The following is a 72,089-nucleotide window of genomic DNA, read 5'->3' on the forward strand; positions in this document are numbered from 1 at the left end:
TGGGAAAACTAGACACACTGTTTCGAAATAAGCAACTAAACATACAACCAAAAGATCACTGGCTGCATGATCAATGGAAAATATAAAAAAAGTCCAGATATCTAAACTAAATTTTTTTAAACATTTTCTTTTTATTGAGGTTTCAGAAATGCTAGAAAATTGTAACAGTCTGGCCACGCAGGGCCTGTAAGGGTACATATACATAGTTTTGCAGTTGTAGCATATAATACATGTACATCATGCAATTGTTTTATTCCTCAAGAACTATTAACTGGCTGGGGATCGGGAAGGTGGGGGGGGGGGGGGGGCTGTGATAGGGGGTGTAGCAGGTGGGGGGGGGGGGACAACAGGATAATAAATAGCAAGCACAATGTCTTTCTGTCGGGTGGGAGAGATGCGGAGAGCCTCCTCTGATATATGCAGGTATCTATCCATTATATTAGTTATCTAAGTCGTTTCTGCTACCTCGGAACCCAATCCATGGCGTCCAAAGGGATGTAAACTCGTCCCTTGTTCCGGACTCCCAAGTGAGTATTTCTTCAAAGCGGAATATTTGGGCTACTCCCTCTAGCCATTAGGACACCTCTGGAATTTGTTTTTCTCTCCAGTAAAGAGGAATGAGTAGCTTGGCCGCTGTTAATAGAATAGTGGGCAGGCTTTTGTTAGAGGGTTTAAATTTGTCTGTAGGCAGCCAAAGCAGGACCTCTTCTGGTTTAAAGGAAAATGACGTGTGGCAGATTTTGTTAATGTAGTCTATGACCGACTGCCAGAAAGGTCTAAATTTCGAGCAGTCCCACAATGTGTGTAGTGCGTTTCCTCTCTCTGTTTCACATCTCCAGCATTTGTCCTAAGTCCCGGGGTTTGTTTTGGATGTAGTTGCCAGGGTTCTATACCACACGGTCAAAATTTTATATGAGTTTTCTTGGATTCACATGCATCTGGAGAAGCCGTGCCATTTTTTTTAATACCTTGAGGGTCTCTTCTCTGGTGAGGTTTAGTCCTAATTCCCTTTCCCATTCTCTACGAAACCAGGATTTCTCAGATGATGTCTGTAAGAGAAGGGCTTTGTATAATTGTGTCACCAGCCTCTTTGGATGCGAGGGTAGGGAAATATATGTCTCAAACGATAATGGGTCTCTAAGTTTGCCTTATCTAGACCTCTGGAGCTTCAGCAGTGAGTGGTAGAGTCCTGCTTTGCCTAGGAAGTCTAGGTCGAGGTGAGTGAATCTCACATCTAGCTGGGCCTGGTTTGTGAGTTTGGGGCCATTGAGGATGTCGTGTATCGTGAGGCCTTTAAGTTTGTCCCAGTACCCCCCGGCCTTGTGTGATCTGTTAGCGGGGATGGCTGGGATTAAGGTTGCAGGGGTCATTGGGGGAAATGAGCCTTTCTCCGCCCCTTCCAGTCATATTTACCGGAGGACTTTAATTGTGCTTTTTGTGATGGGACTTAACGAGTGGCATTTATCTAGTAAAGGGCAGTCTTTCTTATCCACTGGCTACGGAGAATGGCACAATTTGATACCTTCTGTTGCCTTAATACCTCGGCAAGGGAGTATACCTTCTACTCACCCCGGCACAGAACATTTTCCCGTATTGATCTGTGCCTAGCTGACAAACAACTAATCACCTCAGTGGCAAAAGCGGAAATTGGCACGGCTACATGGTCAGATCACGCCCCGATAGTGACAATAGCCCTAGGTAGCTCCCGACAAGAAGCCAGAATGTGGAAAAATAATACATACTTAATGAAACTCCCCGAATACAAAAAAGAAATAAAAAACAATCTGGAGGAATTTTTTGCATTAAACGACACCCAAGGCATGGACCCTAGTGTTCTGTGGAATGCCCATAAGGCTTTCATGAAGGGGGTCCTTATAAAACTAGGTGCCAGGTATAAAAGAACGAAGCTCAGCAAGACAGAATCCTTAGTGACCAATATTCAACTCCTAGAAAATGAGCTGCAGACAAAACCTTCCACGCTTACTCACGACAGGCTGCTTAGAGCAAGACTCGAGCTCCGAAAAATTTTACAATGCGACTTTGATAAAGAGGTCACAGCACATAGAGCTAACATATATTCGTCACTAAACAAACCGTCAAAATGGATGGCTAACTTGGTCAAAAAAAAGACTATCAAAGCCTCCATTCTCTTCGTGTGGAACTCAAAAAACAAAGAGTTTAAAGTCACTCACCCAAAACATATTGCTGACAAATTTCGCTCATATTATAGCGAACTGTATAATTTGAAAGACGATCCCTCTACAGACCAACCAAAAAGCGCCGCGATAGATGAATTCTTAAGCAAACTAAACCTCCCAAAAATAAATACCCTACAGGCGGAAGAGCTTGATAGAGAAATGTCCATATCTGAAGTTATTGAAACAATTTTATCCATGAAAAGTCAAAAGGCCCCAGGACCCGACGGTTTTTCAACCGAATATTATAAACTATTTCAAGGTCTGGTGTCTCCCTACCTAGTTAAAAATTTTAATATAGCTATGCATAGTGGCAGGTTCCCGGCGGAGTCTCTCCAGGCAACTATAGTTGTCCTGCCTAAACAGGGAAAACCCCCCGACGACCCTTCAAATTTTAGACCAATTTCATTATTAAATACAGATGTAAAAATATACTCCTAGACCCTTGCAAGGAGACTTCTCAAGGTCCTCCCTGAGATAATCCATTCCGACCAGGTCGGCTTCGTGAAGGGGAGGCAGGCCTCGGATGGTAAGCGCAGGACAATAAATCTCCTTCACTCCTTGAAAACGACACGATCACCCGCGGTCTTGTTAGCACTTGATGCCGAAAAGGCTTTCGACCGCGTCCACTGGGACTATGCCTTTAAAACTTTGGAGAGGTTTGGCATGGGTGAGGTGGTGCTGCGTGCCATCCGAGCCCTGTATTCTACGCCATCAGCCAGGACGTTGGTAGACGGAACATTATCTGAGCCCTTTAGGATAACTAACGGCACAAGACAGGGCTGTCCGCTGTCCCCCATTTTATACGTCCTTTCGATAGAACCACTGGCTGAAGCTATTAGGTCAGCGCTTGAAATAAAAGGGATCCCCCTAAATCTCCGCCAGCACAAAATTGGACTCTTTGCGGACGATGTAATTCTCACCTTGACACATCAGCTAAGTTCCTTAAGGGCAGCTCAACAAATCTTGCAAACTTTTAGTGGTGTCTCACAATATAAGCTCAACATAAACAAATCGATGATTCTGAGTTAAAGGGGTTGTCTCACGCCGAAACGGGTTTTTTTTTTTTTTCAATAGGCCCCCCGTTCGGTGCGAGACAAACTCAAGGGATGGGTTAAATATATATATATATATATATATATATATATATATATATATATATATATATATATATATTACTTACCCGAATCCCCGCTCTGCGGTGACTTCTTTCTTCCCTTACCAAGATGGCTGCCGGGATCTTCACCCACAATGCACCGCGGGTCTTTTCCCATGGTGCACCGTGGGCTCTGTGCGGTCTATTGCCGATTCCAGTCTCCTTATGGGCTGGAATCGGCACACGTGACGGGGCGGAGCTACGATGACGACGCTGGACCAGCTCTCCGGCACGAGCAGCCCCATTCACCACGGAGAAGACCGCACAGCGCAAGCGCGTCTAAAAACGCCAGAAGACAGCGAAATTAGACGGATCCATGGCGACGGGGATGCTGGCAACAGAGCAGGTAAGTGAATAACTTCTGTATGGCTCATAATTAATGCACGATGTATATTACAAAGTGCATTAATATGACCATATAGAAGTGCTGAACCCCACTTGATTTCACGAGACAACCCCTTTAATGTCACTATTGCTTCTTTTAAGTCATTAAAGAAAGAGTTCCCATTCGAATGGAGGGAAAGAGATCTACCATACCTAGGAATCCATATATCCCCTAGTACAAGTGACAGTGAGAGAATTAATTATTCCTTGTTGCTAGACACCACACAGAAAGAGATAGACCGATTGGTTGAGCTTAATCTTACATGGTACGGCAGAATCATGACTTATAAAATGAAACTCCTACCCAAAGTTCTGTATTTTTTTAGAGTCCTGCCAATTGACATTTCAAAAGCCACGTTGTCCAAATTGCAAAAAATACTATAGAACTATGTCTGGGGAGGTAAAAAACCACGCCTGGCACTGTCCATCTTAGCAATGCGCCAATCTAGAGGGGGTGCGGATATCCCTAACTTAGAGAAATACTATAAGGGTTCTCTCCTGAACCAAACCAGGAACTGGATCCTACAAAATGACAAGACGGGTTGGGTGGGCATGGGAGCAGTTTTGCGAAACTTTCCTCGTGTAGACCCCTCCTTCTCACGGCGTCCCTGGAAGCTGTGTCGTGTTGTTCAAACCTGAAAACAAATCTAAAAGTCGATACGAAGCTTCTCCCCCCTACTATGATTGCTTTACTCAGAGTCTGGAGAGACCTAACTGTAAAGGTGACCTTGGGCGACACTCTGGGGACCCCGCATATACCTCTTGAAACTGTGTTCTTTTGTACCAGATCTGGATTTGAGAGACTGGAAAAGAAAAGGAGTACTGAATGTGTCCGACTTGATGCTGGGTAATACTACTAAAACCTTTAACGAACTCAGCTCCTTATATAACTTACAACAACAAGATCTTTACAAATATTCTAGGATAAAACATTTTTTATCCAAATCCCAAGTCCACAAAATAAAGATACCACTTAGTATTATAGATAAGATCTACTCGAGTCCCTCCCTGGATAAATCCGAAACGAGGGCCTTCTACGATATATTGACAGGCAATAACAACCTAACTAAAAAAAGCCCATATGTTATATTGGGAAAAAGAATTGAGGTCAGATATCCCGATTGAATCCTGGAATAGCGCATTTAGATTGGCGGGAAAGGCTACCAAGGGGTTGGGAATTCTGGAGGTACAGGTAAAAATAAACATGAGATGTACTACACCCCTGCATTGCTATGTAATAGATTCCGGAGGGGGGATGGATCTTGCTGGAGGGAGTGTGGATGTAAAGGCTCTGTCACATATTTTGGTCTTGCCCAAAATTAAACAACTATTGGCACGAAATATTAAATCTTTTTGACAAAACTCTACACATCCACATACAAAGAGAAGCAAAGCCTTATCTTATTGCTGGCGGATCTAGAGGGCTCCCCCCCCAACTAGATACCTGGTAGGTCATGCTCTGATGACCGCAAAATCTTTAATTGCAAAGCATTGGAGGGGGCTTGAACTCCCACTCTTCCGAGAGTTTATAGATCGGATGGCTGAGCAGAAGGTGTTTGAGAGATGGCTGGCATTCAGGGATAATGCTATGGCAAAACATGAGGAGATGTGGAGCGCGTGGAGGGAACCTACATAACCTCGCAGCAGTTATGTGCTTTAAGAGGCCTAGTTCTTCTTTTACTGTTTCTTAGTTACCTGTTTAACCCGCGTAATCTATGTTGTCATTTCATAGTATAATCTCAAAAAAAAGGGACAATATAACAAGGAGATTGTGTACAATCCTTAACAATAAGAACAACAGACAAGTCCCCCTTTTGTTGTTGCAAAGATTTATTGAAAAAGAAATACGGAAAATACAGAGGAAGAAATTGTATTGTTTGCCATCTTCACTTCCAATTTGTTATGATCATGCGTTTTGTATTGCTCTCCACATTTGACTATGTAACAATTTCTCTTTTTCCTCAATAAAAAGACTCTATGATTTAAAAAAAAAACTCTCTTCTTGCCCGTTATAGTCAAGTTTCCTCCCTATACACTTGACAGAAACTACCCTAACAAAAGTGTCAAATGACCTCCTAATGGCTAAATCAAGGGGTGACTACTTTCTACTGATCCTCCTTGACCTCTCTACAGCATTTGACACTGTTCACCACAAACTCCTCCTCAAAATGCTTCACTCCATTGGTCTAAAGGACACTGCTCTTTCCTGGTTCTCCTCTTGCCTTTCTGACCACTCATTTAGCATATCCTTTGCAGGCTCTTTTCCCGTCCTTTTTCCCTTGCTGTTTGGGTCCCCCAGGACTTGGTCCTTGGCCCCCTCCTCTTCTCTATCTATACAACCAATATTGAACAAACCGTCAGGAGATTTGGCTATCAGTACCATCTCTATGCTGACCACACCCAGGTATACACCTCTTCCCATGACATCACAGCATCATTCCTTCAGAATGCTACTGACTGTCTGCCGACTGTCTCTAACACTATATCCTCTCTCTACTTTAAAACTGACCTACTAATGTTTCCACCCTCTGCTAACTGACCTAATCTTGACATCTTTATCTCAGTGTGTGACGCCATCAAAACTCCCAGACAGCATGCCCACTGTCTTGGGGTTATGTTCAACTCTGATCTCTCCTTTATTTCCTACAACCAATCTCTTGCCAGAACAGGTCACCTGCACCTCAAGAACATTGCAGGAATCTGCCCTTTTCTCACCGCGAGCACGATAAAAATACTCACTGATGACCTCATCCACTCTCGTCTCAATTATTGCAACTCGCTGCTGATTGGCCTCCCCCATGCCAAACTTTCCCCTCTCTAATCCATCCTGAATGCGGCAGCAGGTTAATTTTCCTGTCCAGCGGCTACACGGATGCCTCTGCCCTGTGCCAGTCACTGCACTGGCTGCCCTTCAAATACAGAATGCAATTCAATCTCACAACACTCATCTACAAAAATCTCCACAGCATTGTGCCGCCCTATACTGCAAAAAAAAAAAAGGGGGGTTGGTACAATGTTACCCAGTAGAGCAAAGCGTGATTGCCGTTAGTGAGAGAAACCAAGAAATCATGTATTTTTGTTATCCAATATAAGGTATCATATCTAGAAGAATACTTGGTTTCTCTCACTGAAAACAATCATACTTTGTCCTATATTGCTTCACTCATCTCAATCCAGCACCCAGCTTGCACCCTCTGCTATCTAACAAAATCAGATTAAGCACCCCTCTAACTTAAACCTCTCAATCCCACTCCAAGACTTCTCCAGAGCAGCACCAGTCCTCTGGAGCGCACTGCCCCAATCTATCCGGGCAATCCTTGACACACAAAACTTCAGGCATGATCTTAAAATGTACCTCTTCAGGAAGGCATACCATATCTCCTAAACCAAAACCCTCTTGATGCCACATGATAATATGCTCTCTGTCCTACTGATTGCAATCCCTGCCAGCCGCAATCAACTGCCCCCTGCAGTCATACTGATTCGGCCACTATGCGACTCAATTTGACCATTGTCTGTGTGTATAGCATCCCACACTCTCAACCTCACCATATCTTGCCCATTTCCAGCCTCTTTACCATCTGTATCACCACATTATTTGTAGTATGTAAGCTCATTGGAGCAAAACCCTCACTCCTACTGTTTCCATCAATTGATTACTAAATGTAACCGTGGTTTTGTTTCTGATCCCCCTGTTTTGTAAGCGCTGCGAAATATGTTGGTGTTATATAAATAAAGATTATCTTAGGCAGATATGCTAATGATTATAGTTCTGGCACAATTAGATAAACAGTCTTGCCAATTTAGGCTTTAAAAGTTTTACCTTTAGTCCGTAAAAAAGCTCTCAGAGGTACTTGTGTGCATTGGACCTCTTTTTCCACTCGTGGGCAGGGCACATCCACAGTTTTATACCAGATGGCATCACACAGAGTCCTCTATGCAACATCATGCTTAACCAGCAGTAATCTAGAAAGGGTGAAAAGGGATGACAGCATCCAAGGATATGGATAACACATTATGGGGATGAAATCAGTTTTGCTTTACAGTTTATCAACTTACCACACGGTTTCAAAAAACAGACTGCTGCAGAGCAGAAATATTACAATGTGGAATGATTAAAACAGATTTATTTACAAGGACGCTGTTATTCCCAGATGTAACATGCTGCACTTGGTACATAATACAACTCAAAGCCACAGTTAGGCCAAAAAAATATATGAATATTACATGATGTTTGCCTATAAATTATTGCCACTGAATCGCTCAAAGGAAAACATGTCTTATCATGCGTAGTTTCACGGGCTTCATATGCCTTTTGTATATAAAGCCCTGTATTGTTCAATAAAGACTTTAAAAAGTTTTTAATAGTGTTCTGTGTGAATTTTCATACTGCAGCTACTATAATAACAATTGAGGGTGGTGGAGAATATAGGGAAGGCTCCAGTGTGGGAAATGTATAAAGTGCCATTTAGACACAAGGATTATCACTCAAAATTCGCTCAAAAGCCATCTTTTGAGCGATAATCGTTGTATCTAGAGATGAGCGAGCGTACTCAGTAAGGACAGATGCTCGAGCGAGTATCGTTTTTACCGAGTACCTGCCTGCTCGCCCGCAAAGAATCCGGTACCGGCAGGGGTGAGCGCTGTGTTGCTGGAGTGAGCAGGAGGGAGCAGGGGGGGGGGGGGGAGGGAGGTCTCCCTCCTGTTATTCCCCACCGGCACCAGAATCTTTGTGAGCGAGCAGGCAAGTACTCGGTAAGGGCGATACTCTCTGGAGTATCTGTCCTTACCAAGTACGCTCACTCATCTCTAGTTGTGTCTAAACACGCGGCAATCATGCAGTTTTTATTAACAATTCACTAATTGTTGTCTTTCAGCTAGCTAAAAGACAACGATGAGTCTTATCAAGACCGCGTGCCGAGTTCTCAGCGGGATACCGCTGTTACTATTGTTTCAGCTGGTATTCCGCTTGAAGAACACAGCAGGAGTATGCAGAAGACAGCACTCCAGCTGTCTTCTGCATATTCCGCTGTATACCAGCTGAAAGCTCCGAGAACACAGCAGGAGTATGCAGAAGACAGCACTCCAACTGTGTTCTGCAAATCCCGCTCAGAGCGCTCAGCGGTATACCAGCTGAGCGCTCTGAGAACACAGCAGCTGTATACAGAAGACAGCACTCCAGCTGTCTTCTGTATACTGAGGGAGCCTTCATTTACACAATAATAAGCTCATAAGTAGCTAATTAGCTACTTAAGAGCCTATGCAAAGTGAATGCTCAAGACTGTCAGGCAAACTGTCCTTTGAGAGAATTTTGAGCGATAATCATTGTGTCTAAATGAGCCTTAACTCCTCTGCCAGGAGAATCTTGATAAGTCAAGAGATGGGGGTGGATTGATGAGCTGTACTTAAGGGTGGGACCACCTGCACTACTACAGGGAAGGGGGAAGGTTGACAAGATATGATAAGTGGGTGGGCACCTGTTACTTTTCCAGAAGTGAGCAGTTTGAAGAGACATGTACATGCTGTATTACTATCTATTATCAGGGAGTACAATTTTGGAGTCATTCCTGCCTTTTCCCCAGCAGATCAGTTCTTCTATTCTTTTCAGATTTGAACAAAATGATAAAACATTTTGGGAGAAACACACAACCTAAAAGTCCAGCATTGGACACCATTACTGCAAATATCTCCACCACCACCATAGATTTCCCTCTGGTGCTCAGATAAGCCGGGATCATGGAGATCCAGACACTGCAGAACAGCAGCATGCTGAAGGTGATGTACTTGGCTTCATTAAAACTGTCCGGTAATGTCCTCACCATGAAAGCCAGAACAAAGCTCACCGCTGCCAGGAGCCCCATATAACCCAACATGGAGTAAAAGCAGATATCCGAGCCTTCATTACACTGAATGATGATTTTCCCAGGATAAGACTGAGTGTCCAGGTCCTGAAATGGGGGAGAAATAGACAACCAGATAATACAGATGACAACTTGCATAGATGAACACAACAGCACTATGGTATAGGGCAACTTCACATTCAACCATTTTCTCCAGGGACTTCCAGGCTTGGTGGACTTAAAAGCAACACAAACCATAACAGTCTTGGCGAGAAGTGAAGATACGGCAACTGAAAAAAAAATCCCAAAACTCGTTTCCCGTAATCTACAAGTTACGTTCTTGGGGCAACCAAGAAACAAGAAGACAGAGAGAAAGCTGAGGATGATGGAGACCAGGAGGAGATAACTCAGGTTTCGATTATTAGCTTTAACAATAGGAGTGTCCCGGTAGAAGATAAATATTCCAAATATGAAGCCAGTCAAAAGACATCCAAAGACTGAGACACTGGAAAATACAGAAGCCATTGTGTCATTCTGGTAAGAGATGAATTCCAGGACTTTGGGCAGGCATCGGTCTCTTTTCTCATTTGGCCATTCATCACTTTGGCATTTAATACAGTTCTCAGCATCTGTAGGAATATTTCATAACATATTTAATGTTACATCTATCTATCTATCTATCTATCTATCTATCTATCTATCTATCTATCTACTGTATTGATCCATCTAACAGTGCTGGAACTACTACTGGGCAGGAGTACCACAGTTTTGGGGTGCTGACTCCTTTGGTGAGGGTCTGGACCCCATTAATACACTCAGAACTTGTTTCTGCCATTAGATGCCTGTCCTTGAGTAGAAGCAGGCAGCTGATCAGCAGTGACAAGGGGCACCGAGATATTCATGATACATACCAGGGGCATAGCTAAATACAGAGAGGGACAGATGACAAATTTCAGCTCAGGCCCCCTATCCTCCTGTACCCATACCTACCTGTTGCATATCGCTGCACAATAAATTTAAATGCATGATCTAATCCTTTGGCATAAGCTTTCCCTACATACTCATTTCCTGGGCAACGTGAAGAGTTATTTGTACCCCTTGAGGCTGTTTTCATGGTTTTTGTTGCATTTTTGAACCATAATTATAAAAACAAGTAAAAAAAACTGCATGCAGTATTCAAATACGACTTGCATTTTTATGCATCTTTTATGTGTTTTTTTTTAAATTGTATATAAAGGGTGACATCATATACAGGAGATACACGGGTTATACTAGCATGATCCATGATCCACTATATACAGGGAAATGCATAACTTATACCAACTGTGCATATATAATTATATACAGGAAATATCCAGGTTATACCATGGCCATCAATGAGTAATGACGGGGGCAGGACTGTGGAATCTGGAAGCCCCGAGCCACAGACTGGCACATGGGCAGTGGATATGGATTCAGTCATTCTATCTCAGGGACTGGGGCATCTAAGCAGTTTCCAGCTGTATCTACAACTGAGCAGCCTTATTTAGGACCCACTCTTCTCACCCCACATGGAGAGGGAGCTAGAAAAGGTGCCCTCAGCAAAATCTATCTCTTTTTTCCCTGACAGAACTACTGCATCCAGAGGGGTTACCAACTTGCAGTCAAAAAATAAAAGTGAACGATAGGGGGTCATGTCATGGATGGCCATGGGAGCAAAAGCAGAGGACTGGGCTCTGCTGAAAGAGACCTCAGCAAGCAACAAACAAGCAAAGAGAAAAGAAGAATTTGGACATACCAGAGAGAAGAGGAGAAGGTGCCAAGGAAGAGAGCGATGAAGAAGGGACCGCGGAGTCTAACTGAGTTCTTCCTGGCGCAAGATGCAGGAGGAGAGATGCAGGTTCCGGCCCCAGGTACAGAGCAGCTGGAGATCGCAGAAGCGGCGGGTTCGGGGAATTCCCAGTGGTAAGAGCAAGGTAAGCGGGCTTCCCCAATCCCTTGCCTCCTGCACAAGCATGAAGCTGGGGAAGTGAAGAAAAGAAGAGGGACAGGGAGCCTCAGGCCCAGATCCCCATAAAGAAAATGGCGCCTGCAGCACTGCAATGGGGAGGGGCAATAGCTGGCAGCCACAAAGAGGGAGAAGAGTGAGGAAATAAAAAAGCAGCAACACAAGGCCCCTCACATGAAGGTGTGCATAACATACAGAGAGAGGAGGAACAGAGAAAAGATGGGAGAATAAAAGGCAAGATAGAGAGAGAGGTGCAGCCACTCACACACAAAGCCCCTCTGAGGATATTACACCAAGAACACTACAAAGAGGGAGAGAGGAAGCTAGCAACAGTGAGAGCAATAACATGGGGAGAGGCAGAGATGATACTACAGTCTCCCAGGCCCGGATAGATGAAAAGGTGTCCACTGCATAAAAAGAAGGAGGGGACACAGCTCTCCATAGAGAACTGCACAGAAGAGAAAATTATTCAGATGGCCCCCACAATGAGGAGGATGGAAGAGCAAGGAAGATAGAAAGAGATAGAGATCCAATATTGAATATCAACTGCTTAACTAAGGCCGCATCAGAATGTTTTATAAGAGTGATGATCCTAGCATTAAAAGGATCCCTAGAAAAAGAACTGAGAGCTATGCATGCACCCATTAACACATCAATAGAAGAAATGAGAGGAAGAGTAAATTCTCTGGAAAACAAAATGAGTGAAATAACCAACTCACATAATGACCTGATAGATGACCACTCTAGGCTAGTGGAGGGACTCAAGGTAGTAAATATTAAATCGCAGATTTAGAGGATTGTAACCACCGCAATAAAATTAAAAAAAAGGAATAGCAGAGATGGTGGAACTAGCAGCAGTTGGAGATTATTACTACAAGACCTAATTAAAACTTTACTCCCTGAAACTTCGCAGGGAGAATGTGTTGTGGATAGAGAGTATAGGCTCCCATTCCCAAAGATGATTGCTGAAAACCGGCCCAGAGACATGATTGTATGCGTCCACTTTTACCACATAGAGGACAAATAAATGTATACAGCCAGGAAATTAAAAGCCCTCCTGTATCCTTATGAAAACATGAAACTCTTTGCTGAATTGCCTCAAGTCCACGAGAACAACATATTGTACAAGTGGGGGTTCACGATCAAATTGATTATCTCTAAAGCTGGGGAAAACCATGCAATCACTAAGCCAGAAGAAGGGTTGAAAATAGTCCAAAATTGGCTTACAGAACCATAGACGACTAAGTCCATCTCAAATCAGTCAGGGTTGGCAAAGCAGATCCAAGCCAGCTCCGGAAGCAGCTAACAACAAAGTCCCCCTCGCTAAAGCACCAAATAACGTTTGAAAATATGAAGTAAAAGTCCAAATTCTTGAGCTACAAAGGAAGAGGTCATCATTAGAGATGAGTGAGCACCAAAATGCTCGGGTGCACGTTGCTCGAGTCAAACTTTCCGCGATGCTCGAGGGTTCGCTTTGAGTAACGAACCCCATTGAAGTCAATGGGCGACTCGAGCATTTGGAAATGACACAGAAACGGATAGGGCAGGCGAGGGGCAACATGCTGGGCTGCATTTCAGGTTCCCAGGTCCCACTATTCAGCCACAATAGCGGCAAGAGTGCCCCCCCCCCTACCAATTTTTACTTCGGAATAACCCTCATTAGCAAGGCACACCTTAGCTAAGCACCACACTACCTCCAACAAAGCACAAGCACTGCCTGCGGGACACACCCCTGCCCCTTCTCCTGGGTTACATGCTGCCCAACCCACCGCCCCCCCCCCCCCCCCCCGCACGACCCAGTGTCCACAGCGCACACCAAAGTGTCCCTGCGCAGCCTTCAGCTGCCCTCATGCCACATGCTGGCCTCACAGCCACACCACCCTCATGTCTATTTCTAAGTGCGTCAGGCATGAGGAGGAACCGAAGGCACACACTGCAGAGGGTTGGCAGGGCCAGGCAGCGACCCTCTTTAAAAGGGGCAGGGCGATAGCCCACAATGCTGTACAGAAGCAATGAGACATCCAATCCTGTGCCACCTCCATCAGGAGCTGCAAACATGGGCATAGCAATGGGGAATCCGTGTGCCACACAGTATTCATTCTGTCAAGGTGTCACATAGCTCAATCCACACTGCAAGAGGAAAGCCGTCAGCGCTCTGCCCTCTACCCAAGACAGTCAGTGTCTTTGTGCCAAACAGGTCAAACACCGCGATGGGAACTAAGTTCTCACCAACAGCATAGGGGGGTCCTAGGAAGCCCAAGACATGAACAAAAAATTTATCTGAGCGGCCAAACATGGCAGACTTGCACCGCGCCCACGACATAGCCTCGGCCCACAGCTTCAGCAATCCTAGGCAGGAAGCGGACTTTCACTGCACCAAGGACATAGGCCTCTGCACAAACCCTCAGCAATCGTGGGTCTACAGCGGGCTCCTATGCTAGCATAGCTGTGCACGTCTCATTAGCGCTGTATTGCTCCTGTAGTTTGTCCCAATGCAGTGCCCCGGATAGTAGAGCTAACGTCAGATTAAATACAGGTGGGCTTCGGCCCACACTGCATGCCCCAGTCAGACCGGGGATTTTTATAAATAGTCACAGGCAGGTACAACTCCGCAATGGGAATTCCGTGTGCACCCACAGCATGGGTGGCTCCCTGGAACCCACCAGCGGTTCATAAATATATCCCATTGCAGTGCCCTGGACAGCAGAGCTAACGTCAGATTAAATGCAGGTGGGCTTCGGCCCACACTGCATGCCCCAGTCAGACTGTTTTTTTTTTTATAAGTAGACACAAGCAGATACAACTCCCTATTGTGAAGTCCGTGTGAACCGACAGCATGGGAGGGTCCCAGGAAGCCACCGGCGGTACATAAATAAATCCCATTGCATTGCCCAGCACAGCTGAGGTAACGTCAGATTAAATGCAGGCGGGCTTCGGCCCACACTGCATACCCAACCTGACCGGGGTTCCTAATATGTAGACACAGGCAGGTACAAATCCCCTATGAGAAGTCCCTGTGGACCGACAGCATGGGTGGCTCCCTGGAACCCACCGGCGGTACATAAAGATATACCATTGCAGTGCCCAGCACAGCTGAGGTAACGTCAGATTTAATACAGGTGGGCTTCGGCCCACACTGCATTCCCCAGTCAGACCGGGGTTTTTAATATATAGACACAGGCAGGTACAACTCACTAATGTGAAGTCTGTGTGGACCGACAGCATGGGTGGCTCCCTGGAACCCACCAGCAGTACATAAATATATCCCATTGCAGTGCCCAGCACAGCTGAGGCAACCTCAGATTTAATGCAGGTGGGCTTCGGCCCACACTGCATGCCCCAGTCAGACTGGGGTTCTTTATAAGTAGACACATGCAGTTACAACTCCGTGTGGACCGACAGCATGGGTGGGTCCCAGGAAGCCACGGGCGGTACATAAATATATCCTATTGCAGTGCCCTGGACAGCAGAGCTAACGTCAGATTAAATGTAGGGGGTAGAGATGAGCGAACGTACTCGTCCGAGCTTGATATTCGTGCGAATATTAGGGTGTTCGGGATGCTCGTTACTCGTAAAGAGTACCACGCGGTGTTCCGGTTACTTTCAGTTTCCTCTCTGAGACGTTAGCGCGCTTTTCTGGCCAATTGAAAGACAGGGAAGGCATTACAACTTCCCCCTGTGACGTTCAAGCCCTATACCACCCCCCTGCTGTGAGTGGCTGGGGCGATCAGATGTCACCCGAGTATAAAAATCGGCCCCTCCCGCGGCTCGGCTCAGATGCCTTGTGAGTTAGCTGAGGGACAGTGGTATCGTGCTGGAGCTGCTGTAGGGAGAGCGTTAGGAGTTAGTGTAGGCTTCAAGAACCCCAACGGTCCTTCTCAGGGCCACATCTAATAGTGTGCAGTACTGTGTTAGCACTGTATTTTTTATTTTTTTTTTCAAAATTGGATCTGCAGAGCATTGCGCCCTGCAATAGGGACAGAAGTGGTGGTTAGGCAGGGAGAGTGTTAGCAGTGAGTGTAGGCTTCAAGAACCCCAACGGTCCTTTCTAGGGCCACATCTATCCGTGTGCAGTACTGTCCAGGCTGCTGTTAGCAGTGTTGCATATTTTTTTTTTTCTCAAAATCGGCTGTGCAGACCATTGCACCCGGCATTAATACTACAGGGATAGAATTGTGTAGGCAGGGCCAGAAGACATACATTATTCATTGAATAGACGCAGTGTGGCTTGTCCTTTGAAAAACAAGGGAAAAAATTCTATTTCGCCTGCCTCTGACAGTCCTCAGGGCTCTGGGTACGTGTGTGCTGCGTGCAGAACGTTAAAAAAAATCAGACGCAGCCAGCTACGTTTTACTGCAGGCTTGCGCCAATTTTTTTCCTGCATGGGAAATCCCTGATCTGCTGGAGCCAATAACTTTGCATCACTGCAGTTCTCTGACACATTTGCAGGGCCACAACACAGTTATTAAACTTAGTAGTATTCATTCAATACACGCAGTGTGGCTTGTCCTTTGAAAAACAAGGGAAAAAATTCTATTTCGCCTGCCTCTGACAGTCCTCAGGGCTCTGGGTACGTGTGTGCTGCGTGCAGAACGTTAAAAAAAAAATCAGACGCAGCCAGCTACGTTTTACTGCAGGCTTGCGCCAATTTTTTTCCTGCATGGGAAATCCCTGATCTGCTGTAGCCAATAACTTTGCATCACTGCAGTTCTCTGACACATTTGCAGGGCCACAACACAGTTATTAAACTTAGTAGTATTCATTGAATACACGCAGTGTGGCTTGTCCTTTGAAAAACAAGGGAAAAAATTCTATTTCGCCTGCCTCTGACAGTCCTCAGGGCTCTGGGTACGTGTGTGCTGCGTGCAGAACGTTAAAAAAAATCAGACGCAGCCAGCTACGTTTTACTGCAGGCTTGCGCCAATTTTTTTCCTGCATGGGAAATCCCTGATCTGCTGGAGCCAATAACTTTGCATCACTGCAGTTTTCTGACACATTTGCAGGGCCACAACACAGTTATTAAACTTAGTAGTATTCATTGAATACACGCAGTGTGGCTTGTCCTTTGAAAAACTAGGGAAAAAATTCTATTTTGGCTGCAGGCTTGCGCCAATTTCTTTCCTGGCTTGGAAATCACTGGTAATACAGCATGCTGAGGGGTAGGGGTAGGCCGAGAGGACGTGGACACGGGCGAGGACGCGGAGGCCCAAGTCAGGGTGTGGGCACAGGCCGAGCTCCTGATCCAGGTGTGTCGCAGCCGACTGCTGCGCGATTAGGAGAGAGGCACGTTTCTGGCGTCTCCACATTCATCGCCCAATTAATGGGTCCACGCGGGAGACCTTTATTAGAAAATGAGCAGTGTGAGCAGGTCCTGTCGTGGATGGCAGAAAGTGCTTCGAGCAAGCTATCATCCACCCAGAGTTCTGCGCCGTCCAGTGCTGCAAATCCGAATCCTCTGTCTGCTGCTCCTCCTTCCTCCCAGCCTCCTCACTCCACTACAATGACACATGCTCAGTAGCGGGAAGACTCCCAGGAACTGTTCTCGGGCCCCTGCTCAGATTGGGCAGCAGTGGTTCCTCTCCCACCAGATGAGTTTATCGTCACTGATGCACAACCATTGGAAAGTTCCCGGGGTCCGGGGGATGAGGCTGGGAACTTCCGGCAACTGTCTCAAGACCTTTCAGTGGGTGAGGAGGACGATGACGATGAGACACAGTTGTCTTGCAGTGAGGTAGTAGTAAGGGCAGTAAGTCTGAGGGAGGAGCGCACAGAGGATTCGGAGGAAGAGCAGCAGGACGATGAGGTGACTGACCCCACCTGGTGTGCAACGCCTACACAGGACAGGTCTTCAGAGGGGGAGGCACGGGCAGCAGCAGGGCAGGTTGCAAGAGGCAGTGTGGTGTCCAGGGGTAGAGGCAGGGCCAGACCGAATAATCCACCAACTGTTTCCCAAAGCGCCCCCTCGCGCCATGCCACCCTGCAGAGGCCGAGGTGCTCTAAGGTCTGGCAGTTTTTCACAGAGACGCCTGACGACCTTTGTCGCGCCAAGATCAGCCGGGGAGCCACCACCAACAGCCTCACCACCACCAGCATGCGCAGACATATGATGGCCAAGCACCCCACAAGGTGGGACGAAGGCCGTTCACCGCCTCCGGTTTGCACCGCTGCCTCTCCCCCTGTGCCCCAACCTGCCACTGAGATCCAACCCCCCTCTCAGGACACAGGCACTACCGTCTCATGGCCTGCACCCACACCCTCACCTCGGCTGTCCTCGGCCCCATCCACCAATGTCTCGCACCGCACAGTCCAGCCGTCGCTAGCGCAAGTGTTGGAGCGCAGGCGCAAGTACGCCGCCATGCACCCGCACGCTCAATCGTTAACCGTCCACATAGCCAAATTTATCAGCCTTGAGATCCTGCCGTATAGGGTTGTGGAAACGGAGGCTTTCAAAGCTATGATGGCGGCGGCGGCCCCGCGCTACTCAGTTCCCAGTCGCCACTACTTTTCCCGACGTGCCGTCCCAGCCCTGCACAACCACGTCTCCCGCAACATTGTACGCGCCCTCACCAATGCGGTTAGTGGCAAGGTCCACTTAACTACGGACACGTGGACAAGCACAGGCGGGCAGGGCCACTACATCTCCCTGACGGCACATTGGGTGAATTTAGTGGAGGCTGGGACAGAGTCAGAGCCTGGGACCGCTCACGTCCTACCCACCCCCAGAATTGCGGGCCCCAGCTCGGTGGTGGTATGTTCGGTGGTGTATGCTTCCTCCACTAAAGCACCCTCCTCCTCCTCCTCCTCCTCCGCAACCTCTGTCTCGCAATCTAGATGTGTCAGCAGCAGCAGGACGTCGCCAGCAGTCGGTGTCGCGCGGCGTGGCAGCACAGCGGTGGGCAAGCGTCAGCAGGCCGTGCTGAAACTACTCAGCTTAGGAGATAGGAGGCACACGGCCCACGAACTGCTGCAGGGTCTGACAGAGCAGACCGACCGTTGGCTTGCGCCGCTGAGCCTCCAACCGGGCATGGTCGTGTGTGACAACGGCCGTAACCTGGTGGCGGCTCTGCAGCTCGGCAGCCTCACGCACGTGCCATGCCTGGCCCACGTCTTTAATTTGGTGGTTCAGCGCTTTCTGAATAGCTACCCACGCTTGTCAGACCTGCTCGTAAAGGTGCGCCGGCTCTGCGCACATTTCCGCAAGTCCCACACGGACGCTGCCACCCTGCGCACCCTGCAACATCGGTTTAATCTGCCAGTGCACCGACTGCTGTGCGACGTGCCCACACGGTGGAACTCTACGCTCCACATGTTGGCTAGGCTCTATGAGCAGCGTAGAGCTATAGTGGAATACCAACTCCAACATGGGCGGCGCAGTGGGAGTCAGCCTCCTCAATTCTTTCTAGAAGAGTGGGCCTGGTTGGCAGACATCTGCCAGGTCCTTCGAAACTTTGAGCAGTCTACCCAGGTGGTGAGCGGCGATGCTGCAATCATTAGCGTCACCATTCCTCTGCTATGCATCTTGAGAAGTTCCCTGCAAACCATAAAGGCAGCCGCTTTGCGCTCGGAAACAGAGCCGGGGGAAGACAGTATGTCGCTGAATAGTCAGAGCACCCTCCTGTCTATATCTCAGCGCGTTCAGGAGGAGGAGGAGGAGGAGCATGAGGAGGATGAGGAGGAGGGGGAAGAGACAGCTTGGCCCACTGCTGACGGTACCCATGCTGCTTGCCTGTCATCATTTCAGCGTGTATGGCCTGAGGAGGAGGAGGAGAAGAAGGAGGTGGAGGAGGAGGAGGAGGATCCTGAAAGTGATCTTCCTAGTGCGGACAGCCATGTGTTGCGTACAGGTACCCTGGCACACATGGCTGACTTCATGTTAGGATGCCTTTCTCGTGACCCTCGCGTTACACGCATTCTAGCCACTACGGATTACTAGGTGTACACACTGCTCGACCCACGCTATAAGGAGAACCTTCCCACTCTCATTCCCGAAGAGGAAAGGGGTTCGAGAGTGTTGCTATACCACAGGACCCTGGCGGACAAGCTGATGGTAAAATTCCCATCCGACAGCGCTAGTGGCAGAAGGCTCAGTTCCGAGGGCCAGGTAGCAGGGGAGGTGCGTAGATCGAGCAGCATGTACAGCCCAGGCAGTGCAACAGTCTTTAAGGGCCTGGACAGCTTTATGGCTCCCCAGCAAGACTGTGTCACCGCTCCCCAGTCAAGGCTGAGTCGGCGGGAGCACTGTAAAAGGATGGTGAGGGAGTACGTAGCCGATCGCACGACCGTCCTCCGTGACGCCTCTGCCACCTACAACTACTGGGTGTCGAAGCTGGACACGTGGCCTGAACTAGCGCTGTATGCCCTGGAGGTGCTTGCTTGTCCTGCGGCTAGCGTCTTGTCGGAAAGGGTGTTTAGTGCGGCTGGGGGAATCATCACGGATAAGCGTACCCGCCTGTCAACCGACAGTGCCGACAGGCTAACACTCATCAAGATGAACAAAGCCTGGATTTCCCCAGACTTCTCTTCTCCACCAGCGGACAGCAGCGATACGTAAGCAATACGTAGGCTGCACCCGCGGATGGAAGCTACGTTCTCTCTCACCATTCAAAACGGGGACATTTCTGCTTCATCAATCTGTGTCTAATATTCCTCCTCCTCCTCCTGCTCCTCCTCCTGAAACCTCACGTAATCACGCTGAACGGGCAATTTTTCTTAGGGCCACAAGGCTCACTCATATAATTTTTCTAAAAATTTTTTATACGTTTCAATGCTCTTAAAAGTGTTGGAACTTTAACTTGAACCAATTTTTCGTTAAACTGGGCTGCCTCCAGGCCTAGTTACCACTTAAGCCACATTAACCAAAGCGATTAATGGGTTTCACCTGCCATCTTGGTTGGGCATGGCCAATTTTTACTGAGGTACATTAGTACTGTTGGTACACCAATGTTTTGGGGCCCTTACCTACAGTGTAATCATAGCAATTTGTATGTTCTTCGCCTGCACTCATGGTGCAGAAGTGTGTGTGGGGTTGGCCTACACTTTAGCTACATAAATGTAACTTGGGCCTTTGCTATACTGCAGCTACTGAAATGGAACTAAGACTGCGCTCCCACTATACTACTGCTTCGGAATTGTTCCTGGGCCCTGTGTAGGCTGCTACAATGACTTAAATGGAACTAAGACTATGCTCCTCCTATACTGCTGCTTCGGAATTGTTCCTGGGGCCTGTGTAGGCTGCTACAATGACTTAAATGGAACTAAGACTATGCTCCTCCTATACTGCTGCTTCGGAATTGTTCCTGGGGCCTGTGTAGGCTGCTAATATTACTGAAATGGAACGAAGACTGCGCTCCCACTATACTGCTGCTTCGGAATTGTTACTGGGGCCTGTGTAGGCTGCTACTATTACTGAAATGGAACTAACACTGTGCTCCCCCTATAATGCTGCTAGTGATATGTTAGTGGGGCCTGTCGCTAATGCTACGGCTGAAATGTTACTAATTCTGGGCTCTGCCTATACCGCTGCTAATGGTATGTCTCTGGGGTGTGGAAACAGAGGCTTCCCAAAGACATGATGGCGGCGAGGCCATTTCCCACCAACGCTGTTACTGTTAAGGTGCATATAACCACGGACACGTGGAGAGGACACGTAGTGCCTCCAAAACATCCCCCGCCACGGCCCACTTAATCCTGGCCACATTCCAAAAACCAACAAAATAAAACCACGCTACTAGGTCCGCAGTCACCACCACATTACCACCATCGCGGTTACTGTTAAGGTACATATTACCAGTCTGACTGGGGCATGCAGTGTTGGCCTGAGCCCACCTGCATTAAGCACGACATTACTACCTCAGCTGTGTTGGGCAATGCAATGGGATATTTCTATGTACCGCCGGTGGCTTCCTGGCACCCACCCATGCTGTGGGTCCACAGGGAATTATAAATGCATCTGTTTCCACTTGTAAAGAACCCCAGTCAGACTGGGGCATGCAGTGTGGGCCGAAGCCCACCTGCATTAAGCACGACATTACTACCTCAGCTGTGTTGGGCAATGCAATGGGATATTTTTGTGTATCACCGGTGGGTTCCAGGGAGCCACCCATGCTGTAGGTGCACACGGAGTTTAACCTACATGTGTCCACTTGTAAAGAACCCCAGTCTGACTGGGGCATGCAGTGTGGGCCGAAGCCCACCTGCATTAAGCACGACATTACTACCTCAGCTGTGTTGGGCAATGCAATGGGATATTTCTATGTACCGCCGGTGGCTTCCTGGCACCCACCCATGCTGTGGGTCCACAGGGAATTATAAATGCATCTGTTTCCACTTGTAAAGAACCCCAGTCTGATTGGGGCATGCAGTGTGGGCCGAAGCCCACCTGCATTAAGCACGACATTACTACCTCAGCTGTGCTGGGCAATGAAATGGGATATTTTTGTGTATCGCCGGTGGGTTCCAGAGAGCCACCCATGCTGTCGGTCGACAGGGACTTCACAATAGGGAGTTGTACCTGCCTGTGTCTATGAATTAAAAAGCCCGGTCTGACTGGGGCATGCAGAGACACCTTGACAGAATGAATAGTGTGTGGCACATAGGTTCCCCATTGCTATGCCCACGTGTGCAGCTCCTGATGGCGGTGGCACAGGATTCTATTTTTCATTGCTTCTGTACAGCATTGTGGGCTATCGCCCCGCCCCTTTTAAAGAGGGTCGCTGCCTAGCCGTGCCAACCCTCTGCAGTGTGTGCCTGCGGTTCCTCCTCATGGCAGACGCACTTATAAATAGACATGAGTGTCTCACTGTCCCTGCGCTGAGCCAATCAGAGGCAGCCCTCACTCACCCATTCATGAATTCATGAATGGGTGTGAGTGAGGGATGCCTCTGATTGGTCAGGCTGTGACCAATCAGAGGCATCTCATTCAGCAGGCGGGGATTTTAAATCCCCGGCTGCTGAATACTACTCACAGCTGTTCAGAGCAGTTCAGGAGAACTGCAGCCTGCCGCGCTGAACTCCGTCTGCCGTGACCAGGTAAGTATATATATATTTTTTATTTTTACACATTTCTGGATGAATTGCAGGGAAGGGCTTATATATTTAACCCCTTCCCGACAATTCATCCCGCGATCGCCGGCAGCCCATTGCTTTCAATGGAGTCGGCTGTATTGCCGGCTCCATTGAATTCAATGGGCTAACATCGTTCTGCCGGGACCAGGTAAGTATATATATATTTTTTATTTTTACACATTTCTGGATGAATTGTAGGGAAGGGCTTACATATTTAAGCCCTTCCCGACAATTCATCCCGCGTATGCCGGCAACCCATTGCTTTCAATAGAGCCGGCTGTATTGCCGGCTCCATTGAATTCAATGGGCTAACATCGTTCTTCTCTGCCACAGCTGTTACAGCTGTGGCAGAGGAGAACGATCTTTACGCTGACAGTGGGGGGGGGGGTCTCACTCTTGCCGCTATTGTGGCTTAATAGTGGGACCTGGGAACTTGAGATGCAGCCCAAAATGTAGCTCCTCGCCTGCCCTATTCGTTTCTGTGTCGTTTCCATCACTTTCTTGTGTTTTGCAGATTTTCACAAATGAAAACCTTAGCGAGCATCGGCGATATACAAAAATGCTCGAGTCACCCATTGACTTCAATGGGGTTCGTTACTCGTAACGAACTCTCGAGCATCACTGAAAGTTTGACTCGAGTAACGAGCACCCGAGCATTTTGGTGCTCGCTCATCTCTAATTTCTATGTTACATGTTGTGCAAATATAACAATGAAAATTATTGAACGATAAAAAAAACTAAGGCCGCCTGCAGACGGCCGGGTCGGATCCGGCTGCGAGAATTCATGCTGCGGGACCCGACCCAAGCCCCTGCAGAGAGCAGCGCGTACTCACCCGCAGCTCCGGCTCTTTCATGTGCCGGCTGCCGGGCAGCCGGTGCATGCACAGAGCGGAGCCGGCGGCCGGTGAGTGACGTTTCAGAATTAGAACATGCCGCTGTTTGTTTGCTGCGCGAGATTTTGCGCGGACAAACCGCGGCCGTCTGCCTAGGATTGCGTTTGCTAATGCAATCCTATGGCAGCTTCCAAGGGCGGAAATTCCACGGGAAATCCAGCCGCAGAATTTCCACCCGTCTGCAGGCAGCCTAAAGCTGATAATAAATTGAGGTTTGCAACATAGGAAAAAAGAATAAAAAAAGGTTTGTTCAATAGTTTTCTATAAGCTGGAGGAGGGAATTGATGGGAAAGTGATCAAATTTGCCGATGACACAAAGCTAGGATGGATAGCTAATACTAGGAAAGAGAGGGAAAGTATTCAAAAAGATCTAGAAAAACTTGAACAATGGGTGGCGACTAACAGAATAGTATTTAACAAGGAGAAATGCCAAGTCCTACATCTGGGCAAGAAAAATGAAAAAAAAAAACACATACAGAATGGGAGGAATTGGGCTAAACAGCAGCACATGTGAAAAAGACGAGTATATTAATAAATCATTAGAGCTGAACATGAGTCAATAGATGTGAACATGAGTCAACAATGTGTTGCAGCAGCCAAAAAGGGAAACACAATTCTAGGATCTAGATCACATGAGTTAATTATTCCCCTTTACTCTTCCTTAGTCAGACCTCATCTGGAATACTTTGTCTAGTTCTGGGCACCTCACCTTAAAAAAAACAGACAAACTGGAGCAAGTTCAGAGAAGAGTTACCAAGATGATGAGCGGTCTGCAAATTTTGTCCTATGAGGAGAGACAAATCGGTTCTTCTAGGGGAACTAGTCACTGTAGAGAACCTACCAAAATAGATAGTATGAAATATATGAACAGTGAACAGTCTGCAAATCATGTCCTATGAGGAACGTTTAAAGGATCTAGGTATGTTTAGCTTGCAAAAAAAAGGGCTGAGAGGAGACTTAATAGCTGTCTACAAATATCTGAAGGGTTGTCGCACTGCAGAGGGATCAGCCCTATTCTCATCTGCACAAGGAAAGACTAGAAGCAAGGGGATCAAACTGTAAGGGAGGAGACACAGATTATATATTGGAAAAACTTTCTGACAGTGAGGGTGATCAATGAGTGGAACAGGTTACCACGGGAGGCGGTGAGTTCTCCTTCAATGTAAGTGTTCACAGAAAGGCTGGACAAATATCTGTCCGGGAGGATTTAGTGAATCCTGCACTGAGCAGGGGGTTGGACCCCATGACCCTGAAGGCCCTTTTCAAACTCTACCGTAATATGATTCTATGAACCTGTCCTCTAGTGTCTGATTGAGTCCTATGCTGCTAAAGTTGGGAGATGTAAACAGGAGGATGCTGTCCTTACTTATCATCCCCTTAGCATATGGGAAATAGCAGCAGTAGTATGTCCAAGATTGAACTTTTAACAATCTATGACATTTAGCGATGGTATTATAATATGCCAAGTTTGTAATTTCCCAAGAACTATACATGAGAAAATTATATTTTGGCCAAATTGTTATCAAATCTTTGCTTTATCACTTTGTTTGTGATGTACCAGATGTCTAAATTAATTTAGGTCAATAATACAAGGAAAGAGGATGACCCAGTTTAGACTCAACAAGATCAAAAGGTGGTTTCTGTTTTCTTTAAGAGAAGTTGAAGCCAAAGCTATTTTGATTTACCTGGTTTTAAATTTCTTTAACTGGAGAAAAATCAAAAGTTGTTGGCGCTCCACCTAGGAGTGAGCGTCCTGTTATGATGACTCTAAAAGTGCATCAGGCAATCTTGAAAGAGGTGAGAAACAACTTGTAATGTGCTGTGAAATATGCTGGTGCTATATAAATAAAGATTATAAATACCTACAGGAGGATCTTCAAGCTTCAGTAACCCCTGTCTATGTGCCATGTGTTAGAGGCACACTGAGGAAGAATGGTGTTCGTGGAAGGATACCACGAAGGAAGCCACTGCTGTCCAAAAGAACATTGCAGTAGGTCTCAAGTTTGCCTGAGACCACCTGGATGCTTCACAATGCTTCTAGGAAAATGTTCTTTTCCCAACGTTGTTTGAGGGAAACCAACACCAAAGCCTTACCCAAAGCCCGGTGGAGGCAGCATCATGGTTTGTGGCTGCTCTGCTCCTCAGGGAATGGAGACCTTGTAATCATTAAGGGAACAATGAATTCTAGGGCAGATCAGAACATCTTACAGGAGCATATAAGGATCGCCACCCATGACCTACAGCTGAAGAGATGCTGGGTGATGTAACAAGACCATGAAATAAAGGACACAAGTAAAACACCTTAAGAATGCTAATTAATAAGATTTATGTTATGGAATTGCCAAGTCTGAGTCATGATGTTAACCCCTTGTAGATAATGCGGCATCACCTGGAGAGAGCTGTGCATGCCAGACATCTCAGAAATAGTAATGAATTGAAATACATTTACAGTATGGAATGATCCAAAGTTCCAGCTCAGTGATGTGCAAATCTTATTAGTGGCTCCGGGATATGTTTAGCGGTGATTGCTGCTATAGGAGGATCTATATGTTATTAAAGGGAACCTGTCACCTCCCTACAAGACCATGTACTAAGTTATGGTGCTGTTAGGGAATGTGACAGGGAGCCGGTTGAAGTATTGTTATACACACCCACTGCCTGGTTTCTGCCACTGACGTCCATGCGGTACACAGAAATCTGACTCTCTTCGGATTGCTGTCCGTGCGCTCTCATAGACATCTATAGGAGAGCGCACACATGGCAGTCTGAAAAGAGATTTCAGGTCACTGTGTGACTTCAGTGGCGAGCAACGCAGGAACCCGGGAGCAGGTGAGTTTAAAAATACATCACCCAGCTCCCTGTCACCTTCCCAACAGGAGCAGGACTTACTTTATGGTGTTGTAGGGTGCTGACAGGTTTGATTTAAATTTGTTGGTTCACATACTTTTTCTCCATATATTCTGGATGATTATTTCATGTGTTCAATACAATATATTAGTGATGGCGAACCTTTTAGAGACTGAGTGCCCAAACTGCAACCTAAAACCCACTTATTTATCGCAAAGTGCCAACACGTCAGCGGGCGGGGCTTATCACGACGTATGATTTTACCCCCATCATTCTAAAAAGAACAGGGCCGCTTCAAAATAGACAGGGTGCAGATTTAAACTGCTTTCTGGATTGGGAAATGCTGCAAAATGTCCTCAGCGGGAATTTCTCTGAAAAATTCTGCAGCATTTCCGCATCCAAAAAGCAGTCAAAATCTGTGCACGTTCTATTTTAAAATAGCCCTGCCATCTCACAGTGGCCCCCAGAATAATAGTGACATCCCACGGCGGCCCCAGCGGTAACAGTGACATCCCACGGCGGCCCCAGCAGTAACAGTGACATCCCACGGCAGCCCCACTGTAACAGTGATATCCCACGACGGCCTAAGCGGTAAAAGTGAGATACCACGGCGGCCCTAGCGATAATAGTGACATCTGACGATGACCCCAGTGGTATAGTGACATCCCACGGCGGCCCCAGCGGTAATACTGACATCCCACCGCAGCCCCCCGTGTAACAGTGACATCCCACGGCGGCCCCCCGTGTAACAGTGACATCCTTCCGCGGCCCCCTGTGTAACAGTGACCTCCCACGGCGGCCCCCTGTGTAACAGTGACATCCCACGGCGGCTCCAGCGGTGATAGCGATGTCGCATGGCGGCCCCAGTGGTAACAGTGACATCCCACAGCGGCCCCAGCGGTAATAGTGACATCCCACGGCGGCCACAACGGTAACAGTGACATCCCACGGTGGCCCCAGTGGTGATAGGGATATCCCACGGTGGCCACAGCGGTAATAGTGACATCCTACAGCGGCCCCAGCATTAATAGTGACATCCCACAGTGGCCCCAGCGGTAATAGTGATATCCCACGGCACCCCCCAACCCCTCTGTGTAACAGTGACATCCCATGGCGGCCCCCGTGTATAGTGACATCCGATGGCGGCCCCCGTGTAATAGTGACATCCGATGGCGGCCTCAGCGGTAATAGTGACATCCCGCAGCGGCGCCAGCGGTAATAGTGATATCCCATGGCAGCCCCTTATGTAATAGTGACATCCCACGGCGAACCCAGCGGTTACAATGACATCGCATGGCGGCCCCACTGGTAATAGTGACATCCCATGGCGGCCCCTCATGTAACAGTGACATCCCACGCGGCCCCAGCGGTAATAGTGACATCCCACAGCGGACCCAGCGGTAACAGTGACATCCCACGGCAGCCCCAGTGGTAACAGTGACATCCCACAGCGGCCCCAGTGGTAATAGTGACATCCCACGGCAGCCCCAGCGGTAATAGTGACATCCCACGGGGCCTCAGCAGTAATAGTGACATCGCACGGCGGCCTCAGCAGTAATAGTGACATCCCTCGGCGGCCCCCTGAATAATAGTGACATCCCACGGCGGCCCCAGTGTAATAGTGACATCCCACGGCGGCCCCAGCGGTAATAGTGACATCCCACGGCAGCGCAAGTGGTAATAGTGACATCCCACGCTGGCCCCCCTTGTAATAGTGACATCCCATGGCGGCCCCAGCGGTAACAGTGACATCCCACGGCAGCCCCAGCAGTAATAGTGACATCCCACGGCGGCCCCCTGAATAACAGTGACATCCCATGGCGGCCCCAGTGTAATAGTGACATCCCACGGTGGACAGAGCGGTAATAGTGACATCCCACGGTGGCTCCAGCGGTAATAGTGACATCCCACGGTGGCCCCAGCAGTAACAGCAATTCCCACGGCGGCCCCAGCGGTAACAGTGACATCCTACGGCAGCCCCAGCGGTAATAGTGACATCGCATGGCAGCCTCAGCGGTAATAGTGACATCCCACTGTGGCTCCAGCTTTAATAGTAACATCCCACGGCGGCCCCTCGTGTAATAGTGACATGCCATGGCGGCCCCTCGTGTAACAGTGACATCCCACGGCGGCCCCAGTGGTAATAGTGACATCCCACGGCAGTCCCAGCGGTAATAGTGACATCCCGCGATGGCCCCCAGTGGTAATAGTGACATCCCACGGCGACCCCCAGTGGTAATAGTGACATCCCACGGCGGCCCCCAGTAGTAATGGTGACATATGACAGCGGCCCCCTGTAGTAATAGTGACATCCCACGGCGGCCCCAGTGATAATATTGACATCCCACGGCTGCCCCAGCAGTAATAGTGACATCCCACAGCGTGTAATAGTGACATCCGATGGCGGCCTCAGCGGTAATAGTGACATCCCGCAGCGGCGCCAGCGGTAATAGTGATATCCCATGGCAGCCCCTTATGTAATAGTGACATCCCACGGCGAACCCAGCGGTTACAATGACATCGCATGGCGGCCCCACTGGTAATAGTGACATCCCATGGCGGCCCCTCATGTAACAGTGACATCCCACGCGGCCCCAGCGGTAATAGTGACATCCCACAGCGGACCCAGCGGTAACAGTGACATCCCACGGCAGCCCCAGTGGTAACAGTGACATCCCACAGCGGCCCCAGTGGTAATAGTGACATCCCACGGCAGCCCCAGCGGTAATAGTGACATCCCACGGGGCCTCAGCAGTAATAGTGACATCGCACGGCGGCCTCAGCAGTAATAGTGACATCCCTCGGCGGCCCCCTGAATAATAGTGACATCCCACGGCGGCCCCAGTGTAATAGTGACATCCCACGGCGGCCCCAGCGGTAATAGTGACATCCCACGGCAGCGCAAGTGGTAATAGTGACATCCCACGCTGGCCCCCCTTGTAATAGTGACATCCCATGGCGGCCCCAGCGGTAACAGTGACATCCCACGGCAGCCCCAGCAGTAATAGTGACATCCCACGGCGGCCCCCTGAATAACAGTGACATCCCATGGCGGCCCCAGTGTAATAGTGACATCCCACGGTGGACAGAGCGGTAATAGTGACATCCCACGGTGGCTCCAGCGGTAATAGTGACATCCCACGGTGGCCCCAGCAGTAACAGCAATTCCCACGGCGGCCCCAGCGGTAACAGTGACATCCTACGGCAGCCCCAGCGGTAATAGTGACATCGCATGGCAGCCTCAGCGGTAATAGTGACATCCCACTGTGGCTCCAGCTTTAATAGTAACATCCCACGGCGGCCCCTCGTGTAATAGTGACATGCCATGGCGGCCCCTCGTGTAACAGTGACATCCCACGGCGGCCCCAGTGGTAATAGTGACATCCCACGGCAGTCCCAGCGGTAATAGTGACATCCCGCGATGGCCCCCAGTGGTAATAGTGACATCCCACGGCGACCCCCAGTGGTAATAGTGACATCCCACGGCGGCCCCCAGTAGTAATGGTGACATATGACAGCGGCCCCCTGTAGTAATAGTGACATCCCACGGCGGCCCCAGTGATAATATTGACATCCCACGGCTGCCCCAGCAGTAATAGTGACATCCCACAGCGGCCCCCCGTGTAATAGTGACATCCCATGGTGGCCCAACGGGTAACAGTCACATCCCGTGTAATAGTGACATCCCATGGCGGCCCCCCGTGTAACAGTAACATCCCACAGTGGCCCCAGTGGTGACAGTGACATCCGACGGCAGCCCAAGCGGTAATGTGACATTCCAAGGCCGTCCCAGTGGTAATAATGACATCCCACGGCCGCCCCAGCTGTAATAGCGATATCCCATGGCCGCATGAGCCAAAATAGTGATAACCCCACCTCCTCCCACACTCACAGTTGTGGTGTGCTCTCCTCCTGTGCCTCAGCCTCTGTCATCACAGCTCCCAGGGTCTGCGCACATATTAACTTTTTCCATAACACTACTGCCCTATTCAGCAATTCCAGCAACCTGATTGGTTGTTTGAGTTGGCTGATTCACCAAACAACCAATCAGGTTGCTGGAATCGCTGAATAGGGCAGAAGTGTTGTGGAAAAAGTTAATATGTCCCCCCTCCCTTCCCCGCGTGAAGACGCTGGGGGAGGAGGATCCTGGCTGCACACTGGCGTCACACTGTGCGCCAGGATAGGCACTTCTAGCAGCGAGACTGAGTGAATGCCAACCCCTGCCGGTAATCACAAGTGGTGAGTGGCCGATAGTGACGCGTGCCAGTAGGGAGGGCTCTGCGTGCCACCATTGGCCGCGTGTAATAGGTTTGCCACTACTGCAATATACGAATCGTAGAACATCTTAGTTTAGTTTGATTGTTTGTCTCTAACTGTGATGGAGCTGACACACTTTATTATTAATGATTGCAGAAATCCAGGTAATTCCAAAGGGTTCACTTATTTTTTCTTTCATATGTACATCCCTTTGGTACATCACTGTCATCATCACCTACTGCTCATACTACCATATACCGGTTATATTGGATATCTCCCCTTCTGCACACGGGACGCAGTCATAGCAGCAGGCATGGATTGTTTCTCTTGTCTTTTTCCTGCTTCCAGGTGAACATTGGTCGGAGCAGCGGGATACTGGGATCTGTAGGAAAAGACAAGAACCTTTACTATAAAGATAAAACACATGTATGATAAGAGGATGTAAACTATATGATGATGTTATAGAGCGGACAAGATTTACATAATCACCTACATAATATAACTCTTCTCACCCCCTTTGTGTGTTTCCATGTTATAGACTGCCGATTTATGTGAAGCTTTTCCCCACTGATGGCCCACGGAGTATAATTTCCTACTTCAACCTCATGTAAGCCGTCTTTTGTATGTAACAAGTTTATAATCGTATATGGACGTATGGCCTCTCCCTGCTCATTAAAGTAATATGAAGGTCTCATTGGATCCGGTGAGGACTCCATCATTTGTATGTAGCGCTGTAACTTCCGTCTGTAGTGTAAAAATCCAGTTATTGAGTTTTCTCCATATTCATCTTTTATAAATAAGAACATTTCATGTAGAGCTTTTGCCAGAACTTCTACTGCAGAATAGAGTCTTGGGATGACCCCCGATGAGAGGACTTCCCTCAGATTATCTGCAGTATTGTTCAGAGTATAGTAGGACTCTTTATTGATGTCATAGTATGATATGAACAAATCTAAATCATCTCTCTTGTCTAGATCATCTATCAATTTCCAGTAAGACGGGTTTATGTGCAGATCAGCATAATTCCAGAATATTTTTACAAAATTCTCCAGACCTGGAAAAGGTGATGAAAACTTCACTGTGAGACTTCCATTATAAATCAAATGCCCTTCATTTAACCCTTTAGGTGCAGTAGAGATCCAGGATGGTGAAAGGATGAAGCTGTGGTCTGAAAATATAAATTCGTACTCTTGTATTAAGCGAGCCATATGAACAGAGAAGGGCCCGCACATTATAATGATGGGGACTTGTGGATTCTTTAGAGCTTGTACAATCCTATTATAATTTTCCTCTCTTAGTTTTTCGGTGAAGGCGGCACAGATCCCGCACTCCCTCATGTACTTTGTTAGTATCTGCAGCTCATTCTCTCCAGTTTCATTATCCGATACTATAATCCCAACCCAGGTCCAGCCAAAGTGCTCCAACAGTTCGGCGATCGCCATATTGTGGATGTGGTAATTTTGGACCATTCTGAAAACATGAGGATAGAGGAGTCTATCAGATAATGAGGGGTCAGAGGCTCCATAGCTGATCTGCAAAACACAGAAGAAAACTAAGATCATTTTGTACAGACTGTTCTCAGTCAGTTAGTTAGTAGGACGTCCTCATAATCCAAAACTCCACATACAAAACCCATTCTGTTAGGTTGTATTTAGATGGCTACAGAAGGTTGTGCCCGAGAGTCTTGGATGCAGATCACATCACACAACACATGGACACTCCGTCTGTATGCTGTGCGAGGTGCCGGAAACCAAACATTACATGCCCAGTGTCTAGCGAGATTCACACATAAATAGGAGCAGCAGCGATTTTCCAATTGTGGCTCTTAGGGTGGACACCCACTTGCATTTTTCTTGCACATTTTTTTTCATGCGATGTCACTGCATTTTTTTTCACGCAATTGTCAATGGGACTTTCTAATGTTAAAAACGCATCGCACAAAAGTCGCAAAGCCCAAACTTGCAATGCGTTTTTACCATTAGAAAGTCCTATTGACAATTGCATAAAAAAAACATGTGAAAAAAACGCAAGAGAAAAACGCAAGTGGGTGTCCACCCTTAGGGCGCATTCAGACGACTGTATATCGGCCAGGTATTCATGCCGGCCGATATATGGCGTCTCTCTCTGCAGGGGGAGGAGGCTGGAAGAGCCAGGAGCAGTGCTCTGAGCTACCGCCCCCTCTCTGCCTCCTCTCCGCCCCTCTGCACTATTTGCAATGAGAGGAGGCGGTACGGAGGTGGGGCTAAGTTCTGTGAATTAGCTCCACCCCGCCCCACCTCTCCTCATTGAAAATAGTGCAGAGGGGTGGAGAGGGGGCGGGAGATCAGAGCACTGCTCCCGACTCTTCCATACTCCTCCCCCTGCAGAGAGAGATGCCGTATATCGGCCGGTGTGAATACCCGGCCAATATAGGGTCGTCTGAATGCGCCCTTAGGGTGGACACCCACTTGCAATTTTTTTCCCCTGCGATGCAATAGCGATGATTATGAAACAAATGATTTGGTTTCCCTGCGGGGATGAAGAAAACTCCTGCCACAGCTGTCACAGCGGTGGCAGAAGTCCGCGATATTCTCCTTATGTTTTCAATGGGGCTATCGCTGCTGGCCACAATGAAAGCACCGGCGATATCACAGAGTTTTTCTTGCACTGCGAGGTAAGTGTTTTCACTCACTCTCGCAGCGCAAGAAATAAAAACGCCAGTGGGTTTGAGCCCTTAGTCTGAGGAAAAAAATGCTCATGTGAATGAGCTCAGTCAAAGGAATGGGTTCATTTTCCGTGTGAGTTCTGTCCGTGTTGTACAGGGGCAGAATTTGTGTGAGAATATGTTGCTAGGGCGGCCGCACACGTGCATACTTGTGTAGGAAGTTTTTGCACATGCAATATACAGCAAATAGATGATATCAATGGGCTCATTCTCATGGTTCCTTTTTTGCAAATGCATTTTGTGCATGCAAAACAACATGACTTGCTCCGTATTGGTGCCCATTTGTGCTCGAAAGGTCCCCATAGGAGCCTGTGGTAGTGCGCAAATGTGCACATACTTACACTCAGATATGCGTAAAACACTGTGCATACCTGCAAACACAGGCACTTCATTAGCCTCATTAGCCTTTTATATCAGGGCGAGGGAGATTCCTCCGCCTATGTGAATGAGTGATGCCTGCACAAATCTGCGCAGTGCTTGTGCAGGCATGGACACAAAGAGACTCTTCACTACACAAGTACATTGTGCAGGAGCGAGCGGCTTTGCTCTTACGCTCGTCTGTAGAAGCCCTTACTCAGGATATCAGGGGACAAGAAGAGACGATGGAGACAGATTTTCGTTTTGATATTCTTGACCCAGGTGTAACGGAGTCGTCTTTACTGTGACATACTCCCTCTACCCCCATTTTACCTTAAATAACCACAGACACCGTACTTTGGATTCAATGTGGCCAAAGCAGCCATATTTATTACCAAACATAACATTAAACATGAATAACATTTTTTACCCCGTAGAAAAAACCTGGGGAGAGATCCTTGGAGCCCCGCCAACTACTGTCGCCTCACCACCAAAACGGGAAATAGTTGTACCTATCACCTGTCACATATTAACTGACACAGGCAACACTATTTCCCTACCCTTGCCTCCAGCTGCAAGCCGACAGACTCAGGGGTCCACCACTCACCACTTAGCCTCTAGTCGTCACCTCCCGAGGCCGGCTAGCCATAACCTGGCTAACCACTCCCACCATCTTTGCAAGGCACCGCCCTGCAAAGCCCAGATGTGACAGTCCTCGTATTAAACAATTAAAGGGGGAAGATAATTATCCAGCCCGTTTCCCCCCCTCTACCCATTTCTGCTGACTCCAAGGACACCTCCATGACGAATCTCACTAGCAATCACCCCCACCCCTTCTTTCCTTGGGCAGGTGGGTTGGACTCTTCATCAGCTCCTCTTTCTCTTCCTGCTTCTCCTCCTCGTGTTCCCTGTAACTTCTCCCCCCTCCTTTGCGCTGTTACTCTTTCCTACACTCACCCCCTTTCTCCTACCAGCATTCCCCTCACCTACTAGCCCCTTCCCTCCCCGTTAACCTGTCATGCCTGCCTCTTTTGGTCCCCAGCTCCAGCAGTTCTGATCTTCAACAAGACCTTCACTAAACTGGAATATCAATGTGAGCGACAGAACATGTGCCCCTTCTTGTTGTATCTTATAATTGGTCCGCTGTAAGGGGGTCTCACATATAGTGGATTCACTGCGGGATTCCACAGCAGAAAAGCAAATATGTCAAAAATCCGCAGTCGGCAAATCTGCAGCTGAGGCCGGATTCACACAAGAGAATTTACGTGCATATTTGCACATTCAAAAAGTACAGTTAAAACGTGCATGCGCGTGTAAATACGCAACTCCCATTTTGCAGAAACACAGTGTAATTACACGTACACTCATGGTGCAGTTTTTGTAGTGGTCTTTCTTTCGGATCCGCCGTGCGTTGTAACTCTTGTATTTCAAAGGTTGAAATCTACAACATAAACAGACATGCGGCAGGTTTACAATCCACAATGTTTTTCAAAAATGCTGCAGAAGAGATGCAGAAATTCTCCGCTCCATGTGAAGGAGATTTTAAAAATGTCTTCCACATGGGTTGTACTGTGAGGTCGGGTCACACAGGGGTGATTCGCAGCAGAATGTCCGTAGCAGGCGTTTCGCTGCAGATCAGCCACGGAAACAAATTCACCCCATTTGGTGCAGGTTGTGAAGCGGCTTTATCCCATATTGCTGTGCGGGCTTCACCACCTCATTGAGGAGAAGTGGATCCCACAGTGGAAACAGCGATAAAATTGACAAGCTGCGGAAGTGGTTTTGCGCAGTTATTTCGGCAGCTTGTGGATGAGATTTTCAGAATCTCATCCATTTTCCTGCTGCTGTAAATGCTGTGGAATGTCCGTGCGGAGGGTCAGAATGGAAATTCAGCTGCAAATCCGTCCAGTTTGAAAGCCATCTAAATGCTGCAGAAAATCCGCAGCCAAAGCCGCTCTGAAAATTCTGCAACATTTACAGCCGATGTAAAGGCAGCCTTAATCCAGCTTCACACAAGCGTAAGCATATTTGTGTGTGCATGAGCACCGTGCATGGCCACCTGCAGACAGCAGGGTCGGATCCCGCTGCGAGAACTCTCGCAGCGGGACCCGACCCGAGTCCCTGCAGGGACCAGTGCGTCGCTCACCTCTCCAACGGCTCCGGCTCACTGACCACTAAAATGCACATGAAAAATATGCCTATGGGTTTGCTCACATACTTGAGACTTGTTGTAAGACAGGATGCAGTGGGTTTTTGTGTGCGCGAAACGTGATCATCTTTTGCAACTGCTTACAGCTTATTTTTGGATTGGCTGCAATGTATTTATATTGGTTGATAATTTTAGTTATGTCTTCTTTCCAACTTAGGATTTTAGTGTTTTTAAACCCCTTCCTAATGTGCAGCGTACATGTATGATGTAGCAGGTCAGTAGTTCCTGTATTTTGCCACACATGTATAATGCTGGGTACTGAGGGGCCCAGAAGCTCAGCCCCCAGTAACCGAAGCGGAATCATGGCTGTATATGATGGCTGCAATTTCACTGCATATACCAGAATAGTGCTTAGCTCCGATCTAGGCGATTTAAACCTTTAGATTTTGCTGTAAATACAGATAGTGACATCTACAGGGCTTGGAGAGGAAGGAGACGACTTCACCGCAGCGGCATCTTACTCTGCCTGTGGCCAAGGACACTTTTTTTTTTTTTTTAAACAATAATTTTTTATTGATTTATGCAGGGGTATGTTACAGAGCAAAGATACGTATAGTTTGTATAAAAGAGTTTCTTAACATCATGAACATATAGTTCTTATTCTAGACATAGAAATCTAGCATGTTTAGAGAATATCACCCAGCATATAAATATATACAAGAAAAGAAAATGATCAATATAATCATCAGAGATTTGGATAGGTAGATGGGGGTAAGGAAAAGAGAGAGGGGGTGGGGAGGGAAATCAAGAAGGATAGGCCATTAAATTTGAAAAAACAGAGAACCTTAAAAACTATAGATTTCTGATTTAACAAGGAAATAGAGTAGTCCAAGGTTTCCGCATCTTGTCGTATCTCAAGAAACCATTGTTTCTGAGGGCTAGAATCTTTTCATATAAACTATGTTCCGACACTAGGCGGGTGAGTTCTTGTATGGGTGGGATTATTTTGGTTTTCCATTTTCTGGCTATCTGGGTCTTGGCCATCAGTAATATATAGCCTATCAATAGCTTCAAGGGAGGGTGGATTTTTTCCGTGGTCAGAAATAGTAAGGCTACATCAGGGGTGAAAGGGAGGTTGAAGTCCGAGACCCTATGAACAAGATTATAAACATCCCTCCAGCAGGGGACCAGGAGGGGACTCGACCAAAAAACATGAAGAAGGGAGCCTTGTCTTTTACAGTTTCTACAGCATCTGTCGCTATCGATCAAGCCCCTTCTAGCCATCACGGAGGGTGTATAGTACCAGCGGCTTAGAATTTTTAAAATGGGTTTTAATCAAGTTAGCTCCATGTGAAGATTTCCCAGCCCACCTGAAGGCCCTAAGCTATTGATCAGTGGATATATTTTGCCCAATGTCCCTACCCCAATTTATGAGGTGACATTTCCCCGATGGTCTCAAATTGTCTGAAAAAGGTCATAAAATAGCCAAGTGTAGATTTTAGCATGGGGAATGAGTGGATTATCACTGGGACCTTGAGATCATCCAGATGATAACAATGCAAAAAGGAGGATATTTGAATATATTTGTAGATATCTGAGTTTGTAAGATCAAATCTAGTTGTCAGGGTCCGAAAAAAGAGAAGTCCGGTCAATGAGAAAAGGTCTGGTATATATCTTAGGCCCAATTTAAGCCAGAGCTTCAAATTTAGGTTGGGAATAAAAAATTCTAAGGTTTCAATAGGGATTTTTAAGGAAAAGCTAGTTGTGTTTTTATCAGTATTACGAACCAGGTCCATGCTGGGCCACCAGTAGAATTGGGAACATAGTTCAAGAGTCCCCTGGACCCCCGGATGCCCTGCAAAAACGGAGGAATGAAACCAACAACCGCAAAGACATAGGTACAAATAACTTCCCTGTCAGAACCCCCTCCAGGGCTTCTTGTTGATATTTCTGAAGCTGAGCCGGAAGGTTCCGTGTCAGGGCTGCCACCACGACAATGGGCGGGAGGATGCCTTCCGGAGAATAGTCCTTAACCTCCGGAGACCCGAAACAGCGGGAGAGGGCGTCAGCTTTCACACTTTTATCTCCCGGCAGGTACATGACTGTAAAATTGAATCTCGAGAAGAAAAGCGCCCACCTGGCATATATATGTCCAGAGTTAGCTCATGATGCTCTCCCAATGGGATGCTGTTTAAACAGGCGGATCTCTATTAAGAGTACCCTGCTGTACTATTGCCATTCCCAGCCGTTTGGCTCCTTACAGTGCCTACTTGGATTGGATGATGAACCGGGATCTACCTTAATGGCAGTCCGGTTATGTCAGGGTGATTTCTAAATACCTTATATATTAATTATATCTCTATTTCTACTCTTTCCATTGGAGCACTGCGTCTTTAATTATATATTTAAAAAGGGGAAGAAGGTAGATCATGGAAACTACAGGCCTGTGAGCCTGACTTCAATACCAGAAAAGATCTTTGAACAAATTATTACACAGTATGTATGCAAGTACTTGGTTGAAAATGGAGTAATTAACAATAGCCAGCATGGGTTTGTAGCAAACAAGTCATGCCAGACAAATCTAATTTCCTTCTATGACAGAATCACCAACTGGGTTGATAAGGGAACTGCAGTGTATATAGAATATCTTGACTTTAGTAAGGCATTTGACAAAGTGTTGAATACCATACTTATTTAAAAAATGACCAAATATGGGAATGACAAGGCAACAGTTGGGTGGATTCACAACTGGCTGAGAGATTGAACTCAAATAGTGGTCATAAATGGCTGCACATCCAAGTGGAAGAAGGTATCAAGTGGGGGACCACATGGCTCTGTCCTAGGCCCAGTGTTCAACATTTTTATAAATGATCTGGAGGAGGGAAGTGATAGGAAAGTGATCAAATTTGCCGATGAGACACAGCTAGAAGTAATAGCTAACACTAAGGAAGAGAGAGTATTCAAAGGTATCTAGAAAAGCTTGCACAGTGGGCAGCAGCTAACAGAATGGTATTTAGCAAGGAGAAATGCAAAGTCCTTCATCTGGGCAACAAAAATGAAGAAAAGCACACACAGAATGGGAGGAATTGGGCTAAGCAGCACATGTGAAAGACTTTGGTATATTAATATATCATAGACTGAACATGGGTCAACAATGTGATCCAGAAGACAAAAAGGCAAACACAAATCTGGGATGTATTAAGAGAAGCATAGAGTCTAGATCATGTGAGATAATTATTCTACTCTACTCTACCTTAGTCAGACCTAATCTGGAATACTGTGACCAGTTCTGGGACCCCACTTAAAAAAAAAACACAGACGGGGGCGTGGCCTGGACGGCTCTGATGGCGGACAAAACCCTTTGAGCTCCGCACAGAGAAACTCACCCTCAGCAACTCCCAGCGACATAGAAGGTCAGTGATCAGCTGAAACAGCTAACTGAGTGCAGCAGGCACCAGGAGATGTCACGGAGGAGGCAGACTAAGAACGGACCAAAGCGCCTCACAGACTTTTCTCAGCGCGCAGAGGGGAGGAAGAGCAGGAAATGGAGGACGGAGGAGACAGCAGTCGCGCTGAAGGGGAGCCGAGGGCGACAAGCAGGAGAGACCCAGCGCTCAACAGAGGAGGTAAGCGAGCATCCTCCTGTCCATCATTCCCTACACAAGCACATAGTGCCCAGCAACAGCGTTCCTCTCCCCAGGAGCCTGCAGCTACAGGGAAGAAAACAGTGGGGAAAGGAAAGATGGCCACAGTCACAGCATGGGAGAGGGAGGAGGAGCCTACTGTCTCAGCACCATCTTATAATCAAACACAAGAGCTGGGTGAAGTGTATGTGGATTCCCCTAGCAATAGCCCTGAGAAGAGGAAACAAAGACTAGAGGAACATAACTCTGACCCCATCATACAAATTAATAAAGCAACTCAAGACAATACAGATCCCATCCTTGATATAGAATGCACTAACAAAACCACATCAGAATTCTTCATAAGAGGTATGGTGCTAGCTGTCAGAGGCTCTCTAAAAAGAGACAACAGAAATTAATACAAGAGTCAGCGCAGCAATAACAAACCTAGATGACAGGGTGGATCATCTAGAGAACAAAATGGGTGAAATTACAAGTTCTCATAATGAATTGGTAGATGCACACTACAAATTAGAAGAGAAAGTAGAAGCGCTTAAACATAAAATGGCAGATATAGAAGATCGCAACAGCCGCAATAACATAAAACTGAGAGGGATCCCAGAATCAATAAGACCAGATGAACTTAATAAATTCGCCCAAGGCCTAATCAAAACCCTCATCACCAACTCCAAACCTCAGGAACAAATTATCGATCGCATCCATAGGCTCCCTAAGCCTAAAAATATTCCAGACAACATTCCAAGAGATGTCATTGCGAGAGTACATTTTTACCACATCAAGGATGAACTAATATAGTTCGTAAAGCTGAATGAAGACAATGTCCATCTAGTCCAGCCTGTCTAGCCTCCTGTTTTGTTGATCCAGAGGAAGGCAAAAAACCCCAAGAGCACAAGCCAATAGCCCTTTTGGGGAAAAAATTCCTTCCCGACTCCCTAATGGCAATCAGATTGTTCCCTGGATCAACCCCTAATAGTTCCTACCTGTCTGTATACCCGGATTAACAAATAATCTTTGATTTATAGCTTATAATATCCTTCCTCTCCAGAAAGACATCTAGTCCCCTTTTAAACTCCTCTAAGGATTTTGCCATCACTACGTCCTCAGGCAGAGAGTTCCACAGTCTAGCTGCTCTAACAGTAAAGAATCCCTTTCTATGTTGGTGATGAAACCTGCTTTCCTCTAAACGTAGCGGATGCCCTTTTGTTACCGTTGCAGTCCTGGGTATAAACAGGTCCTGGGAGAGATCCTTGTATCGTCCCCTCATGTACTTATACATGGTTATTTGGTCGCCTCTTAACCTTCTTTTTTCTAGAGTAAATAGTCCCAATTTGGATAGCCTCTCTGGGTATGCCAGTCCCGTCAGTCCATGTATTAGTTTAGTTGCCCTTCTTTGAACCCCCTCCAATACCGTAGCATCTTTCCTGAGCACCGTTGACCAGAACTGTACTCAGTATTCCATGTGAGGCCTGACAAGTGCCTTATATAATGGAAGGATAATGTTCTCGTCCTTCGCCCCTATACCTCTTTTAATGCATCCCAAAACTTTATTTGGCTTTGCAGCAGCTGATTGGCATTGGTTACTCCAGTTTAGTCTATAGTCCACTAGTACCCCCAGGTCTTTTTCCATATCACTTTTCCCTAGCGGTACCCGATTAAGTGAATATTGGTAACATCCATTCTTGCTGCCCATGTGCATAACCTTACATTTATCAACATTGAACTTCATTTGCCATTTTTCTGCCCAAGCCCCCAGCTTATTCAGGTCCGTTTGTATCCGCACATTGTCCTCCATTGCATTAATTATTTTGTATAATTTTGTGTCATCTGCACATATTGAAATTTTGCTGTGCAGTCCCTCTATCAGGTCGTAGATAAATATATTGAACAGAATGGGGCCCAATACTGAACCTTGTGGCACCCCACTAGTGACTGTGGCCCAATCAAAGTATGAGCCATTTATTTCCACCCTCTGCTTTCTATCATTGAGCCAATTTTTAACCCAATTACACACGTTTTCACCCAATCCAAGCTGTCTCATTTTATATATTAGCCTATTATGTGGCACAGTGTCAAAGGCTTTAGAGAAGTCCAGATATACGAGATCCATAGACTCTCCCAGGTCCAGCTTAGAGCTTACTTCATCGTAGAAACTGATCAGATTTGTCTGACATGAGCGACCCTTCATGAATCCATGCTGGTGAGGAGTTATTCCCTTGTTCTCCTTGAGGTGCTCATCGATGGCATCTCTCAGAATCCCCTCAAAAATGTTTCCCGTTACTGAAGTGAGACTTACCGGCCTGTAGTTGCCAGGCTCACTTTTGGTCCCCTTTTTATAAATTGGAACCACGTTGGCAATGCGCCAATCCAATGGTACAACACCGGTCTTAATAGTGTCTAGAAATATTAGGTATAGCGGCCTAGCTAACTCATCACTTAGTTCCCTTAGTATCCTTGGGTGTATTCCATCTGGGCCTGGCAATTTATCGATTTTAATCTTCTTTAACCTTTTCCGCACTTCCTCTTGCGTTAGGTATGACATATTTTGCGAGGGGTTTATTTTATTCCCCTGTATCTCGTGTGGCATTTCCTTTTCGTTTGGGAATATGCTTGAAAAGAAACTATTTAGTAGATTTGCCTTCCCTCCATCATCTTCAATGATTTCCCCTGCATTATTTGTTAAAGGGCCAGTGTTCTCCCTGCAAATCCTTTTGCTGTTAATATAGTTGAAAAATAGTTTTGGGTTGTTTTTGCTCTCTTTGGCGATCAGTTTTTCTGCCTCCTCCTTGGCAATTTTGATCGTATCTTTGCACATTTTATTTTTTTCCCTGTACGATTTTAGTGCTTCTTCGCTGCCTTCTTGCTTTAGTAGTTTGAACGCTTTCTTTTTTTCGTTTATTGACCCTTTTACCGTCTTGTCGAGCCACATTAGTTTCCTTTTAGTTGAGATTCTTTTATTTTTAAAGGGAATGAACTGTTCACATGAAGTGATTAGGATCCTTTTGAACTTCTCCCATTTGTCCTCCATACTGGCATTTTTGAGGATGTTGTCCCATTTAATGTTACCGATAGTAGTTCTAAGCTCATCAAATTTTGCTTCACCAAAGTTTAGTTTCTTTGTCACTCCCTGATAAGGCTTCTTATTGCATGACAGCTGGAAGTTGATTATATTGTGGCCACTGTTCCCCAAGTGCCCCTCAACCTGTACCCCCTTTATTCGGTCCGGTTTGTTAGTTAGTACTAGGTCCAGAATGGCCGTCCCTCTTGTTGGTTCCTGCACCAGTTGGTTCAGATAATTATCTTTAATTACTCTCAAGAACTTATCACCCCTGTACGATTTGCAGGTCTCATTTTCCCATATTATATCTGGATAATTAAAGTCCCCCATTATAATTACTTCATTGCGGTTTGACACTTCTTCTATCTGCCTTAATAGTAAGTTTTTAGTTTCTTCTGTTGCATTTGGTGGTCTATAGAAAACCCCTATCAGGATTTAGTTATTTTTTCTTCCCTGTATTTCTACCCAGAGATTCCACCTGTTCTTCTCCTACCCCTATGTCCTCCCGTAGTCTCAGATTTAAGTTCGATTTGATGTACAGACATACCCCTCCCCCTTTCTGGTTCCTTCGGTCTCTTCTGAAGAGATTGTACCCCTGTAAATTCGCCGCCCAATTACACTTATCATCAAGCCATGTTTCCGTTATTCCAACTATATCATAACTCTCATCAGTCATTCTTGCTTCAAGCTCACCCACTTTACCAATCAGACTTCGTGCATTTGTGGTCATACAATTGATATAGTTATTTTTGTTTTTTAAATTCGTTTTGTTGCTATTCGTACTAATGGCTGACCTCACATTTCTAACTGTACTAACCCCCCCCCCCTGCTCGACCCCCATTCCCATTTCTTTGACCCAGGTCTCTGTCTACGCTGGCTACCCCACTATTTCTTATTTTGCCCTCCCCCCCAGTCCCTAGTTTAAACAATCCTCCAGCCTTCTAGCCATCTTTTTCCCCCAGCACAGCTGCACCCTCCCCATTGAGATGCAGCCCATCCCTACAGTAGAGCCTGTAGCCGACAGCAAAGTCAGCCCAGTTCTCCAGGAACCCAAATCCCTCCTTCTTACACCAACTCCGGAGCCACTTGTTTACCTCCCTAAGATCCTGCTGCCTTTCTAGTGTGGCTTTAGGTGCAGGTAGTATTTCTGAGAAAACTACCCTGAAGGACCGCGCCCTAAGCTTGGACCCTAGGTCCCTGAAATCATTTTTGAGGGCCCTCCATTGACCTCTAATTTGTTCATTGGTGCCAACGTGCACCATGACCGCTGGATTCTCGCCAGCCCCTCCCAGTAATCTGTCAATCCGATCCGCGATGTGTCGAACTTGAGCGCCAGGAAGACAACACACCGTTCGACGATCCCGGTCTTTATGGCAGATTGCCCTCTCTGTCCCCCTAATAATTGAGTCCCCCACCACTAGGACCTGTCTAGCCTGCTCTACGCTCCCCGTTCCCTTCTCACTGGAGCAGTCATCCCCCTGGCGTTCAGAGGGCGTGCCGTGCTGCAGCGGTGCTGGCTCTGTAATGGCATCCCCCTCATCTGCCAATCTTGCAAACTTGTTGGGTTGTGCCAGTTCAGGACTAGCCTCCATGGTTCTCTTCCCTCTATCCTTCCTTCTTTCTGTCACCCAGCTTCTTGCCTGCTCCCCCTGCTCTTCCGTACTACCATCCGCCCCTGCCTCTACCCCAGCGAGTGCCTGCTCAGTGAGCACCAAACTCCTTTCCATGATGTCAATGGCTCTCAGTGTTGCCAGTTGCCCATTTAGATCCAGGATTTGGGCTTCTAAATGTACGACGTGCATGCATCTTGCGCAACAGTATGAGACTCTCGAGGGCACAAAAAGATCTTCCTCAGCCATACAAAGATATTAAACTTTATTCAGATTTCTCGCAGCTGACCATGCTAGCAAGAAGGAAATTCTCGCCGACAACGGCTATACTAAGAGAACACAAAATTCTCTATAGATGGGGATTTCCCACAAAGCTTATCATAAACAAAGATGGCAAAACCCACATTATCTCTAAACAAGAAGATTCCTACCATCTCCTAAGAAAATGGTATCTCCCAGTCCCACGGAAAGCTGCTCCTTCCCCTGTAGCTAGAGACTGGACCCAGAAACAGGACCAAAGAAATAACAAACGCACATCCCCACATCGTTAGCAGACGAACTATGTCAATCTCCTAAACTACTTACAAACCCTGAAGACAAGTTAAAGGGTGACATCTTTTAAAGGCTGAGCTTTAAACCCCCCCAAATTATGGCCTTCAACAAAGGGGTCGCGGCTGCCACTGCACCCCGAAAAGGCTTGTTTTTTGTCAAAAAATATGGATACCCAGAGTTTGAATAGCACTGGATTTGTTTTAAACCCATTAGTTCTACTTTCCCCCTCTCAAAACAGGATCCTACTTCAAAACATCACCTTCCAATCTTCAGAACTCCACCAAGACGCCCAACTTCTACTGGAGCAGAATACCAATAGCGACATCTCTCCATACTAGCTTTCTCCTCAAAATAAAAATGGAGTTAACTTTATTATCCCTAAATGCTAGAGGTCTTAATGCCCCACATAAAAGATCATCCATGTGGAAAGAAGCTACCATCACCAAAGCGGACATAATATGCATCCAAGAGACGCACTTCGTCCGTGACAAAGCACCAAAAATAACGCACCCTAGTTACCCTAAGATTTTCCAAGCTAACGCCAAGAAAAGAAAGTAGGAGTTATGATGGCTATCAAAGACTCAGTCGACTTTCTTCTGATTGATCAAATAATAGACACTGAAGGAAGATTTATTATCCTAATATGCAAGATCGAATGCATCCTAACCACACTTGTAAACCTATACGCTTCCAATTCGAAACAAATCAGCTTCCTAAATAAAATTAGGAGAAAGATAAAAAAAAGTTCAACAGGGTAACCTTCTCATCTGCGGAGACTTCAATTCAATAATAGATGACTCTATGGACTCTAGCTCCTCCGGCAGAGGAAGAAATACGAACCTATCCACCTGGATCCACGGTGCAGACGTATTTAATGTATTCAGATGCTTAAATGCTAACTCTAAAGAATACACGTTCTACTCTTCTTGACATAGATCCTTTTCCAGAATCGACATGTTCCTGGTGGACTTCCCTCTGTTAAACAGAGCATATGAGGCAAAAATAGGTACAACCACATGGTCGGACCACACTTCCATTACCCTAAAGCTAAAACTAGGTCCCAATACTCCGCCATGTGGAAGTTGGAGAAACAACACTTTTCTAATCAAAGAACCAAATTATCAAAGGAAAATAGCAGATGCTATAATAGAATATTTCAAGATTAATGACTCCCCAGGGACATGTCGATTTAATCTATGGAATGCGCATAAAGCTGTGATCCAAGGGATAATGATACAGCAAGGCTCAATATATAAAAGAAATAAAGATCAACTCTTAAAGGAAACCATCTCACGCTTAGCAGACATAGAAAAAGATATACAGAACAAGCCATCAGATATATTACACAAAACACTCATGGAACTAAGATTAAAAATACGCAACATATTAATAGAGGACCACGAAAAAAACCTAAAAGCATCATTCTACATAAGCAACAACAAATTTACCCGAATGATGGCAAACAGAGTAAAACAAAAAAGAAACAAGGCAAAAATTCCTTTCATAATCGACCCGAGATCTCAAAAGGGAATATCTAACCCAACCGAGATAGCAGAAACTTTTAGAGATTTTTACGAGGCCTTGTACAACTTAAACAAAGACCCCTCAACTCCTCAGCCTTCAGCAGAAGAAATCAATAAATTATTATCTAAAATCCAATTACCTAAATTAAACAAATCCCAACTAGACAAACTAAACAACCCAATATCGCTACAAGAAACGTTAAAAGTTATCAACAAATCCAAAAGGGATAAGGCACCAGGCCCAGATGGTTTCACCAACGAATATTTTAAGACCTTCAAGACTTACTTAGCTCCGCAATTAACAAACGCATTTAATCAGGCCATAATAACAGGTTACCTCCCCACTGAAATCTTACAGGCAAACATTGTCACAATACCCAAACCAGATAAAGATACTGTATATCTAGAGATGAGCCAGCGTACTCGTCCAAGCTTGATACTCGTTCGAGTATTAGGGTGTTCGAGATGCTCGTTACTCGAGACGAGCACCACGCGGTGCTCGACTCCATTACATTTCCTTCCCTGAGAAATTAGCGCGCTTTTCTGGCCAATAGAAGCACAGGGAAGGCATTACAACTTCCTCCTGTGACGTTCCAGCCCTATCCCACCCCCCTGCAGTGAGTGGCTGGGGAGATCAGATGACACCCGAGTATTAAAATCAGCCCCCCCTCGGCTCGCCACAGATGCGTTCTGACAGAGATCAGGGAAAGTGCTGCTGATGCTGCTATAGGGAGAGTGTTAGGTGTTATATTCGTCTTCAAGAACCCCAACGGTCCTTCTTATGGCCACATCTGACCGTGTGCAGTACTGTTGAGGCTGCTTTTAGCAGTGTTGCACATTTTTTTTTTTTTGTATATCGGGCGTGCAGACCATAGCATCCTCAGTCTGAGGTCATTTTACTCAGTATAGGGGCAGTACTGGTGAGGCAGGGACAGTGGTACAGGGAAAAAGGTATACTGGCTATATAGGCAGTGGGCTTTTTAAAAAAAAAATGGGGAAAAATACTATATTTTGGGCTGCCTGTGACCGTCTTCAGTTTACTGCGTGTCTGCTGGGGGTAGTAGTTGCTAATTAATACCCAGCTAAGCGTTACAGCAGGCTTGCGCATAATTGTTTCCTGGCTCTGCTGTGCCCGTTACATGACCGCCGTCATCCCGCCAGAGGGAAACAGTATACATAATATACGCTGCATGCGGTGTCTGTTGGGGGTAGTAGTTGCTAATTAATACCCAGCTAAGCGTTACAGCAGGCTTGCGCATAATTGTTTCCTGGCTCTGCTGCGCCCGTTACATGACCGCCGTCATCCCGCCACAGGGAAACAGTACACATTATATCCGCTGCATGAGGTGTCTGTCTGGCTTTTCACCTCACCATTTTAAAAAAATGAGGCAAAATACGTAAGTCCTACCACTGGGCTTTGTCCACTTCACTGGTTCTGCGCTGTGAATTGCAGCAGCTCAGTCATACACACCTAGGTCTCACTACAGGCTTGCACATAATTTTTTCCTGGCTCTGCTGCCCCCGTGACATGACCGCCGTCATCCCGCCACAGGGAAACAGGATACATAATATACGCTGCATGCGGTGTCTGCTGGGGGTAGGAGTTGCTAATTAATACCCAGCTAAGCGTTACAGCAGGCTTGCGCATAATTGTTTCCTGGCTCTGCTGCGCCCGTTACATGACCGCCGTCATCCCGCCACAGGGAAACAGTATACATAATATACGCTGCATACAGTGTCTGTCTGGTGTTTCAGCTCACCATTTAAAAAAATTGAGGCAAAATACTTAAGGCCTACCACTGGCCTTTGGCCACTTAACTGGTTCTGCGCTGTGAATTACAGCAGCTCAGTCATACGCACCTACGTCTCACTACAGGCTTGCGCATAATTGTTTCCTGGCTCTGCTGTGCATTCCGTAAGCGAAATCAGCCTCCAACCACAGGCCAATAAGCGGCACATTTAATTACAGTGTTCTGTTTCTGCTCTACTCGTCATACACCATGCTGAGGGGTAGGGGTAGGCCTAGAGGACGTGGACGTGGGCGAGGACGTGGAGGCCCAAGTGAGGGTGTGGGCACAGGCCGAGCTCCTGGTCCAGGTGTATGGCAGCCGACTGCTGCGCGATTAGGAGAGAGGCAAGTTTCTGGGGTCCCCAGATTCATCTCACAATTAATGGGTCCACGCGGTAGACCTTTATTAGAAACTGAGCGGTGTGAGCACGTCCTGTCGTGGATGGCAGAAAGTGCATCCAGCAATCTATCGACCACCCAGTCTTCTACGCCGTCCACAGCTGCGGCTAGCGTCTTGTCAGAGAGGGTGTTTAGTGCAGCTGGGGGAATCATCACGGATAAGCGTAGCCGCCTGTCAACCGACAGTGCCGACAGGCTTACACTCATAAAGATGAACAAAGCCTGGATTTCCCCAGACTTCTCTTCTCCACCAGGGGACAGCAGCGGTACCTAAACAATACGTAGGCTGCACCCGCGGATGGAAGCATCGTTCTCTATCACCACAAAAAACGGGGACCTTTTTAGCTTCATCAATCTGTGTATAATATTCATCCTCCTCCTCCTGCTCCTCCTCCTGAAACCTCACATAATCACGCCGAACGGGCAATTTTTCTTAGGCCCACAAGGCTCAGTCATATGACTTTTGTAAACAATGTTTATACGTTTCAATTCTCATTAAAGCGTGGAAACTTGCACCTGCACCAATTTTTATTTTAACTGGGCTGCCTCCAGGCCTAGTTACAAATTAAGCCACAGTAACCAAAGCGATTAATGGGTTTCACCTGCCCTCTTGGTTGGGCATGGGCAATTTTTCCGAGGTACATTAGTACTGTTGGTACACCAATTTTTTGGGCCCTCGCCTACAGTGTAATCCTAGTAATTTTTATGGGCTTCGCCTGCACTCATGGTACAGCAAGGTGTGTGGGGTTGGCCTACACTTTTGCTACATAAATGTAACTGGGGCCTTGTCTATACTGCAACTACTGAAATGTGAAAGAGACTGTTATCTCCCTAAACTGCTGCAACGGGAATGTTACTGTGGCCTGTCTTGACTGCTACTACTACTGAAATGGAACTAAGACTGTGCTCCCCCTATACTGCTGCTAGTGATATGTTACTGGGGCCTGTCCCTAATGCTACTGCTGAAATGTTACTAATTTTGGGCTCTGACTATACCGCTGCTAATGCTATGTCACTGTGGTGTGGAAACGGAGGCTTCCCAAAGATATGATGGTGGCGAGGCCATTTCCCACCAACGCGGTTACTATTAAGGTACATATTACCAGTCTGACTGGGGCATGCACTGTGGACCGAAGCCCACCTGTATTGTATGTGACATTAGCTCTGCTGAGCAGGGCACTGCAATGGGATAGATTTATGTATCGCCGATGGGTTCCAGGGAGCCACCCATGCTGTGGGTTCACAGGGACTTCACATTAGTGATTTGTACCTGCCAGTGTCTATGTATTAAAAACCCCAGTCAGACGGGGGCATGCAGTGTGGGCCGAAGCCCACCTGCATTTAATCTGACGTTACCTCAGCTGTGCTGGGCAATGCAATGGGATTTATTTATGTAACGCCGGTGGCTTCCTGGGACCCACCCATGCTGTCGGTCCACACGGAGTTGTACCTGCCTGTGTCTACTTATAAAGAACCCCAGTCTGACTGGGGCATGCAGTGTGGGCCGAAGCCCACCTGCATTTAATGTGACGTTACCTCAGCTGTGCTGGGCACTGCAATGGGATTTGTTTTTGTACCGCCGGTGGGTTCCAGGGAGCCACCCATGCTGTGGGTGCACACAGAATTCCCATTGCGGAGATGTACCTGCCTGTGACTATTTATAAAAAAACCCCGGTCAGACTGGGGCATGCAGTGTGGGCCGAAGCCCACCTGCATTTCATCTGACGTTACCTCAGCTGTGCTGGGCAATGCAATGGGAATTATTTATGTACCGCCGGTGGCTTCCTGGGTCCCACCTATGTTGTCAGTCCACACAGAGTTGTAACTGCATGTGTCTACTTATAAAGAACCCCAGTCTGACTGGGGCATGCAGTGTGGGCCGAAGCCCACCTGCATTAAATGTGACGTTACCTCAGCTGTGCTGGGCACTGCAATGGGATTTGTTTTTGTACTGCCGGTGGGTTCCAGGGAGCCACCCATGCTGTCGGGGGCACACGGAATTCCCATTGCGGAATTGTACCTGCCATTGACTATTTATAAAAATATGAGGCCAGCGTGTGGCATGAGGGCAGCTGAAGGCTGCGCAGGGACACTTTGGTGTGCGCTGTGGACACTGGGTCGTGCGGGGGGGTTGGGCAGCATGTAACCCAGGAGAAGTGGCAGCGGAGTGTCATGCAGGCAGTGATTGTGCTTTGTTGGAGGTAGTGTGGTGCTTAGCTAAGCTATGCCTTGCTAATGAGGGTTTTTCAGAAGTAAAAATTGTTGGGGGGGGGCCCACTTTTGCCGCTATTGTGGCTTAATAATGGAACCTGTGAACTTGAGATGCAGCCCAACATGTAGCCCCTCGCCTGCCCTATCCGTTTCTGTGTCGTTCCCATCACTTTCTTGAATTTCCCAGATTTTCACAAATGAAAACCTTAGCGAGCATCGGCGATATACAAAAATGCTCGAGTCGCCCATTGACTTCAATGGGGTTTGTTACTCGAAACAAACCATCGAGCATCGCGGAAAGTTCGACTCGAGCAACGAGCACCTGAGCATTTTGGTGCTCGCTCATCTCTAGATATATCCTCCCCAGCTAACTTCAGATCGATATCGCTATTAAATAATGATACCAAATATTATGCAAAAATTCTAGCCCTCCGACTAATAGAGATAATACCTGATATCATCCATAGTGACCAAACAGGTTTTGTTAAAGGGAGACAAACATCCGATGCCACCCAAAGACTAATGGTAGCCCTGGAGGAATTGGAGATCACCGGAACGCCTTCTCTGCTCCTAACTCTGGATGCGGAGAAGGCGTTCGACAAGATCCATTGGGGTTACGCCTTCTTAGTCTTAAGAGAGATGGGATTCGAGGGAGCAATCCTGGGAGCAATACAGGCACTCTACAGCTCCCCATCTGCTAGGGTCTTAATCAATGGAGCTATTGCTAGCCCCTTTAACATCACCAACGGGACCAGACAGGGCTGCCCTTTGTCCCCCACCCTGTTCATCCTGACTATGGAGCCCTTGGCGGAAGCCATATGTCTACATCCAGAGATCAAAGGAGTACCCATGTTGTTCAGACAACATAAAATTGGCCTGTTTGCGGACGATGTCGTACTGATGCTGACCTCTCCCATAAAATCCCTTAGAGCGGCATCAGAACTCCTCTCCAGCTTTAGCAAGATATCATTCTACAAAATCAATCCATCCAAATCAAAAATATTACCCCTAAACATCCCAAATATCCTCCGGGCCCAAATTAAAAGAGAATTCCCATACGCTTGGGAACCACAGGGGATCGAACACTTGGGAATAAATATCACCCCTTCCCCCAAAAACACATTGAACACCAACATGAACTCTTTAACAGAGGAAATAGCAAATATCTTAAAAACCTACAACAAAGTCGAGTTCTCTTGGTTAGGTAGAATTGTTATATATAAGATGATGATCCTCCCAAAAATACTTCACAGATTTCGCAATGTGGCAATTCTATGCCCCACCAGAACAATAAGAAAACTCCAAAAACAAATGATGTTATTTATTTGGGGTAATAAAAAGCCAAGAGTCGCCTCCTCAATATGGTGCAGCCCAAGACGATACGGAGGATTGGGAGTCCCAAATCTAGAGGCATACTTTAAAGATAACATAATAAAACAAACAAGAGCCTGGTGCCTCCCACAACCTGGAATTAGCTGGCCCAAAATAGAACAAAACAGTTTGGGGGAAAAATCACTAACCAACCTACTCCTAGCATCTAGTATAAACTCAAAAATAGTATTACCAATAAACTCCACAATTAAGGCTGCAATAACTGTTTGGAAACAATTATTACAAATAACAACCCTACACCAACCTAGAAGGATCATTCCCATTCCCATTGAGATCCTAGAGTAAAAATAGGTGGTATAACACTTCTCTCAGATCTAGGAACAGGTAAAGAATAGAGATGAGCGAACGTACTCGTCCGAGCTTGATACTTGTTCGAGTATTAGCGTGTTCGAGATGCTCGTTACTAGAGGCGAGCACCACGCGATGTTCAAGTTACTTTCACTTTCATCTCTGAGACGTTAGCGCACTTTTCTGGCCAATAGAAAGACAGGGAAGGCATTACAACTTCCCCCTGCGACGTTCAAGCCCTATACCACCCCCCTGCAGTGAGTGGCTGGCGAGATCAGGTGTCACCCGAGTATATAAATCGGCCCCTCCCGCGGCTCGCCACAGATGCATTCTGACAGAGATCAGGGAAAGTGCTGCTGATGTCGGAGCTGCTATAGAGAGAGTGTTAGGATTGATTTTAGGCTTCAAGAACCCCAACGGTCCTTCTTAGGGCCACATCTGACCGTCTGCAGTACTGTTGAGGCTGCTTTTTGCAGTGTTGCACATTTTTTTTTTTTTGTATATCGGCCGTGCAGAGCATTGCGTCCAGAGCATTTCATCCTGCAGTCATTTTACATAGTCCAGGGCCAGTAGTGGTGGTGAGGCAGGGACAGTGAAAGACATATACAGTCTATATAGGCAGTGGGCTTTTCCAAAACAATTTGGGAAAAAAATCTATTTGGGCTGCCTGTGACCATCCTGACTGTACTGCGTCTCTGCTGGGGGTAGTTGTCCTAATTCATACGCAGCCAGCTAAGCGTTACAGCAGGCTTGCGCAAAATTCTTTCCTGGCTCTGAGTTGCCTCTTACATCACCGCTGTCATCCTGTCCAGAGTGAAACAGTCTGCAGTAATTTTACATAGTCCAGGGCCAGTAGTGGTGGTGAGGCAGGGACAGTGAAAGACATATACAGTCTATATAGGCAGTGGGCTTTTCCAAAACAATTTGGGAAAAAAAATCTATTTGGGCTGCCTGTGACCGTCCTCAGTGTACTGGGTCTCTGCTGGGGGTAGTTGTCCTAATTCATACGCAGCCAGCTAAGTGTTACAGCAGGCTTGCACAAAATTCTTTCCTGCCTCTGTGTTGCCTCTTACATCACCGCTGTATTCCTGTCCACAAGTGTACTGGGTCTCTGCTGGGGGTAGTTGTCCTAATTCATATGCAGCCAGCTAAGTGTTACAGCAGGCTTGAGCAAAATTCTTTCCTGGCTCTGCGTTGCCTCTTACATCACCGCTGTCATCCTGTCCAGAGTGAAACAGTCTGCAGTAATTTTACATAGTCCAGGGCCAGTAGTGGTGGTGAGGCAGGGACAGTGAAAGACATATACAGTCTATATAGGCAGTGGGCTTTTCCAAAAGAAATTTGGGAAAAAAAATCTATTTGGGCTGCCTGTGACCGTCCTGACTGTACTGCGTCTCTGCTGGGGGTAGTTGTCCTAATTCATACGCAGCCAGCTAAGTGTTACAGCAGGCTTGCGCAAAATTCTTTCCTGGCTCTGCGTTGCCTCTTACATCACCGCTGTCATCCTGTCCAGAGTGAAACAGTCTGCAGTAATTTTACATAGTCCAGGGCCAGTAGTGGTGGTGAGGCAGGGACAGTGAAAGACATATACAGTCTATATAGGCAGTGGGCTTTTCCAAAACAATTTGGGAAAAAAAATCTATTTGCGCTGCCTATGACCGTCCTCAGTGTACTGGGTCTCTGCTGGGGGTAGTTTTCCTAATTCATACGCAGCCAGCTAAGTGTTACAGCAGGCTTGCGCAAAATTCTTTTCTGCCTCTGTGTTGCCTCTTACATCACCGCTGTATTCCTGTCCACAAGTGTACTGGGTCTCTGCTGGGGGTAGTTTTACTAATTCATACGCAGCCAGCTAAGTGTTACAGCAGGCTTGCGCAAAATTCTTTCCTGGCTCTGCGTTGCCTCTTACATCACCGCTGTCATCCTGTCCAGAGTGAAACAGTCTGCAGTAATTTTACATAGTCCAGGGCCAGTAGGGGTGGTGAGGCAGGGACAGTGAAAGACATATCCAGTCTACATAGGTAGTGGGCTTTTCCAAAAAAATTTGGGAAAAAAAATCTATTTGGGCTGCCTGTGACCGTCCTGACTGTACTGTGTCTCTGCTGGGGGTAGTTGTCCTAATTCATACGCAGCCAGCTAAGTGTTACAGCAGGCTTGAGCAAAATTCTTTCCTGGCTCTGCGTTGCCTCTTACATCACCGCTGTCATCCTGTCCAGAGTGAAACAGTCTGCAGTAATTTTACAAAGTCCAGGGCCAGTAGTGGTGGTGAGGCAGGGACAGTGAAAGATATACTCAGTCTATATAGGCAGTGGGCTTTTCCAAAACAATTTGGGAAAAAAAATCTATTTGGGCTGCTTGTGACCGTCCTGACTGTACTGCGTCTCTGCTGGGGGTAGTTGTCCTAATTCATACGCAGCCAGCTAAGTGTTAAAGCAGGCTTGCGCAAAATTCTTTCCTGGCTCTGCGTTGCCTCTTACATCACCGCTGTCATCCTGTCCAGAGTTAAACAGTCTGCAGTAATTTTACATAGTCCAGGGCCAGTAGTGGTGGTGAGGGAGGGACAGTGAAAGACATATACAGTCTATATAGGCAGTGGGCTTTTCCAAAAAAATTTGGGAAAAAAAATCTATTTGGGCTGCCTGTGACCGTCCTGACTGTACTGCGTCTCTGCTGGGGGTAGTTGTCCTAATTCATACGCAGCCAGCTAAGTGTTATAGCAGGCTTGTGCAAAATTCTTTCCTGGCTCTGCATTGCCTCTTACATCACCGCTGTCATCCTGTCCAGAGTGAAACAGTCTGCAGTAACTTTACATAGTCCAGGGCCAGTAGTGGTGGTGAGGCAGGGACAGTGAAAGACATATCCAGTCTATATAGGCAGTGGGCTTTTTTCAAAAAAATTTGGGAAAAAAAAATCTATTTGGGCTGCCTGTGACCGTCCTGACTGTACTGTGTCTCTGCTGGGGGTAGTTGTCCTAATTCATAGGCAGCCAGCTAAGTGTTACAGCAGGCTTGCGCAAAATTCTTTCCTGGCTCTGCGTTGCCTCTTACATCACCGCTGTCATCCTGTCCAGAGTGAAACAGTCTGCAGTAATTTTACATAGTCCAGGGCCAGTAGTGGTGGTGAGGCAGGGACAGTGAAAGACATATACAGTCTATATAGGCAGTGGGCTTTTCCAAAACAATTTGGGAAAAAAAATCTATTTGCGCTGCCTGTGACCGTCCTCAGTGTACTGGGTCTCTGCTGGGGGTAGTTGTCCTAATTCATACGCAGCCAGCTAAGTGTTACAGCAGGCTTGCGCAAAATTCTTTCCTGCCTCTGTGTTGCCTCTTACATCACCGCTGTATTCCTGTCCACAAGTGTACAGGGTCTCTGCTGGGGGTAGTTTTCCTAATTCATACGCAGCCAGCTAAGTGCTACAGCAGGCTTGCGCAAAATTCTTTCCTGGCTCTGCGTTGCCTCTTACATCACCGCTGTCATCCTGTCCAGAGTGAAACAGTCTGCAGTAATTTTACATAGTCCAGGGCCAGTAGTGGTGGTGAGGCAGGGACAGTGAAAGACATACCCAGTCTATATAGGCAGTGGGCTTTTCCAAAAACATTTGGGAAAAAAAATCTTTTTGGGCTGCCTGTGACCGTCCTGACTGTACTGCGTCTCTGCTGGGGGTAGTTGTCCTAATTCATACGCAGCCAGCTAAGTGTTACAACAGGCTTGCACAAAATTATTTCCTGGCTCTGAGTTGCCTCTTACATCACCGCTGTCATCCTGTCCAGAGTGAAACAGTCTGCAGTAATTTTACATAGTCCAGAGCCAGTAGTGGTGGTGAGGCAGGGACAGTGAAAGACATATCCAGTCTATAAAGGCAGTGGGCTTTTCCAAAAAAATTTGGGAAAAAAAATCTATTTGGGCTGCCTGTGACCGTCCTCAGTGTACTGCGTCTCTGCTGGGGGTAGTTGTCCTAATTCATACGCAGCCAGCTAAGTGTTACAGCAGGCTTGCGCAAAATTCTTTCCTGCCTCAGCTGTGCGTTCTGTAAGCGAAGTCAGCCTCCAACCACAGGCCAATAAGCGGCACATTTAATTACAGCGTTCTGTTTCTGCACTACTGGTAATACAGCATGCTGAGGGGTAGGGGTAGGCCTAGAGGATGTGGACGCGGGCGAGGACGCGGAGGCCCAAGTCAGAGTGTGGGCACAGGCCGAGCTCCTGATCCAGGTGTATCGCAGCCGACTGCTGCGGGATTGGGAGAGAGGCACGTTAATGGGTCCACGCGGTAGACCTTTATTAGAAAATGAGCAGTGTGAGCAGGTCCTGTCGTGGATGGCAGAAAGTGCATCCAGCAATCTATCGACCACCCAGAATTCTGCGCCATCCACTGCTGCAACTCTGAATTCTCTGGTTGCTGCTGCTCCTTCCTCCCAGCCTCCTCACTCCATTACAATGACACATTCTGAGGAGCAGGCAGACTCCCAGGAACTGCTCTCAGGCCCCTGCCCAGAATGGGCAGCAATCGTTCTGAATCCTCTCCCACTGGAGGAGTTTGTCGTGACCGATGACCAACCTTTGGAAAGTTCCCGGGGTCCGGGGGATGAGGCTGGGGACTTTCGGCAACTGTCTCAAGAGCTTTCAGTGGGTGAGGAGGACGATGACGATGAGACACAGTTGTCTATCACTCAGGTAGTAGTAATTGGAGTAAGTCCGAGGGAGGAGCGCACAGAGGATTCGGAGGAAGAGCAGCAGGACGATGAGGTGACTGACCCCACCTGGTTTGCTACGCCTACTGAGGACAGGTCTTCAGAGGGGGAGGCAAGGGCAGCAGCAGGGCACATTGGAAGAGGCAGTGCGGTGGCCAGGGGTAGAGGCAGGGCCAGACCGAATAATCCACCAACTGTTTCCCAAAGCGCCCCTTCACGCCATGCCACCCTGCAGAGGCTGAGGTGCTCAAAGGTCTGCCAGTTTTTTTTACTGAGAGTGCAGATGACCGACAAACAGTGGTGTGCAACCTTTGTCGCGCCAAGATCAAGCGGGGAGCTACCACCACCAGCCTCACCACCACCAGCATGCGCAGACATATGATGGCCAAGCACCCCACAAGGTGGGACGAAGGCCGTTCACCGCCTCCGGTTTGCACCGCTGCCTCTCCCCCTGTACCCCAACCTGCCACTGAGATCCAACCCCCCTCTCAGGACACAGGCACTACCGTCTCATGGCCTGCACCCACACCATCACCTCCGCTGTCCTCGGCCCCATCCACCAATGTCTCTCAGCGCACCGTCCAGCCATCGCTAGCGCCAGTGTTTGAGCGCAAGCGCAAGTACGCCGCCACACACCCGCACGCTCAAGCGTTAAACGTGCACATAGCCAAATTTATCAGCCTGGAGATACTGCCGTATAGGGTTGTGGAAACGGAGGCTTTCAAAGGTATGATGGCGGCGGCGGCCCCGCGCTACTCAGTTCCCAGTCGCCACTACTTTTCCTGATGTGCCGTCCCAGCCCTGCACGACCACGTCTCCCGCAACATTGTACACGCCCTCACCAACGTGGTTACTGCCAAGGTCCACTTAACAACGGACACGTGGACAAGCACAGGCGGGCAGGGCCACTATATCTCCCTGACGGCACATTGGGTGAATTTAGTGGAGGCTGGGACAGAGTCAAAGCCTGGGACCGCTCACGTCCTACCCACCCCCAGAATTGCGGGCCCCAGCTCGGTGGTGGTATCTGCGGCGGTGTATGCTTCCTCCACTAAACCACCCTCCTCCTCCTCCTACGCAACCTCTGTCTCGCAATCAAGATGTGTCAGCAGCAGCACGTCGCCAGCAGTCGTTGTCGCGCGGCACGGCAGCACAGCGGTGGCAAGCGTCAGCAGGCCGTGCTGAAACTACTCAGCTTAGGAGAGAAGATGCACACGGCCCACGAACTGCTGCAGGGTCTGACAGAGCAGACAGACCGCTGGCTTGCGCCGCTGAGCCTCCAACCGGGCATGGTCGTGTGTGACAACGGCCGTAACCTGGTGGCGGCTCTGCAGCTCGGCAGCCTCACGCACGTGCCATGCACATTTCCGCAAATCCCACACGGACGCTTCCACCCTGCGCACCCTGCAACATCGGTTTCATCTGCCAGTGCACTGACTGCTGTGCGACGTGCCCACACGGTGGAACTCTACGCTCCACATGTTGGCCAGGCTCTATGAGCAGCGTAGAGCTATAGTGGAATACCAACTCCAACATGGGCGGCGCAGTGGGAGTCAGCCTCCTCAATTCTTTACAGAAGAGTGGGCCTGGTTGGCAGCCATCTGCCAGGTCCTTGGAAACTTTGAGGAGTTTACCCAGATGGTGAGCGGTGATGCTGCAATCATTAGCGTCACCATTCCTCTGCTATGCCTCTTGAGAAGTTCCCTGCAAAGCATAAAGGCAGGCGCTTTGCGCTCGGAAACAGAGGCAGGGGGAGGACAGTATGTCGCTGGATAGTCAGAGCACCCTCCTGTCTATATCTCAGCGCGTTGAAGAGGAGGAGGAGGAGCATGAGGAGGATGAGGAGGAGGGGGAAGAGACAGCTTGGCCCACTGTTGAGGGTACCCATGCTGCTTGCCTGTCATCCTTTCAGCGTGTATGGCCTGAGGAGGAGGAGGAGGAGGAGGATCCTGAAAGTGATCTTCCTAGTGAGGACAGCTATGTGTTGCATACAGGTACCCTGGCACACATGGCTGACTTCATGTTAGGATGCCTTTCTCGTGACCCTCGCGTTACACGCATTCTGGCCACTATGGATTACTGGGTGTACACACTGCTCGACCCACGGTATAAGGAGAACCTTTCCACTCTCATACCCAAAGAGGAAAGTGGTTCGAGAGTGATGCTATACCACAGGACCCTGGCGGACAAACTGATGGTAAAATTCCCATCCGACAGCGCTAGTGGCCGAAGGCGCAGTTCCGAGTGCTAGGTAGCAGGGGAGGCGCGGAGATCAGGCAGCATGTACAGCACAAGCAGGGGAACACTCTCTAAGGCCTTTGACAGCTTTCTGGCTACCCAGCAAGACTGTGTCACCGCTCCCCAGTCAAGGCTGAGTCGGCGTGAGCACTGTAAAAGGATGGTGAGGGCGTAAGTAAGCGATCGCACGACCGTCCTCGGTGACGCCTCTGCCCCCTACAACTACTGGGTGTCGAAGCTGGACACGTGGCCTGAACTCGCGCTGTATGCCCTGGAGGTGCTTGCTTGTCCTGCGGCTAGCGTCTTGTCAGAGAGGGTGTTTAGTGCGGCTGGGGGAATCATCACAGATAAGTGTACCCGCCTGTCAACCGACAGTGCCGACAGGCTTACACTCATCAAGATGAACAAAGCCTGGATTTCCCCAGACTTCTCTTCTCCACCAGCGAACAGCAGCGATACCTAAACAATACGTAGGCTGCACCCGCGGATGGAAGCATTGTTCTCTATCACCATCAAAAACGTGGACCTTTTAGCTTCCTCAATCTGTGTATAATATTCATCCTCCTCCTCCTGCTCCTCCTCCTGAAATCTGACGTAATCACGCCAAACGGGCAATTTTTCTTAGGCCCACAAGGCTCAGTCATATTATTTTTGTAAACAATTTTTATACGTTTCAATGCTCATTAAAGCGTTGAAACTTGCATCTGAACCAATTTTTATTTTAACTGGGCTGCCTCCAGGCCTAGATACAAATTAAGCCACATTAACCAAAGCGATTAATGGGTTTCACCTGCCCTCTTGGTTGGGCATGGGCAATTTTTCTGACGTACATTAGTACTGTTGGTACACCAATTTTTTGGGGCCCTCGCCTACAGTGTAATCCAATTAATTTTTTGCCCACCTGCATTAAAGCTGACGTTACATCAGCTGTGCTGGGCACTGCAATGGGATATATTTATGTACCGCCGGTGGCTTCCTGGCATCCACCCATGCTGTCGGTCCACACGGAGTTGTAACTGCATGTGTCCACTTCTAAAGAACCCCAGTCTGACTGGGGCATGCAGTGTGGGCCGAAGCCCACCTGCATTAAACATGACATTACCTCAGCTGTGATGGGCAATGCAATGGGATATATTTATGTACCGCCGGTGGGTTCCAGGGAGCCACCCATGCTGTCGGTCCACACGGAGTTGTAACTGCATGTGTCCACTTCTAAAGAACCCCAGTCTGACTGGGGCATGCAGTGTGGGCCGAAGCCCACCTGCATTAAACATGACATTACCTTAGCTGTGCTGGGCAATGCAATGGGATATATTTATGTACCGCCTGTGGCTTCCTGGGACCCTCCCATGCTGTCGGTCCACACGGACTTCACAATAGGGAGTTGTACCTGCATGTGTCTACTTCTAAAAAACCCCAGTCTGACTGGGGCATGCAGTGTGGGCCGAAGCCCACCTGCATTAAACATGACATTACCTCAGCTGTGATGGGCAATGCAATGGGATATATTTATGTACCGCCGGTGGCTTCCTGGCACCCACCCATGCTGTCGGTCCACAGGGACTTCACAATAGGGAGTTGTACCTGCCTGTGTCTATGAATTAAAAACCCCGGTCAGGTTGGGGCATGCAGTGTGGGCTGAAGCCCACCTGCATTTAATCTGACGTTAGCTCTGCTGTCCAGGGCACTGCAATGGGATACATTTATGTACAGCCGGTGGGTTCCAGAGAGCCACCCATGCTGTGGGTGCACACGGAATTCCCATTGCGGAGTTGTACCTGTCTGTGACTATTTTTAAAAAAACGCTGTCTGACTGGGGCATGCAGACACCTTGACAGAATGAATAGTGTGTGGCACATAGGTTCCCCATTTCTCATTGCTTCTGTACAGCATTGTGGGCTATCGCCCCGCCCCTTTTAAAGAGGGTCGCTGCCTAGCCGTGCCAACCCTCTGCAGTGTGTGCCTGCGGTTCCTCCTCATGGCAGACGCACTTATAAATAGACATGAGGGTGGTGTGGCATGAGGGCAGCTGAAGGCTGCGCAAGGACACTTTGGTGTGCGCTGTGGACACTGGGTCGTGCGGGGGGGGGGGGGTTGGGCAGCATGTAACCCAGGAGAAGTGGCAGCGGAGTGTCATGCAGGCAGGGATTCTGCTTTGTTGGAGGTAGTGTGGTGCTTAGCTAAGGTATGCATTGCTAATGAGGGCTTTTCAGAAGTATAAATTGTTGGGAGGGGGGGCCCACTCTTGCCGCTATTGTGGCTTAATAGTGGGACCTGGGAATTTGCGATGCAGCCCAACATGTAGCCCCTCGCCTGCCCTATCCGTTGCTGTGTCGTTCCCATCACTTTCTTGAATTGCCCAGATTTTCACAAACGGAAACCTTAGCGAGCATCGGCGATATACAAAAATGCTCGGGTCGCCCATTGACTTCAATGGGGTTCGTTACTCGAAACGAACCCTCGAGCATTGTGAAAAGTTCGTCCCGAGTAACGAGCACCCGAGCATTTTGGTGCTCGCTCATCTCTAGTGGTGAGTTCTCCTTCAATGAAAGTGTTCAAATAGAGGCTGGACAAATATCTGTCTGGGATGCTTTAGTGAAGCTTGCACTGAGCAGGGGGTTGGACCAGATGACCCTCGAGGTCCCTTCTAACTCTAACATTCTATGATACTATGAGGAGGATTTCTACTGACCATAGGAGTACCGGTAAGTATACCTGAATGGGAAGGCATGAATGCACCACACGATGGCATTGCGCATGGTCACTGGAGGCACCATAACATGGATCCCAATGCATTGACACCACATGATAAAGTAGTGAGGTGTCAATGGGTTCCAGTGGTATCCGGGAAGCCTGACAAAGGCCTTCTTGTCTGCCATGTTACTCAGCCAATCAGATCCTATAAGTAACATCTTATCACCATGATGTTGTGAGCACTGTGCATTAATAAAGAAGAAAGTTTGCTTTTATGCTAGTCCGAAGCTTCCATATCTGCTAAAGAGGCCAGCTGGATCAAGCGGCAGCGGACGAGAAGCTAAGTTTCCTCTGATATGGAGCGGATTCCACTATACAGGAAAGAAAAAATCCTGCTGGGAGTAGAGGTGAGCGCTTTCAAATATTTTGGTGCTCTAATATGACTTAGGCCACTCTTACTCATGGTTGTGGTAAAGCGCGATTTTGTAAACACAATGTTTACCATGACTTTGATCAGCAGTTTCAAATGCATGTTACACCATCCTACAGTGTTTTTTAATGCAACCCATCATTGTGATGGGTGATGAGGTGCATTAAAAAGCACTAAAATGCCAAAAATAGAGCAGGCAGCACTTGAAAATCACAGTGTTAAAAAGGCTGCATTAAACGCTAGTCTATGAGGCCCCATTGAAATCAACGGGAGTGTTTTGCAGCATTTTGAAATGCCGCAGTAAATGCTGTAAAAAGCATTGTGTGAAAGTAGCCTTAAAATGTGATATGCATTATGTAATGCATTACAGAAATAATGTAGTGCACTATGCTAGCAATCAATCACATCTTCAAGTTTCCTTGAAGGACCAAAAAATAGTGTAAAGAAAAAGATTAATAACATTTAATTTAAAAAAAAAATTCTGCACAAAATGCCACATAAAAAAAACAAACAAACAAAAAAAAAGTACTCACCATGGGTTTTGGTATGCTTGTAGTGACCAAGCAAGGAAAACTTTCAGTTGTATGCCCCACATGATAAAAAATGTAAAGAATAATTAAAAATAGAAATGTCAAAATTGATATTTTATGTGGGGCGTGGCCTGGCTGCAAGAGAAGACGGAGGTCTTGAGCTAAACTCCGTTCAGATCCAGCCTTAAAAGCTACTTCAAAGCCCACCAGCAGCGATACTAAAGCAAGAAAACTTGTGAGGTAGGATGCCAAAGCGGAGGGCATTTAAACCACCTCCACATAGGGTCTCAGATTTCTTCCCAGTAAGGAATGAAGATTGGGAGCGGGACGCAGGCTCCAGGAGACCTCCTTCCCCCACCATTTCCACAGACAGTACAGAGGGAAGCAGGAGTCTCCCCACAGAAGACATCAGCGCTGATGGTCCTGATGCTGACAGCTGCTCACCGCAGGCTGCAATACAGAAGATCCTGCTTTCAGGAGGGGTGAGTGAGGGGAGAGGAGAAGGTGACAGAGCGCAGCTAAGCATTTCCCGCGTTCCACACCAGTGCTCCTCATTCTCCCAGCTCTCCCTGTCTTCCACACTGCCGGCAATGAACACAGCAATTAACCCATTATGTGTGGAGACAAACAATTCCCCAAAACAGAAGATACAAGAGAGGGGATATGTGGAGAATAGAGAGAGGGGGCCACCTAAGGAAAAAGAGGGAACATGGGATCATTCTCAAATCAAGCAGCACAATAAATTGGCTGCATCTCCATGTTCTAGCTCCCCCTCTCAACCCCCATCCCCCTCTATGAGCCCAAAAAAGCAGAAGCCCAGGCTTTCCACACCTCCTACCTCTCAAAACAGATTTGAGGGTGCAGAAGAAGATTTAATTATAATTGTCCCAGCATCTAATACTCCAGCTTCAGAGGAATTTATCAAAAATATGATTCTGGCTCTGAGAGGGTCGCTACAGAGCAACATAAAGCACATTACTTCTACATTTCATAACTCACTACAAGAGCTAGGAGAACACACTGAACATGTTGAATCTAAAATGGCAGAATTCTCTTCTTCACACAATAACTTGATAGATGCTCACTATGCACTAGAAGAGGAGGTAATTTCTATTAAACTCAAGCTAGCAGATTTGGAGGACAGGAACAGGAGAAATAAAATTAAACTCAGAGGAATTCCGGAAAACATTAGTGAATTTCACCTGAAGAACTTCCTCTCTAAATTTATGGCGTGTCTTCTGCCAAATAGCACCGAACAGGATCGCATAGTGGATAGGGTGCATAGACTGCCTAAACCAAAATTCCTCTCTGAAGCCACACCACGCGATGTCATTGCAAGAGTTCATTTTTTCCACATTAAAGAGGCGTTAATGCAGGCGGCAAGAAAATCATCTACACTACCAAGTCTGTATTCTAACATCTATCTTTATGCAGACCTCTCGGCATTTACAATCCAAAATAGGAAAGCCTTTTCTCCCATCACCACGTCATTGAGAGCAGCTAATGTTCCATACAGATGGGGCTTCCCCACAAAATTATTGGTTCACAAGGATAGCGTGCTACACATTATAACAACACCATCAGAGGGAGAAATCCGGATGTTGGAAAAGCAACAAATTGCAAAACCATCACACTGCATAAAGCCACATGGTTCCTGGTCCTCTGTCCCACCCACTTGACATTCCTTAAATTCCAGCTCCACAGTGTGATTAAAACCGTTTGCTGCTGGTGCATGACCTAAATAGCTTATAGAAAAGGCTGATGGCTCTCAGGCAAACTTTTCTATCCCCCCAAGAAGATGCAGGTTTTACGACCTGTTCTATTATCTGTTTGGTTCTTGTTTTTTGTTTCTCTGTTTTACAAGTGCAGTGTCCGAAAGCGTCCAAGTACAAGGACTTTAAATAAGAGATCTGCTACCTGGTATTTACCTGTTATTGAAATTTATGCATTTGATATTGAGGTCGCTAAGTTAATAATTCAGGTCATAACTGCATTCTTTCCTACATACTATGGCGGTTAAAATCCTATCACAAAATGCTAAGGGGCTGAACTCCCCATTTAAAAGAGCAATGATTTGGAAAGAAGCCAGGGTGGCGGGTGTGGATGTATTGTGTATACAAGAGACTCATTTTGCAGAGTCATCATGCCCAAAATTTTCCAATAAAGAATTTCCTTAAATATTTAAGGCATGTGCAAAAAAGAAACAAGCAGGGGTCTTAATAGCTTTTAGTGAAAATACCAATTTTGAGCTGCTTGAAAAAGATATTGACCCAAAGGGTAGATACATAATACTAGTAGGTAACTTGAATGGACATATAATTACCCTAGTAAATATTTATGCTCCCAACAGTGCACAGATTTCATTTTTGAACAAAATAATAAGGAAACTGGGGAAAATACAGAAAGGAAAATTGGTAATTTGCAGAGATTTTAACATCATTCCGAATAAAGAAATCGACTCCACAGCTAGTACTAGAACGGCTCCCACAGTAAACCCATGGTTGCACAGGGTAAACTTGTATAATTCATTTAGATGCCTGAATTCCTCATCTAGAGAATACACATACTATTCCCCATGCCACAAAACGTTTTCCCGGATAGACCTCTTTCTGGCAGACAGGTGGACCCTTCCGCTAATTCAAGCGTCTGACATAGGCCTAACCACATGGTCAGATCACTCGCCTATAATATTGAAACTTAAAGGGGTTGTCTTGCGGCAAGCATCAAAATTTAACATTACCCCATTCCCCCTGTCACCCTCTGGCATAAAATAGCAAATTAAAGCGGTTTTTAAACCGCTTGCTACTCACCGATCCGACGAAATAAGGAGTTTAAAAAATTTTCTCCCTAAGATGGCCACCGGTCCTTTCCCAGGGATGCACTGCGGTTTTCTCCCATGGTGCACCACAGGTCTTCTCCCATGGTGCACCATGGGCTCTGTGCGTTCCATTGCCGATTCCAGCCTCCTGATTGGCTGGAATCGGCACACGTGACGGGGCGGAGCTACGATGACGACACGGTGACCAGCTCTCCGGCACGAGCGGCCCCATTCACCAGGCAGAAGACCGCACAGCGCAAGCACGTCTAAAAAAGCAAGAAGCCAGTGAAATTAGACGAAGCCATGGAGACGTGGACGCTAGCAACGGAGCAGGTAAGTGAATAACTTCTGTATGGCTCATATTTAATGCACGATGTACATTACAAAGTGCATTAATATGGCCATACAGAAGTGTATAACCCCACTTGCTTTCGCGAGACAACCCCTTTAATTTAGGCATCCCACACACCAATACAAGAATTTGTTGCAATGATCTGGCCTTACTCAAGTCTCCCAAAAATCAAAAGACAATTGTGAAGCTATTAAAGAATACTTTGATATAAACTCAAGCCCAGAAATAGGGAACTACACTCTATGGAACGCACATAAAGCGGTCATCAGAGGAGTAATGATAAAACTTAAAGCACAATATAGGAAAAATAAAACAAAGCATATTGATGAACTTCTGATCAAAATAAAAAGACTGGAACAAGATATTCAAAACCCCTCGTTAATCAACACTCAGGAAGATTTGATGACACTTAGGCGATCCCTAAGGTCAGCACTGATTGAAGACTTCAACAGAAGTTCCATCTACTGGCGGGCCAATTTTTATTCAAACATAGATAAACCCTCCAAACTAATGGCTAACCGTGTAAAACCAAAGCAGATGAAAACTAAAATCCCATATATAGTTAAAACAGGGGACCCCTCAACAAAAATATCACACCTCCAAAAAATAGCAGAAGAATTCAAAATTTTCTACACCAAGTTATATAACTTGAAAGACGATCCATCTGTCTCCCAGCCTAACTCTACCATTATTAATGAATTTTTAAATAAAATGACGTTACCTATTTTAGGTAATAAATCACAAGAATTGGACAAACCCATCTCACTCTGAGAAGTAATGAAAGCAATTAATAGATTAAAACATTTTAAGTCCCCAGGGCCAGATGGGTTCTCAAACGAATATTATAAAATATTTTCCCTAAATCTTTTACCTTACCTTGTTACATTATTTAATGATGCAATGACAGGTGGATTTCTACCAGAGGAGATGTTACAAGCGACTATTGTCACCATATCCAAACCGGGTAAGCCCCCTACCAATCCGGCTAACTTTAGACCAATATCCCTTCTTAATTCAGACATAAAAATCTACTCAAAAATTCTGGCTACAAGACTACTAGAGGTCTTACCGGAAATAATCCACAAGGACCAAGTGGGTTTTACCAAAGGGAGACAAGCGGCAGACGGAACGAGAAGAACATTAAACCCAATGTCAGTATTAGAGTCCAGGCAGACGCCTTCTCTCCTCCTTGCATTGGATGCGGAGAAGGCGTTTGACAGATTACATTGGGGGTTTGCGTTTGCTGTTCTTGAAAAATTTGGAGTGGGGAGCGCATTCCTACAAGCTGTTCGAGCCCTGTACTCCTTACCATCTGCTAGGGTCCTGGTGGATGGAGTCTTATCCACACCATTTAATATAACGAATGGAACACGCCAGGGATGTCCTCTCTCACCATTATTATTTATAATGATCATGGAACCCTTGGCGGAATTAATCAAAACCACATCAGAGATAAGAGGTGTACCCCTGGGGTTTCGTCAGCATAAAATTGGTCTCTTTGCGGATGACGTTCTATTATTTTTAACTGACCCACTAACGTCCTTGAGAAAAGTATCAGAAAATATATCATTGTTTAGTAAGGCATCCTACTATAATTTAAATATAGATAAATCACAAATTCTGGGAATCAATGTAGATAGGCAATTAAATTTAGACATCCAGAGAGAGTTCTCCTTTAGGTGGCATTCCGAAATTCCATACTTGGGCATAAAACTATGCTTAACTTTATCTAAAATAGTGTCGATAAATCTGGGCCCTTTGCATCTCACTATTCAACAAGAACTGGAGCAATTAGAGAAATTGGAGCATTACTGGTTAGGGAAAATTGTCCTATATAAGATGTTGATATTACCGAAAATTCTGTATTTTTTTCGCACCTTAACCTACCCAATTCCACAAGCTACTATATCAGGGTTTCAAAAATTTGGAATAACAAGAAACCAAGAGTTGCAGCCCAGATTTTATACCAACATCGCAAACAGGGTGGAATGGGAGTTCTAAATTTACATTCATATTATCAAGCGACAATTGTCAACCAAACTAGCTCTTGGCTACGAGAATCAGAGGCTACAACATGGAGCCTAATAGAAAAGCATTTAAACAAAAATAGATCTCTGAATTCTCTCCTCAAAGCATTCACAATTGGAACTCTATACCCGAAAATATCTCCTTTACTGAGTGTACAGGACATGTCTCCACCAATGCTTGCAACACTACAGGCGTGGAATGCATATGTATACAAATTTAAAAACTTCAGGGGTGAGCAATCCATTGATCTACCACTGGAGGCTCTTACCTATTTTATCCAAGATTTGAATCTTGGTACATGGGGAAGACAGGGAATTAGAAATGTCTCTGATATTCTAGAGACGGAAGAATTAATCTCATTCAATAAACTTGGAGAAAGATTTGGGTTGGGAACCACTTAATACTTTACGTACTACAAAATCTAATCCTTCTTAAAAAAAAAAAAATACACTCGCTTGCGCTTCCTGATGGTTTGAATCCACTCTTTACAGATAACAACTCTAAGCAGGAGTCTAAAACAAGAAAATTCTATAATGTATTATCGGGAGACATGGACGTTTCAAAAACAGTACACCTGGTGAATTGGGAAACAGACTTGAGACGGAAGTTCTCCCAACTTCAGTGGTTGAAATCTTTTGAGTGGGCTAACAAATCCACCCTAGCAGCGAGCTTATTGCAAACTCACTATAAAATATTAACAAGATGGTATTTTACCCCTACTAAATTGGCGAGAGGCTTCCCCCTGTTAAGCAAGGAATGTTGGAGAAATTGTGGACACGAAGGAACATTGCAACATATTTTTTGGGAATGCCCGTTGGTCTTAACCTACTGGAGAGAGATATTTGCTCTCATCCCAAAAATAACGGGCATTCAGGTGAAAAGCAGTCCACAAACAGCGCTTCTGCTTTTGGAATGTGACCTTATACCCAGAATACATTGGAAATGGATATGCCACTTTTTGCTGACAGCGAAACATATAATAGCTAGAAGATGGAGATCGTGTGTCCCCCCCCCCCCCCCCCGTGTATTAAAGATCTACTAGACACCTTAGCAGACAACTATCTGTATGAAAAAATGTATGCTAAATCTAACAACAACCTGAATTCCTTTAACTCTATGTGGAAACCCTGGCGACAATATAAGTTATCAGTTTGACATGGTTATATACTGTTTTCATCAGTTTCATACCTTAATAGATGATACAAAAAATTTTATGTATGTGATGCAAATGTGAAATTTGCTTATTTTATGGCAAGTGAAAAGAAAAACATGTAAATGTGTTGCATACATGTATGTTTGAAAAACTCAAATAAAAATTATTTGGGAAAAAAAAATTGATATTTTATGTACATTTGCCTTTTAAGAATGCTATTAAAAGTGATCGAAATTTCATATACCCCAAAATGGTATCAATAAAAAGTAGACCTCACATAGTTCCATTAGTGAAAAGATAATAAACAGGAGTCTTGAAATGTTTTCTTAGTTAAAAGGTCAAATAAGCCACATATTGAACACCGTAAAAAAAAAAAAGTAATTCTAGATTAAATTATTGTTTTTTGCTACTCCTAATTTTCAAAATGTGGACTAAAAAGCAATCAAAATGTCATTTGTAGACTAAAACAGCACCAATAAAAATGACAGGATGTCCTGCAAAAATCAATATCTCTGTTGATGAAAGAATTAAAATATTATGGGCCTTGTAGTGCAGTGACAGAAAGTATTTTATTTAATTATTAAGTGTTTTTACTGTGCAAAAGTAATGGCATAAAAACAACATAAACTCGGTATCATCGTAATTGTGCTGATACAGAGAATAATGTCATGTTTCATTTCAATGAATGGTGAATGCCAATAACACACAAAAAAAATGTCATTCCGCCCCCAAAAAATTAATAAATGCTTTACAAAACATTATATGTACCCCAAAGTAATGCCATTAAAAGAACAACTTTCCCCACAAAAAGCAAGCTGTCAACCGGCAGTGTCAACAACAAAATAGAGAAGTTAAGAATTAGAGATGAGCGAGCATACTCGTCCGAGCTTGATGCTCGTTCGAGTATTAGGGTGCTCGAGATGCTCATTACTCGAGACGAGCACCACGCTGTACTCGTCTAGATTAAACGAGCACTGACCATTGAATTCAATGGAGCCGGCAATACAGCCGGCTCCATTGAAAGCAATGGGCTGCCGGCGAGCGCGGGATGAATTGTCGGGAAGGGCTTAAATATATAAGCCCTTCCCTGCAATTCATCCAGAAATGTGTAAAAATAAAAAATATATATATATATACTCACCTTGCCCCGGCAGACGGAGTTCAGCGCGGCCGGCGGCAGTCCTCCAGAACTGCTCTGAATAGCTGTGAGTAGTATTCAGCAGCCGGGGATTTAAAATCCCCGCCTGCTGAATGAGCTGCCTCTAATTGGTCACAGCCTGACCAATCAGAGGCAGATCTCACTCACACACCCATTCATGAATTCATGAATGGGAGAGTGACTGCTGCCTCTCATTGGCTCAGCACAGGGACCAATCTGATTGAATTCAATGGGTTAACATCGTTCTTCTCTGCCACATCTGTTACAGCTGTGGCAGAGGAGAACGATCTTTATGCTGACAGTGCGGGGGGGGGGGGGGTCTCACTCTTGCCACTATTGTGGCTTAATAGTGGGACCTGGGAACTTGAGATGCAGCCCAACATGTAGCCCCTCGCCTGCCCTATCCGTTTCTGTGTCGTTCCCATCACTTTCTTGAATTTCCCAGGTTTTCACAAATGAAAACCTTAGCGAGCGCATCGGCGATATGCAAAAATGCTCGAGTCGCCCATTGACTTCAATGGGGTTCGTTACTCGAAACGAACTCTCGAGCATCACTGAAAGTTCGACTCGAGTAACGAGCACTCGAGCATTTTGGTGTACACAGTACAACAATGAAAAAAAACTAAGAAAATATTGTGGTCATTAAGGTGCAAAATAGGTTGGTCACTAAAGGGTTAACAAAGATCTTACAAATACATAATGTGCTTTAGAGATCCATAAATGTCTCTTTTCTCACACCCCTATAACATAACATGGTGCATGTACTCATATATGTCAATATGGTTCTTCCCCTACAGCTCTACAGGCTGGGTTCACGTGTGTCCAATGGAATCTCAGATCTACGGCCGCTGTGAACTGGCATATAGCTCAGCTAGAGTTTACACCAGCCTCTTGCTTATTGTAATAAGTATGACAGATCGTGAGCCGTGACGACCTTTAGCGCTAAGCCCTGTCCACTGTTGGAAAAAATACAGCTTTAAAAATAAATCACAATTTTTGGCATTAAAGTGCAACTTATTGACATCACAATTCTACACAATCCAGATGGTAAATGTGCCCTAATGCCCAGAGTATATAATACCTGAGGATATCCATAGAGGCCAAGGACTTGTGCTGCTGCAATAGTGGTAGATGAGTGGCGATCTCCGATGACACCGGCCAGCTGGCCACGACTTGTATACGAGTAATTAGGTATCATCTTATATGGGCCAGACAGAAGTTGTAATACATAGCGTATTGCCAAGTGTCCATCCGAGCATGTGTCATAAAAATGGTATCCCAGTGTAATATTGGGTAAGATGTCAGAATTCTGGTTAATATTATAAATGGCGGAGACAAAAGCCTGAGGTTGTATTATTTCGTAAAACTTGTATCTGTAAATAGATAAATGTACAGATGAGTAAGGCTGCCATTATATACAATCTCTCAGAGTAATAAGTGACATCATAGAGTGAATCATGTGACCTCCTGGAGTGCAGAGCACTCATCCTCCAGCAGAGGCAATGATGACTATATTGATCTCCAGCAGCCAGATCACACATCATGTGACCAGAAGTTTGAAGCTGATATAACCAAGTTATTGTGAATTATTTGTTCATTAACAGAAACAAGCTGAACATTAATGTTCAATTGCTAAGTTATAAAATACTTTACCTTCTAGATGCTTCTACCATCAGTCTATATATGCTTCTAAATAGTCAGCAG

General features: G+C 46.7%; 1 protein-coding gene across 1 annotated transcript; it reads right to left on the bottom strand.

Annotated features, from left to right (window-relative positions):
- Window positions 1-9,296: 9,296 nt before the first annotated feature.
- On the bottom strand, window positions 9,297-32,065 carry LOC136573444 (vomeronasal type-2 receptor 26-like). Its single transcript, XM_066574734.1, has 3 exons — window positions 31,220-32,065; window positions 30,882-31,005; window positions 9,297-10,204 (listed from the first exon to the last, which is right to left on the bottom strand). Exons 1-3 carry the CDS (start codon window positions 32,063-32,065, stop codon window positions 9,297-9,299), a joined length of 1,878 nt encoding a protein of 625 aa, XP_066430831.1.
- Window positions 32,066-72,089: the final 40,024 nt, after the last annotated feature.

Source organism: Eleutherodactylus coqui, chromosome 7, assembly GCF_035609145.1.
Source record: "Eleutherodactylus coqui strain aEleCoq1 chromosome 7, aEleCoq1.hap1, whole genome shotgun sequence".
Taxonomy (NCBI): Eukaryota; Metazoa; Chordata; class Amphibia; order Anura; family Eleutherodactylidae; genus Eleutherodactylus; species Eleutherodactylus coqui.

Coding starts and splice junctions, on each gene's coding strand:
- LOC136573444 (XM_066574734.1), bottom strand. CDS start 32,065: ATGGCGATCGCCGAACTGTTGGAGCACTTTGGCTGGACCTGGGTTGGG. Junction 31,006..31,219: donor ACGGCTTACATGAGGTTGAA/GTAGGAAATTAT, acceptor CTTTTCCTACAG/ATCCCAGTATCCCGCTGCTC. Junction 10,205..30,881: donor GGAGATATCCAATATAACCG/GTATATGGTAGT, acceptor ATATTCCTACAG/ATGCTGAGAACTGTATTAAA.